Source organism: Sphaeramia orbicularis, chromosome 4 (genome assembly GCF_902148855.1).
Source record: "Sphaeramia orbicularis chromosome 4, fSphaOr1.1, whole genome shotgun sequence".
In the NCBI taxonomy this organism is placed as follows: Eukaryota; Metazoa; Chordata; class Actinopteri; order Kurtiformes; family Apogonidae; genus Sphaeramia; species Sphaeramia orbicularis.
In genome coordinates, this window is record NC_043960.1 from 40,789,372 (window position 1) to 40,861,460 (window position 72,089).

Sequence of the window (72,089 nt, forward strand, 5' to 3'; positions counted from 1 at the left end):
TTTACTGCCAGTGTCTTTATCTTCAGAAGGCTTTACTCTCTGTCCTCTCTTACCCCCTCTCTCATCCTGTCAGATAATACATTAAAACTTTGTCATTTTTCTAGTAGGACAATGTTTTTAATTGTTTTCTATTATTTCATCAACAAAATATGTCTTTATCTTCTCCATTCATTTTCCTTTTTCCCCATTGTTTTTTTTCTTTATGGCTGTTGAATACTTGTCATTATGTTTTGTTTAATCCAAACCAACTGAAAAAAGTCTGACCCATCCAAAAAAAACTGTTTTCACACAAAAATGAAACTGAACCACAGTTCAAAACCATGGTCTGAGGGAGACTGCAATTTTGTCAAGGATCAAAATGAAAAATCCACACCAAGCAAGTCAGCTGTGAAAGCAGCCCCGGTGAAATGTTCTTTTTTGATTTTTCATTTTTTTTTAAACAATGGTTAATATTCCAAGAGCAGATTGTGCCACTAGGGCTGAGAAAAAAAAATCAACAAAAAAACAAATATGGAGCTAATAAGCTAATCTTAAAACAGTTTCAGCAGTAAGTCATTACTTCACATACAGCTTTTACTATTATGAACAAATGCTCGATCTCAGCCCATTTCAGTCCAGTTGTTTGTGTTCTATCAGCTGTCGTTTCTTAACACAGTGATCAAATAATAGCATGGAGCCCCTGTCAGACAGCTCATCTGTCATGATTTATGACCTACACACACCTCTACACAAACATATAATCAGCTGACTCGCAGGCAGTAGGGCTGAAGTGGCAGCGACAGGAGAGGATGCACTTGATCAGTCCTGGTAGCTCTTGACTGACAGCATGACTGGCTTGATGTGGGCAAATTGAAGACAAAGGGGCCATTTTCATTGTAAAAGCCATTGCAGGCTCCTCAAAAAGAAAGACAGAGAGAGAAAGAGAGAGAATAAGGAATGATGTTTGCAATTGTGTCCCCTATTACAGTGAAAATGCCATTACCACCCACCCCGTGTCTGTGTGCCGCTCTGTGCCAGGCACATAAAGGCTCTCCGGCTGTGTTTAATAATTCCAGAACACCTCTAAAGTGAAGACAGATGGGTTAACAATGATGATCACATATATGCCACTGTGAACCAGCAGAAAGAAAATAAGACAATCTGTGCTCTATCTGCAAACCATTGGAAGTACCCCTCTTCCAGGGGAGGATGGAGGATGTGTCTTTTCACACCCTACTCCTCTCAACCCTTATGCAAACCGACAAAGACACGGGACGGGGTCGATAAAAGATCGCCTATTAACATTTAACTGTGTCTACCGCACTGACTTGCACTTTACTGTTTGTTTTTTCTAGCGGAAAAGTTTTATTGAGCACATTTGCTCTTTTTTTTTCAGCTCTTCCTTACTCTGTATTGGCATTCAGCCTCTGTATTTCTTCTCCTTTTTATCATCCACCAAGCAGGAGAGCCTTGTTTAAAAAAAAAAATACAGGGACAAAGAGCAATATGAAACACAGACAGATATCCAAACAAAAGGATGTCTCGTGGGGGTTACGCTTGTGATAACATTTCCATCTAAATGCAGATTTGATAGGGCATTGGCAGTGGGGCCCTCGCTAGTTTTCATTCATTACTACAGAAAAAGACAGCAGTGTGTTTTTTATTGTCAGCTGGTCTCCTTCAAGATGTAATTTAGCCTATTCAAGAAGGGATCTGCAATTGAATACATTTGATTTAGGTGTGTAAATTGCAGCACCACTCAGGAAACAAAGACAAACATTTATCCAAATAAAGTGGCATGAGCTTGAATGGGATTGTGATTGTAAAGCTTGGTTGGTTTCATTTGAGGAAGTGTTTTGCTATTGGCAACGTAAGTAACATAATGTTACCCAAATGGTGCTTATCCAGGTGGAACCTGGGAAGGAACTGGCACACAGATTAAACTTTACTGATGCCTCGTAGCTGAAGATAAATATGACTGTTTTGTTTCTAGCAAGCTCTGGGCACGGTGGTTTAGAAATTGCAGTTTGATTATCTTCTGGGTGTTTATGTGTGAGTTTGAGGGGAGGAGCACACATGTGAGTGTGTGGTAAACAAAGATGAGAGCTCCATCCTCCAGGGGGATAAAGCAAAGAGAGTGACAGCATGGAGAGGAATCTGATAGCCTCTTCTGAATGTTGTGTTTTTGTGCGTGTATGAGAAAGAGGGAATGAATGAACGTGTCACTGTCAGTCTTAACACACCTCCCGCTGCGTCACACAAGTGTGTCTGTGTTTTCTCAACATATCCTTTTGACTTCTGTCCACATCATATCAGTCCTATTTTCCTAGGACACACAACTCCATTTTCTTCCACTTCCATGTCTTTTCCCTCCTTGTCCTCCTGCTACAGCCTACCGTACTGAGCGGTGTTATGATTACGTCAGCTGTGCTTTGTGCTTTCCGTGTGTGTGTGTGTGTGTGTGTGTGTGTGTGTGTGTTTTCTCTGTCAGTGAGAGAGAAAACTACACTGCTTCTGCCATCAAGTAAGACAAATGCAACAGTGGCTCAATTTTCCTCTACACCTACTCTCATCACAGAGCACATTACTTTGCCGGCCTTGTGGACCACAAACTAATTCACAGAGCCAGTTTGTGATCAGAGTTGTACAACAGCAGAACTGACAGTCCAACCTGCAGCTACACACTATCTGGAGTTGTTTTGTTAATGTATTGATATTTAAGATGTATACCATTTAAAAAAACATCTCTATGGTAAATAAAATAACAACATATTTGATCAAATGCTGAACTTCTACTTTTTAACAAGTTATTCTAAGTAGTTATCAGGTAAATTCCAAACTGAGGATGTTTGTTTTGGATGTTTTTTTTTTTTTTTTTTTTTAACTTTGCAAAAGAAAAACAACCTTCAGGGCAAATTTTCAGCAACCCACGCTCTTTGCTTATTTATTCCTCACCTCCCTCCCCCCTCCTCTCCTCTTATCACTGTGCCTTGAAAGCTTGCATGCATTTTGTTTCACAGGTCACCTCACTCAGTGGGTTTGAACGGCTTTCAAGTGCGAAACGAGAGGCCATTTCAGAGCACAAATCCTGTTTGATGCTGCCATGCAGAGCAACATAGATCAGTTGGTGAGGGAGTTAGACAAGTAGTGCTTGTCTAAGACGATGTCATTGGGAGAAGCAGAGGAGTGGGTATTATGTGTGTTTATGAGTCTATGGGGAGGAGAAAATGTGATGGGAGGACTGATGTTAAGCTATCATGGAAGAGGCTCTCAGCCTCTTAGCTTGAGCAACTGCAACAGCATAACAGCTGCAGGAATGAGCAATGACAGCTATTCACACGTCTGCTATTTGTTTGTGCTCACAGGCACATTAACCATCCAGTAAGGAATGAAAAATGGTGGCATCAAGCTGTGTGAGTGTGTGTGGAGGTGTGTGTTCAGCGTTCCATGAATAAAAAATGAGAGATGAGATGTTTTTACTTGTGATGCATTCCAGGGTGTACACACACACACACACACACACACACACACACACACACACACACCCTTTACTTTCTCCATTGGGAACATTTAATGGCAATCAAAGATGGGGAAACTGATGCAAGGTTAAATCTGAATCATGAATGATGTAAAAGCTGAAGTGAAGTTTCTCAGCAGGACTGATGGAAGGAATCAAAACCTAAAAGTAAGACAAAAATGCAGCAAAGTATCTACTCTGAAGATAAAATAATAAAAAGTAAGTGAATGAGCAATAAAATAAAAGAATACAGTGCTGAAATGCACATTTAAAGGCTGGCTGGTACTTGTTCTGCAGGGGAAGAGGAGGAAAAAAAGTGAATAGCAGGAGATGGGAAGAAAAATGACAGCAATGAAATGGACAATGTGAGCAAATCACACAGCAGCATGTCTGTGACCAATGAAAGAACACCAATGTTCCGCCAACCAGCCATTTAATTACTGAGAGGAGGGGGAGTACAGGTGCCTTAACGTGGATCCAATCAAACAGAAGTTGAGGAAGACACAGAGAAAGTGTGCAGCAGAAACTGACGCTAATGACGAGAAATCAATAGAGTCATTTACTCCACCGTTCACTCACACTGTGTTCCACCCACCGAGGCAGTAACTTTTTTCTCTCTGTCTCATGCTTTGATTCGCTGTACTGATCTCTTCCTTTAGTCATCCTTTCAATCTTGACATTAGATTTCCTCCAGTTAGTTGATATAGCTCCAATTTAACACTGGTAACACTGCTTAGACTATATATACATCAGGTGCCAAAAAGAAAAGACGGCATGGAGGGTCTGTTTGCACATGAATGGTACTACATGAACCTCTGGTAATTTGTAGTAATTATGAAAATCATCTGTGGCGTTAACCTTAACCTAAAGAGCCAAACAGCCCAGTGGTGGCTGCTCGTCTTTCAGACAGGGGAAGCTCATTGTCGGCTTAAATAAAAAAAAAAAAAAAAAAAAAAAAAAAAAAGAATTAAGAAAATGCTCAGTGACCTTATCATACCAAGTAGGTGTCTTTCCCAGGGACTGGACCAGTGTCCTCTCAATATCATCAGAGCTGGGCTGCTTAGATTGCCTTGGCCCATTGTGTTGTGGGTGTAAGACTTCAGCCTTTTTAAACAAGAGATGCTCCTTTCACTCCGACCTAGCCCACAGTTTGATTGATTTAACTATCTACAAAACGATATTAAACTCGAACAACAAATGAATAAATTATGTAACTGAAACAAGAAAACGCTGACATTATGTTAAGTTGAAACAAGGAAGTACAATGAGTGGGCTTTATTTACAGTGCAAGAAATGAACGAGTAATTTCGTAGTAGTTTCTCTCTTGATTTCACAGCAGAATGCGCGACGGTATTAAACTGAAGTGTGTCAGTGAAGGAGCAGCTCTGAAACTAGCTGTCAATCAAACGGGATTCAGCCTTTCGACCGATCCTCCAATCAGCATGTGGGATTCTGGCGTCCAGCCCGGCCGAGCTCCGCCCACAGCTCCATTCACCCCGAGAGACGCCCGGCGTCCGGGGGCAGGACAACATCGTGGCATTTATCCAATTACCGTCCAGTTTTGACGCAATGAAAAAAACTGTTCCACTCAGTCCCATTGAAGCCCAGAGACGCTCGCAGTCTACGGACAAATGCACTGAGCAGAGATCGTATGAGAAAACAGCGCAACGGGAATGGATGAGAAGTGAACAACATCGAGTCCGTTGGTTTGTGATAAAGCTGACTCTGAACGAACTCATCTTTGAGATGAAAGTGTTCTAACGCATTTGTAGTCAATAAAATGTCAACACAACCGAACATATTTAACCATTTAATTTTCGTAATTTTAGGGGAAGCCGGGCTTCCCTTGCAGTCTATGAGAAATCACCACTGAAACAGCCATAGGTGACCAAAAGCATCTACCGATCAAAAATGTTTAATATCCGTTGATCCACTAATTCTATCAATACATGTAAATAATTGGTGTAAAATCCAGTTTGCCGTCTTTTCATGGTCATCAGATATGACCTATTTGGACTTACTGAGGCTCTGTAGTTACTGTGGAAACACCGTCATCTTCTACAACATTGATTCACCAGTAAAACCCATGGAGTTGAATCAATGACAGTGGATGAAGATGCTTGTTTTATGTTCAGTTAATGATATCTTTGTTGAAAAAGTCACTTTTTCTTTAGCTACCTCTCTTTCTGACGTAATAACCTGGAACTTTAATCTGAGCTTTTATGAACATCTACATGATCAGTACATTAAATATAGGAAAAAGCCTGATTTTTACTGTAGAAACACAAAATACAGAGGTTAATATTATAATAAGCGTTCTTCAATCACTTAAGAAATGTTAAATATAGAGAGGGGACAGGGTTCTGTAATAATGTTAGTCCTGTGCAAATCTCTGTCTCTCTCTTATTTGGAGTCATTTTTAAGTTTTTTTGTGTCCTCCATTTATTCATCCCATTTCCTGGTCATGAATTATAGAAGCTGTGCTGGTAATGATAAATGAAAGCTTTAAACTTGTTTTGGATTCAAATTCTGGAGGCTTATGTCATGATATAGCATGGATATTCACTGTAAATCCTTTCCAAATAAATCTCAAAAGATGATGAGATGGATGACAGCTACAGTAAGGAACATTTTTTCTGTCTTTCACTGGACGTCTGTATGTGGTGAGCCTTGTTAACAGAATTGGAGGATAATGTCAGTAAATTTGAGGAAAAACAGACTGTGTTTATCTGATGCAAATACGCTCCATGAAACACAGATGCGAGGGGATTAATTTCCAAATCATCCGAGTTTTCCAGGTTACACTAGTTTTGTGCAGGGTTTTAGTGAAGTTTTGGGCTATTAGAAGAAGCATCAGTGCTCCTTTACATTGATCTTTATAGTGTGTGAATTCTGCTAAAGGAATGGACACCATTCTTCCATGTGAAATTCCATGACATGTTAATTTTTACCCCACCCCCCCCCCCAAAGGGGAGGGAAGGGGTTTTGTTTTTTGGTTTGGTTTGTTTGTTTCTTTGTTTGTTAACACTCTAGCAGCAAAACTATTGGTTGAATTCATACCAAATGGGGTTCATAGACTGCCAGTGACCCAAAATAGATCTGATAACATTATGGGAACAGTAGGTCAAAGTTCAATTTTTTAATGAATTTTTAAAAAATCTTTTTTTTTTCACATTTATTTATAATGGGAAAAATTTCAAATGTCTGTAGCAGCAAAACAATTGGTTTAATTCATACCTAATTGGGTTTATAGATTGCCAGTGACCCAGAATACATGTCATTACATTTTGGGAAACATAGGTCAAAGTTTAAATTTTTTTATGAATTTCTTAAAAAAAAAAAAATCCCTGTTTATTTATAATGGGCAAAATTTCATATGTCTGTAAAAACATCAATTTTGTCTCAATTTACTTCAGACTTGGCACATATATAGAGGCAATTGATATGCTGATATCACCAAATGCATAGACATGATGACCTCAGCTGGATCGATGCCAAAATAAGTTACAATACCTGCGAGGGGCGGGGTTTGTTGTGCCTGGAACCACTTGTTAGTTTCTTTGTTTGTTAAAACTCTAGCAGCAAACTATTGGTTTCAATTTTTTAATGAATTTTAAAAATCTTTTTTTTTTTCCCATTTACTTATAATGGGTGAAATTTCAAATGTCTGTAGACAGCAAAACATTTGGTTGAATTCATACCTAATGGTTAATAGATTGCCAGTGACCCAGAATACATGTTCATTACATTTTGGGAAACATAGGTCAAAGTTTAAATTTTTTTATGAATTTCTTAAAAAAAAAAAAATCCCCGTTTATTTATAATGGGCAAAATTTCATATGTCTGTCGCAGCAAAACTATTGACTGAATTCATGTCAAATTTGGTTTATAGATTGCCAGTGACCAGTAGAAAAGATGTAGTTACATTTTGGGAAAAGCAGGTCACAGTTCCAATTTTTATGAATTTTTAAAATGTTTTTTTTCTTTTCCCATTTACTTATAATGGACAAAATTTCAAATGTCTGTAAAAACATCAATTTTGTCTCAATTTACTTCAGACTTGGCACATATATAGAGGCAATTGATATGCTGATATCACCAAATGCATAGACATGATGACCTCAGCAGGATCGATGCCAAAATAAGTTACAATACCTGTGAGGGGCGGGGTTTGTTGTGCCTGGAACTACTTGTTGCTTTAATTTTCCAGCTGTATGTAGTTATACTTATGCCAGACACTGTATGAAAGCTTTTGAAATGTCAATTTTAGAGTAATTCTAAGACTGGAAAGTGAGACAATTGGTTTATAAAGCATGTAAGAATCGTAAGCTATTAAATAAATCACATTAGATAAAGTCACTTCTGTTTGTCCGTGTTCTTAATAAAAAAGAGGAAGAGAAATGATACAGATATAGGAGCTATAAAAGAGTCTAATGCAGCCTCACTCCCACTTTGGACACAGCAGATTAACATAGAAGTAGATAGAGCACAGAGTTGATAACAGAAGCACTGCTTTGTGAGAGTGAAATTCACATTTTTTCTCTGCAGTGTAAACACCACCTCTGTCTCTGCAAGTACGGTGGCCCAGGATTAGAATGATATCAATAATATATCATAGCACCAATGGAAACTGACTTCTGTACTGGGAGAAAAGTCAGCAATACAAAATGTCTGAATTGTCTTAATACTGGAGCTCTTCTGAATGCAGGGTGATTGTTTTCTATAGAGACACTCTTTCTCTCTGTCATCAGTTGTTTCGATGGGTGTAATATTTGTATCTCTGCGGTGACCGTGGTGCTTAAAGCTGAGAAGAGGTGGAGATATTGATTCCATAATGCATATCCGGATTTGATGTATGGTTTATGAGAGTACTTTTGATATCTTTCCTCCACAGTATAACCCTGCCTCCCACTGCTCAGGTACCACAGTAATAGTCTGCTGGATCAATGAGCAATAATCAGAGAGGCACAATGAGCCTATGTTCTTTCCCCTTTACTCTATTACCAGGAGGATCTGATAGAACAAAAGAGCCGAAGACAAAAGTGTGTGTTTTCTTCTACATTGCAGTTTACTAAGAATCCGAATCAGAATATTTTATTGATCTTAGGGGGAAATTGTTACAGTTGTTCCATTCAGGTATAATAAAAGTAGCAGGAAAGAAATTAGTAATTAAAAAAAAACATATACATACAGGGTGGGGAAGCAAAATTTACAATATTTTGAGGCAGGGATTGAAAGACAGTGTATGACCAATTAGTTTATTGAAAGTCATGAGAATTTATTTGCCACAAGAAAACTGACATAATAGAAAATGTTTTTATTCTATGTGTCCTCCTTCTTTCTCAATAACTGCCTTCACACACTTCTTGAAACTTGCGTAAGTGTTCCTCAAATATTCGGGTGACAACTTCTCCCATTCTTCTTTAATAGTATCTTCCAGACTTTCTCGTAATAGTTTTGCTCATACCCATTCTCTTCTTTACATTATAAACAGTCTTTATGGACACTCCAACTATTTTTGAAATCTCCTTTGGTGTGACGAGTGCATTCAGCAAATCACACACTCTTTGACGTTTGCTTTCCTGATTACTCATATGGGCAAAAGTTTCTGAAAAGGTATGGATAATAGTGTTAGGTATGATTATGACATCAATATATGTTTGATTTCAAAACAATTGACGTAGTGCCTGCTGAGAAAAAACAACTAAATGTTCATTGTAAATTTTGCTTCCCCACCTTGTATATAGGTGGTTCTCTGAAACTGGGTTCATTTTGGTATCTGACACTTTTACCAGCTTTTTAGAACCAATAATAAAAGAGAAATTTACACATATTTCCACCCAGGATGTACCTAATGATGACCTCAGATAAATGCAAAAAATACATATACTCTTGCTCTGAGCCATCCCAAAATTAATGAATTTTGAATGAAATATCGAGGCCAAAATTGGGACAGGAAAACCCACCTAGATGTCAGTGCATTTGATCTGGAACACATGGCTTGTATGTCTTATATACCGCTATAAATAAAGACACTGTGTTAAATTTGACAATCCTAGTGGTTTTTCTAATCCAGACATGTAGGTTTTTTCATGAATCGTCAGTCTCATTCCAGGTTTCGTGTCCACTCGTGTTACATGTGGAACCTGCCCATTTAAACACAGATAAATCGTGAGTGATTTTGCAATAGCTGTCATTTTTGTGAAACACTCCGTCTTGCATATTTACTTCGATTCCCAAAATGTACCTGTGAGAAAATAAAAAGACATTCAAAAAAAAATAGTAGCGCATAATATTCGTGTTCTTTTTACATGCAGATTTTTGCCTAAAAAATACTATAAAGTAAAGGTTTTATCTGAAAATAGTTTTCTTCTTTTATCTCAGTAAATATTTATTTTTAAAACAGACCCAAAGTGCTTCTAAACCTTGCTTAATAACATTAGTCTACATCTTGTTTTGAATTTTTGCCCCTATCCTATTTTGAAGCACCCATATACAAAAACTTTAAATATATATACCAAGCATACATATACGTATAAAACACTATTAAAACACAAGTAGAACAGCAATTTGTACATATGTACTAGAAAATATTTATCATTTATTAATGATAATTCAATGACATATCATAAACTAGAAAGCACTCGGAGACGCAGCCCCCCCCAATCACCACCAAGAATTTAATCATTTGTTCTTGTGCCATATCAACATTTCTGAAAATTTCATTCAAATCCGTCCACATTTTGAGTTATCTTGCTAACAGACAAAACCCCGAAAAAAACGTAACCTGGTGTTGGTAATAAGTGCGTGAAAATATTGTTGTGTTATTAATGTTTCCTGTGATTTCATTACACATAGAAATGGATTCTCCTCTCGTCTTCTCACCACAGGCATCACCAACGCAGACACTGTGGTGAATATGCGGAAGGTGACCCATCAGACCATTACGGAAGAGCTCTCTAAAACGGTTTCTCCTGCCCTGCCTCTTCACTCTCCGCCCCAGTGCTGGTTCCTCCCACGAGCCCACCAGGATCAAGTGGACCAAGGTTTGGGGCCAGAGAGGCTCAGATGGTCTGCAGAAGGAACAGTCCCCTGGTGGCCAAAGACAATGTAGTTGAAGGTAGAATAAATACAGACACAACCCCTGAAAATGTTTAGCAAAACCACTGTGGGTCATGTCTTTACACTATTGATTCTTTTCCCTGATTTTTACATTACACCCTTTCTTCATTAGTTGTAATTTTCCATTTATCCTTCTCATTAGGTGAAGAAAGCTTTCAAGGTCGGTGTAACGTTGCCTGGTTACAATGAGACCGCTACAATGCCACTCTCGCTCTGAGGGGGCTACGTTCAGTGACTCTGGACTGTACCGCTGTGAGGTTGTAGTGGGAATCAATGACGAACAGGACACAGTGCCTTTGGAGGTCAAAGGGTAAGTACTCTGTAAACACAGTTGTAAAATTTCAGCTGTTGTGGTGGAAGAAAATTCATGCTACCAATAACCTAAAACACAGGTGTCAAACATGCGGCCCGGGGGCCAAATCCGGGCCCCGCCAAAGGGTCCAGTCCGGCCCTGGGGATGAAGTTGTGAAATGCAAAAATTACACTAAGATATTACCAATCTTTTAGTTCAGGTTCCCAATTCAGACCAATTCAATCTCAAGTGGGTCAGACCAGTAAAATACTACTATAATAATCTATAAATACTCACAACTCCAAAATTTTTTCTCTTAGTAAATGTAAATATTTTTATGTATTTACACTAAAACAAAGTATAATTTCACAAAAAATCTGAATAACCTGAACAAATATGAACAACCTGAAATGTTTTAAGAGAAGTAAGTACAATGTTAACAATATTCTGCCTGATATTAAATATTTTGTGTATTTGTAGACCTGCTGTGTTCTGTATGTTATAATGAACATGTGGAAATGATAAACTGAAGCAGAATTTTGTTAAAATTACACTTATTGTTTCAGTTTCTTCCTGTTATTCACATTGTTTGAAAGGATAGTTTGTAGATGTAAACATTTTCATTGTTTAATTTTACTTTTTTTCCACTCTAAAACATAGAGAAAATTTTGGAGTTGACATTATTTATATATTATTATATTATTATGTTATTATTTTACTGGCTCAGCCCACTTCAGATCAAATTTAGCTGATTGTGGCCCCTGAATTAAAATGACTTTGACACCCCTGACCTAAAAGTTTGATCATCTTGTGATTAATGATGCTTATTATACAACTTAATGATAAGATATGACTTTACTGATCCCACTGTGGGGAAAATGCAGTGTTTGTAGCAGCAAAATACAGAAAATGCAGACTCTAATCCAACTTTATTTATAAAGCACTTTAAAACAACCCCAGTGGACCAAAGTGCTGTACAGAAGACTAAAAGCACAATAAAAATTAATAAAAGCATTAACAACAACATTAAAATCAAATAAAAACAGATAAATAATACAAGTTAAAATATAAAAACAGAAACAAAATGTCAACATTGCACGAGTGCTAAAAGGCCAAGGAGAACAGGTGGGTTTTAAGAACAGATTTAACCCATTAAGACCCAAACAGCCACTGGTGACCAAAATCATCTACTGATCTAAAATGTTTAATACCTGTTGATCCACTAATCCTATCAATACATATAAATAATTGATGTAAAATACAGTTTGTCATCTTTTCATGGTCATAAGATATGACCCATTTGGACGTTCAGAGGCTCTGTAGTTACCGTGGAAACACCGTCATCTTCTATAATATTGATTCACCAGTAAAACCCATTGAGTTGGATCAATGACAGCGACTGGATGCACTGGGTTTATGTTCAATTAATGATATATTCTGCAGAAAAAAATATGCTTTTCTTTAGTTTGGTCTATTTTGGATATATTAACCCTCAACTTTAATCTGAGTTTTAATGAACATCTATATCATCAGTAAATTAAATACAAGAAAATACCAGATTTTCACTTAAAATGCAAAATACAGAGCATAATATTAGAATTAATGGTGATAAATTACTTAAGAAAGGTTAAAAAAAATAGAGAATAATTAATTTGGGAGCTGCCACTAAAGTAACACCGGGTCTTTATGGGTTAAAAACAGGCAAGGAAGACAGTGCAGCTCTCTTGCAGCAGCTCTAAAGGATTTGAATAAATATTTCTGTATGCTATAATGTAACGTGTTTTTCAAGAACATTTACATATTTATGTGAACTAAAAAATTCTGAGCCAATTTTTTTTTTTTTTTATGTGTGTTCAGCTCATCCCTAACATATTATATGAGATATGTGCTAGCTTGGTAGTTAGAGCTTCTGTGAGCTGGTACATTTCCTTGCATCCCACAGGGCATTTAGTCGTTCAGTGGCTTTAATGCCTACACCATAAATACACCATCAACAATCCAGCCCTTACACAGTTCCTTACAGCCTTTACAAGTGTAGAATTCAAACTATCTCTCTGGTTCTTTCCTATTTGCTACCTTGCAAAATTGTTGCAATAAAGAAATCAGGATTATTGTATTATCTAAAAATGCGTGTCCCGTCAATATTAACCCTTTCATGCATAGTGGTCACTACAGTGGACAGTTATTCTACTGCTGTTCTCTTGCATATTCATGGATTTTGTTGTTTTAGTTTCATATCAGCCAACACAATACACAATACACTGCAACTGATAACATTACTGTAACTTGGCTGTTCGTTGATAAACCAAATCTAACATATTTGAGTGTAAATCCATTCCTTGTTATTGTTATTAGACTGTAATTAACAACAAAAGTTTGGTTTTTTTTTTGGCATATTATCTCCATGAAGTGACTAGTATTGGAGTTCACTACAAACAAAAAGTTAAGGATATATCTTTTTTTTTTGTCTTTTTTTTTGTCATTTTTGCCATTTGTAAATAAAACTGTCTAGTCAATAAAAAAATGTTTCAATTCAATTCACACACACAAAAAGTAAAAAGCGTTGTGCAAAAATCCCAACTGAAAAAAACAGCCCCAAAATTTTTAAATATCCATAACTTTTTTGTTTTTAGTGTATGTTAAAATGTGTGGAAAACATCAAATTAGCAGCATTTCATGTTTTTATTTCTTAGCTTTCACACAGTATATCAGTAAATACACGTTTCGTTGCTTTAAAAATTAAACGCACATTTTTGCAACTCCATGAAAAATAACTTCATTAAAAAAAAAAAAAAATTCTCTTTGTTTTTTCAATGCCTAAAGAGGAATAAAGAAAAAAATCTTGATTAACATTCTCATAATTCATGCATGAAAAGGTTAATCATTACAAGTGGGATTTCAAACAGTTCTCAACACTGATCTACAGAACAAAAGCTACACCTACTTTGAGGAGAAAATGACCCAAGAGTTTAACCTGTGTCATTAACTTGAAGTACACCATTCAGCCAATCTACTTGAACACTATTGAAATACAGAGAAAAAGAAAGAAACCAAGACTCTGCAAGTACCTCTTGATATGGATTACTCCTGTGATTCAGTTATTATCTGCTCACAAACCCCATGATACAATCACCACAACGAATAACACGTTGGTGATGTCCAAAGTCATTAACCCTGTTTAGCCGTCATGTGTTTTACCTGTACACCAAATTGCTGTAGCATCTAAACTCTCCTCTCTTGCATGTGTGCAGCTCCCCCATCGCCCTCAAGGTCTGCCACTATGAATAATAATGACCCTATTCACCACGTCAGGCTAATACTGCCATTACAGCCAGGGTTGTTTACTGTCCGTGTAAAATGTATGATTACGGACAAAAGGTGAGAGCTCAAGAACACATTAAACATTATTGACCTCGGCCACTCAGGTGCCGTTCGTGTACTGAAGTCCTAATGAAAGCAATAAGGCAGGAACCCAGCGGTGTATGACACTGTCAAAAAGCCATTTACTGAAATATCTGTATCCAGGACACCCATATTTGCTACTTACCTGGAGCTAGTTCGCTGTAGTATAACCATAATTACTGTGTCAGAGTATTTTAGCTGCAGAGCATCACATTCTTTCCAGGTCACTCACTATTTTTAATAATACGCCATTATCATAATGACTACAGGGACTTACACAATGCTTCAGCCACTGTACACGATGTTGTCGCTTGCCACAAACCCGCGCTTGCATTGCTAATATCAGCAATGGTGAAATGCTAAAAGCCCATCAGCTTTCTTTCCAGATACTGCACACTACAATGGCTGCATTCTCTCATTCAAAGGAACATAGATAGCCTCTTCTTTAATGGCTCAGATGTGAATATGTGTATGTGTGAATATGTAGGGCCTCGCTACTGCTATGTATTTGTGCTCAGTCATGCATGTGTGTAAATGTCAGTATAGACTAGGACAGGGGTCTCAAACATACGGCCCGGGGGCCAAATGTAGCCCGCCGAAGGTTCCAATCCGGCCCGTGGGATGAATTTGCAAAGTGCAAAAATTCCACAGTCAAGGCTTGCGAACGCATTTTAGTTTCCAAATACAGACCAATAGGATCTCCAGTAAAATAACAGAATAATAACCTACAAAAAATAATGACTCCATATTTTCTTCTCGGTTTGATGTGAAAAAAAATATTACACTATGCCTATAAATAATGACAACTTCAATTTTTTGTCTTTATTTTAGAGCAAAAAATAACATTAAATTATGAAAATACATTTACAAACTATCCTGTAACAATAAAATGTGAATAACCTGAACAAATATGAAGAACCTGAAATGTCTAAAGGAAATTAGGCGCAATTTTAACAAGTTTCTGTGTTTAGTGTCTTTGTAGATCTGATCCATAATGCACATGTATAAATGATAAGTTGAGGCATAATATTGTCAAAATCACACTTATTTTTCTTAAGAAATTTAAGTTTTTTCAGGTTATTCACATCTTTTTTGTTTGGATAGTTTATAAAAGTAAGTATTTTCATAATTTAATGGGGGGTTTTTTGCAACTAAAACAAAGACAAAAATTTGGAGTTGTCATTATCTGTAGCAGGGGTGGGCGATTAAGTTTCCTATGGGGCCACATGGGAAACTTTGACAGTTGTTAAGGGCCGGATCAATATACTTACAGCTCTCCTTAATATATATCTATATCTATATATATACTTTACTATTATACAAAAACAGTAAATGCAACAATACAATAATAAAATGAAAATGTGGAGCACAGAATACAACTATTTAATGAATATTCGCAAAAAGACTTTTGAAAATGTGCAAAACCAGCTCCACATTAACTTTAGATGAAAAACTATAAAAGCATCCAGCTTTGTTTGTTTGCATATCACAGTTCCTTTTCTTTTTCTTTACCTCTGACTTCAGTAAAGAAATACTTTCAAGTCCATGTCTTGTTAAAAACTCTGCATTTGGAATCAATTGTTCTTTTTTTGCTGTTAGCTGACATCTTCATGGGCTGAAACTGACCAACAAACCAATCAGTGCATAAGCCTTATGTGAGTACAGAAAGTATGTGTGAAAAAGATGGTAAATTAGCAGATCCTTCAAAATAAAAGCAGTTGCGTTGTATTGGTTACGTCTCTTATGAAGATATATATTTGCATTGACATATAATTTGCCAATGACCTCATGTGGGCCAGTTAGAGTCAGCTGTCAGGCCGCATGTGACCCCCCAGGTCTGAGCTATAGGTTATTATGCTATTATTTTACTGGTTCGGCCCACTTGAGATCAAATCTGGCCGAATGTGGCCCCTGAAAGAAAATGAGTTTGAGACCCCTGGACTAGGATGTCTTTGTATTCTAAGTTTATCAAAGAAACCAATGCACACATTTTTTTCCTCTATAAGAACACTTTACATTTAGTAAGCTAGACCCCTGTCACTATGCTTGGGAGACCCTGTGTCCCCCATTTCTCGGCCAATCGATTAACATGGTATGAAAAGCACTTCTTCAGAGGGAAACCAATTATGTTGGCGGCGAGAAGTAGCCATCTCCAGGGCTTAGTCTTAATTGGCAGTCACGCTACATGGCAGACCGTAGCCATCCTCACACTAATTCTACTGAGTGCATAATGTATTAATTAACAGGTATTGATACTGCTAAGCTATATCAATATCATATTAATCCGCATGGCTCTCCTCATAAACTCGTTTGTGTGTGCCTGCGCCTCGATAAGTTGTCCTCCCTCTTTTGACATCACTTTTCGTAATTTCTCCCCTGCTGCCTCTGTCTTACTCAATCCCTGTTTTCTCTCCATATTCCTTCTTTTTCTTGGCATGTATTGACTGGTCAGTTGGCCGTGTCTCACCAATTAGAATACGGTGCCATTGATTGCGTGTGTCAGCTGTTGTCTGCGCTGAAATATGGCTGCATACTATTAACTGGTGAGTGGATGGTAGTTTGTATGTCAGCGCTGGACAGGGTGAAAAGGTATTGTAATTGCCGCTGTGACCTCTGTGATGTGGCAGACTTATATCAACGCTCCGTGCCGTTGTATTACTGTAGCTGGATCGCTGTGAGTCTCCCAGGTCAACTTTCTTCACACGTATTTTTCATTTGGGTTCAACACAGTGCAGCTCCAATGCCTTATTGCTCATGCTTTATATTGATGCACAAGATTCTATGTTGTATACTTTGAGTCCATCAACGTTGCTTACTTTTCATTGCATGTATAGCGTGACTCGTAATGCTGAATGTATATTAACACTTATTAGAGAAGGTACAGATAAAGCAATTGGCTTTTTCCATAGAAAGGACACATTTTTTCCACGCACTGCGCACATGTAGTTCTGTAGTCAGCTTAAAGTAAGACTAAGAAGGAAGTTCACTTGGGAGGAACATTAACCGACATGAATGCAAGACAAAAACGAAGAGAAAAAGACAAAAACAAAATTTATTTCAAGGTCTTTCCTTAGGCCAGACGTTAGAGTTCCTTGGACAAAGTAACATTTACATGCACAGCTTACCATCTGCAGAAACCCCTTTTGTGTCTTAAATCACAGTAAAATATGAAATTACGAATACCTTAGTAATTGCAGAGCAATAGTCCTTTTAGTAAAGCTGTTATGGTGACTTATGTTAACTGTAACCGTAACTAAAACCATATTTATACTCGGCTGGTACATGTTTCTCTTCCATCCCAGTGCCACAGATTACAGTATGTAGTCAATGTTTTTACTGTTTAATATTGTATTATTTTTTATAGTAGGTTCATAGTAGGTTTCATAGTTTAATCAGATGCTTCCACTATTCTCTTATTATGTTAATGGTAGTTCTTTTAATGTCTGGCAGTTATGGCCAATCATGTGTGTGTGAGGTCATTACAGTCTCGACCTTTAAGCTTTGGCCACCAAAAGCAAATCCTTGAGTCTAAGACTGACGCCAATTCACCCCTTTACCCTCCCCTTTACCCTTACCCCTCTGTTTGTGCATACACCTGAAGGGGTAGTGTTGTACCGATTCTCGATGAGTCTGAGGATAAGGGCTAAGGCGGAGGACTGTATAGCCCTTGAAACCGAGGTTTGTCAGAACCACACTACGAACGGAGAGATAAGAGAAATTTCCAGTAATTCTGTTTAAATCATTGGCAAGATAGAGGTAAACACAGTAAAAAGTGCAGCAGTGTGATGAAGAAAACACACAAATGTACACATTTTCTTCGGTAAACAACTTCATTCATTTGATCGACCATGTATAGATCGCATTTCGTGGTTTATATTTGATAGTCGCAAAAAGATGACCAAAGCCCGTGCAACAGAGATGGTTACAGCTGCTGATGGCATGGTGAATACTTTGGAAACAAAGTTGTCGCATCTGTTAATAGCAGCATCGATGGACTGCTGATGACATAACAGGTCGCGAAGAGTTGTCCCATTTCATAAGCGAATGTTTCAACCCCTAACCATTGCAGCTCCATTTCAAAGGGTAGTGCCAAGTGCAAGGCCAAGGGGGGAGGGGTAAGGGGGAGGGCTACGGGGGGAAATGGGATTGAGCCTAAGTGAATACAAATTAGAAAAAAAAAAATCCTTCAGGGGGTTGCTGAGATATTGTGATCATAAGAATGGATAAATAAGCCACAGTAACCTCGACCTTTGGCCACTGAAGTCTCTTCAGTTCATTCTTGTGTCGAGTAGAACATTGGTGCCAAATTTGCACCATTCCTGCCAAACTGTTCTTGAGATATGTGTTTTAAACCTGCTGGGGACAGACACAGATTCATCTGAAAAGACCTGCTGTTTTACTGTAACATAAGCAGCTCCACAAGGTGGTAGTGTACGACCTCCTGTTACTGACGAACGATCCAAAGGATACAGACTCTTCAACAACGGTACAATGAGGGCAACATGCAGTCATAAAATGGCGCCTTCCTCGTCCTCTCCCTAGAGAGTGTGGGGAGACCATGTGAAGATGCAGAGGGTAAAAATAAGCAATGAGGTATTGGGCACTCAACCCTCCTGTGGAATAGACTGGGTTCCCATGCTGAGAAAACCCATTTGTCTCACGGTGAATGGTATTGGCCAGGCTGCTAGTATCTGTGTTTGCACTAGATCCCACAGCCTCAGAAGGGAAAAGATGGAGACACAGAATTAGGTGAAAGAAGATTACAAAACAAAAGACAGAAAAAAACCTGCTCCACAATTCTATGGAAAATAAGATCAGAAATGCCAGAATGGCTGGACGGACGGCTGGGATTAAGGGAGCTGCGTCCCGTGTGTGACACATGGCCTTTCTGCTTTCGGTACCCGTAGCCCGCAGTGCTAATGCTTCAATTGCCACACAGGCTTCCATCTCACAGGAATCTCTGTCACTCTCCCAGACAAAGCCAGAGAAGATAAAGGAGGCATGTTAGTAGCCAGACACCCACTGGCTTTCATGTCGCTGGATGCTCCTCAGGGGAGCAGCATTCAGTGAATGGCAGGCAGAGGTGGGAGGTGAGGGATTGTTAGACGGACCCTTCTGAAGCTATTCCTTTCCCATTTAAGTGGAATATATGCTCCTTATACAGCTCAGGGAATTGTGCCACACTTGGTTCCATACTCCATTTTAGCTCATTGAGTTTTTGTGAAGGCGCCGTGTCTGGCATCATCTTGGTCATCATCGTCTTTGTTAGCAATTTTTTCAAACATCTTCTGGCGACAAAACTACTGGTCAGATTAATTTCAATTTTAGATGTAGCTTCCTTAGGACACTGTCTACAAAGTTTGGTCACAGTTTTGAGTAATTTTGATGTAGAATTTTTTGATGAATTGTTGAAATATTAAAAACTAGAAGCACTCGGAGAGCGCAGACCTCCACCAAGGCTGATCAGTGGCCCCCCCCGTGGGCCCCCCCACCCCTGATCACCACCAAAATTTAATCATTTCTTCCTTATCCCACTTCCAACAAACCCTGAAAATTTCATCCAAATCTGTCCATAACTTTTTGAGTTATGTGCACACTAACGATCAGTGGCCCCCCCACCCCCGTGGGCCCCCCCACCCCCGATCACCACCAAAATGTAATCATTTCTTCCTTATCCCATTTCCAACAACCCTGAAAATTTCATCCAAATCTGTCCATAACTTTTTGAGTTATGTTGCACACTAATGGACAGACAAACAAACAACAAACAAACAAACAGACAAACAAACCTGGCAAAAACATAACCTCCTTGGCGGAGGTAATTAGCCTTCACTTATAATGAGCCATATTTTGATGGTTTATAGCATGAAAATGGTTACAGATATCAATATGGTTACTATTGAGCGCTGATAGGAAGTCATATAAGGACTTTCATTTGGGTTCATGACCTTTGACCTTGAGTGACATTAAAGCAGTGGTTCCCAACCTTTTTTGGCTCGTGACCCCATTTTAACATCACAAATTTCTGGCAACCCCAGGCATTCAAAACAGAGATATTTTTTTGCTAAAATGAATTTGTTTTTGATCATGTAATGGTTTGCTTTACTATGTTGCAAATAACTGTTAATTTTAGATGACATTCAGTCTATATACAGGGTGGGGAAGCAAAATTTACAATGAACATTTAGTTGTTTTTTCTCAGCAGGCACTATGTCAATTGTTTTGAAACCAAACATATATTGATGTCATAATCATACCGAACACTATTATCCATACCTTTGCAGAAACTTTTGCCCATATGAGTAATCAGGAAAGCAAACGTCAAAGAGTGTGTGATTTGCTGAATGCACTCGTCACACCAAAGGAGATTTCAAAAATAGTTGGAGTGTCCATAAAGACTGTTTATAATGGAAAGAAGAGAATGACTATGAGCAAAACTATTACGAGAAAGTCTGGAAGATACTATTAAAGAAGAATGGGAGAAGTTGTCACCCGAATATTTGAGGAACACTTGCGCAAGTTTCAGGAAGCGTGTGAAGGCAGTTATTGAGAAAGAAGGAGGACACATAGAATAAAAACATTTTCTATTATGTAAATTTCTTGTGGCAAATAAATTCTCATGACTTTCAATAAACTAATTGGTCATACACTGTCTTTCAATCCCTGCCTCAAAATATTGTAAATTTTGCTTCCCCACCCTGTAATGTATATTATTATGGACGGAGGCAGAAAAGCCAGGTGGAGATTACTGCACAAAGTGAGAATTTTGTTTTCCTTGGTCAGGATATGTACAGTCGAGCTTGTATTTACAAGGCTGCAAATTAATACTGAACAAACAGTAACTCAAACTGTGAATTATGAAAGAGCTGCCGCATCTGAAACCGACCACAGTGAACATTTGACAGATAAACAGTACCACAGTGCTTCAGTTTCAGCTTCAGAGTTTGTCATGTCTTTTATGTATTGATATTGTCTCTCTTCAGCTCACCATATATTTGTTATTAGTAAGTTTTTTTTGTTTTTTTTTGTTTTTTTTAGCAATTACTAGAAATTTCAGGCGACCCCATTTGAATTCAGGCGACCTCATGGTGGGGTCCCGACCCCAAGGTTAAGAAACACTACATTAAAGGGTGAATTGGCTCTATGCACAGCCCCACTACTTCCTGAATTTAAGGTAGCTCCCTTTATTTCCTGTTTTTCATATTGGACACACTAATTAATCCAGGTGTGTCTGACCACAGCAGTCACACACAAAGTAGCAGACACACCTGGATTAATCAGTGTGTCCAATAATGAAAGACAGGAAATAAAAGAGCCACCTTAAGTTCAGAAAGTAGTGGGGCTGTCCAAAGAACCCATTTCCAGGTCATCAATGTCTACATTTCAACAGTCATCTCCTCCAAAACTGCTGGTCAGGTAATTTCAAAATTTTTTGTGTAACTTATTTGGGATGATGTCTACAAAGGGTGTTCACAGTTTTGACAAATTTGGATTTTTTTAAAATTGTCTGACACATTTTGACATTTAAAAAAATGCCTTTACTTATACTGGTCCATATTTAATGGCTTATAACATGGAAATGGTTACAGATATCAATGTGTTACTACTGAGCACCGATAGGAAGTCATATATGGACAGGAAGTCATAATTAGTTGAGTTCTCCTCCAGTGAAAGTACCACCCACTTCTATTGGGAGATTGATCCTCCTGCAGCAAAACCACAGGACTCGAACATAGCGCGCAGAACCTGACAACCTCGCAAATTGAAGTTGTTATTGATTATTGATAGAACATGCCGGTGAGATACAGGGCCATTGGTCCTACTTTTTATTCTGCTTCCAATTTTTAACCTCTGAAATTCCTTTATTTATGTATTCCTGCCTTGCTTCCAAACTCTCTGTCCTGGAATTTAATACCACAATATCTCCTTGAATGCCTGTTTGTCTTTCCATCATGCGTGCGAGGCTGCAGAGTGTAGCTGGGTAACACTGAGCGTGTACTGTTAAAGCAGTAAAATAAACATCACCACTGTTTGTCATACACTGTATCCAAGGGCAACATCTCTTTTCTCTGATGATAAGCGGCCAACTGTCTGATGCAAATGAACTCCGTACTGAGGTTGCTGAACCTGAATGGTGCCGTTGTCCCTCCCGCACAGATGGAACAATGTCAGCACATGATGATAATGTCTAGAGGGCGTTGTGTTATGTGTCTGTGTGCATGTACTGTACACGCTCCTGTTTTAATGGTTCAAGGTGACAGTTCATAAATAAGTATATCTGTGACCCAGAGGCTGCAGTTCATAAAATCATTTGTCGTCACATCCTTCTACCTCTTTATTCCAGGTGTGGTATTTCATTACCGGGCTCCTCACGACCGCTATGCTCTGTCCTTCGCCGACGCCAAAAGGGTATGTGTGGAGAATTCAGCAGTCATTGCATCCCCGGGCCAGCTGCAGGCTACCTTCGCTGACGGCTACGACAACTGCGATGCTGGATGGCTGTCCGACCAGACTGTGCGGTGAGGCTTTAAACTTTGCATAAATGAGCACTGGGAGGTTAAAAAGCCAAACTTTAGGTTTGTTGTTGTTGGAATGACTCATGGGATCGCTACATTTTTACTGCTACTTTGCTTATTTAAGTTTTACAACCCAGCATCTTTGATTGTGTTGAATTTGACTCAGCTGGTGTGTTGTTATAAAGGTCATATTCAAGGGTGAAATTTCAGCAAAGCAGCATAAAGATGAGATAAACAGCAACAATTAATAATTATTTTATCATCAACAGCCTCATAAATGTTGTCATGGCAACAAATACTATATTGTTGTTGTGAATAAAAGTGCCCAGTCCAATCAACATAGCATTAGCAAACTGTGAAATTCATCTTTCCGGTAACTACTTTTTAATTATTTAAATAGACGTTCATGCCTGTCCTTATTAACCCTTTCATGCATAGTGGTCACTACAGTGGACAGTTACTCTACAGCTGTTCTCTTGTATATTCATGGATTTTATTGTTTTAGTTCCATATCAGCCAACACAGTGGACACTAGTGCATCATCCCATACATTATAATTCATACCATTACTGTAACTTTGCTGTTCTTGATAAACCTGATCTGCAGTAACATGTTTGAGTGTAAATCAATTGCTTGTTATTGTTAATAGACTGTAATTAACCATTTTCTTAAACAAAAAGTTTTGGGTTTTTTTGCTTATTATCTCCATAAAGTGAGTAATAACTATATTAGAGTATGTTAAAATGTGACAAAACCTCAGATTAGCAGCATTAAAATTTTTTATTTATTATTAAATACATGTTTCTTGGCTGCAAAAATTAAATGCATGATGTCCAGCTGAGTGAATATTTTTGCAACTCCAACGAAAAAATAGGTTCATAAAAAATGTTTCGATCGCATTGTTTTTTTCATGCCTAAAGAGGAATAAAAACACTCAGGAAAAATAACTCGATTAGGGTCAAAAAACGGTATTCAAAATCTCTCTGAAGTGACATTTAGAGACAATTTGACCCACATTTTCCTTTTAAATTCGTTTTTGCTTTAGTTGAACCATAAGGGATTATCCAAAACAAGGAGCTACTTTATATTGAAATAAATGTTGGAAAGGAAATCAATTAAAGTTCGCTCTCTGATGGGACATGACTGCGTTTTGACCCATTAAGGTTCTCATAATTCATGCATGAAAGGGTTAAAGTACTGTCAAATTATTCTTCTGATTTTTGCTACATGGCTACACAGGACACCAAACACAGGGTTGAACCAGAAACTCATCTATCAATCCTAATGTCGTAAACTTGACAGTTCATTCCAAATGTCCTGGTCTGAGCAGTAACTAGCAGTGCCGAGCTGGGTTCGCTGACAGCTTGTGCATGTAAGGTCTGATTTAAAATGGCTGTCACATATTTGTTTCAAGCCAGATGATATGAAAAATAAATGCTCGCTGCCATTAGGAATATGTCTGAAAACTTGGTACAGTAACTTATTTTGATCTTGTGGAGGTTTCTATAAAGATAGAGACATAATTGGACCTAATTGCTTGTTTGCACACTGGAAATGCCGGTAACATCCATCTGCCCCTCTGAGCTGTCTGTCAGGTTGCCACTTGCACTTCAGCGTGCCACTTTCCATTAAGCCACACTTAACATTACCAGTCAGAGCTTGTCTCTCAAACACTGTTCTCCATATCAACATTTTAATTTCAAATTATTATTGCGTCGGTAGCCAAACAGATTGGCTGTTTTCTTCCTGACAATTTCTCTCAGCCTTCCCGCGGCACAGCTTCCCTTCCTATTTCTTCCTCTCCTTCTGCTCTGCGCTCCTGTTGTTTTCACATGGGAGATATCTAATTGGTCCAGATCCAGGAGGCTTTGACTGCACATCAGCCAGGAGGAAAGTGTCCAATTAATACTCTGGAAAAATACAGACATCAGTCATCGCCTCATCAGCCACCAGGCAGAAACAGGAAAAAAGAGAAAGGGCAGAGCGACTACAAGACTTGGTTATCTCTGATGGTTGCTTGAAGTACTTCAGCTTTTTCTTGTGTGTGCAGTTGTGTGTGTCTGCGTGTCCTCCACATGTATGTCTGATTGTGTGTGTGTCGTTTCCTAGTACTTCATAAGCTCCCGTATGCCCAGCGTAATCTTTTAATCAGCCTCTTTGCCTGTGCCCCGGTGCTGCTGAAATCAATGTTCTTGTGAAATAATTGCTCAGTCGGAGCCTGAATATAGATCGCTGTTTTCTCAGCCCCACCAGCACGCCAAGCCACTGAAGGAATTCCTGATTCCTCTAACCTCTCCTTGACTTCGCTCCCTTCTTTGCTGCTCTTTTTTTCTGTCTAAAGCCTTACAGTAAGTGGTCTTCATCTAATGCCACAGAATTAAACACTTTTAGCAACTGTTAAAAGTAAAACAGGTGGATAATTATCATGTGAAACCCATGCAGAGGGCAGGATAATTAAAAGAAACAACATACTGTAACTGTTAAAATGCTTTCCAATTACTGTCCTGAGGTTGTTGTGATATTTTAATACTGCTAATGCTGAAAAGCAGTTTCAGGGAAAGATTTTGTGTTCATTTGTTTTTATTCTGTGGTAAATGTAGTTATATATTCAAGGAAAGAGGATGCGCTTAAGTTCATTGTATTCTGGGGCAGAAGATGATAAAGGTGCACTTCAGTTTTCTCTTTTTTTGTATACACATGAACACAGACTCATCCCTTGCAAAAAAAAAAAAAAGATTGTCTTTTAAAAAAGATTGTCTTTTGCTGCCTTTTTCATGACCATGTTGAATTAATCTCTCACTGTCTCTGTTTCTGTCCCTTTCTCTCCAGGTACCCCATCCAAGCTCCTCGGCCTGGTTGCTATGGTGATCGCGAAGACTCACCTGGAGTCCGTAACTACGGCAATAGGTCCCCCGATGAGCTTTTTGATGTCTACTGCTTCACCAAGCAGCTTCAAGGTAGGAGTCAGGAGCTTCGGCCATAAATTTGGGTTTAGTCATGCATGGGTCCACTAAGCCCTGGGTGTGCTGCACAAGAACGCTGTGACTAGGACTTAATAATCTGTTAGCAGAGAAAGGAAGAGGGCACTGAGAGAGTGGAGAGCTTGCAGAGCTGAGAAGGAGACAGGCAAATAATTTTAAGTCTGGCCATCTTGTTACAACTTCCTGCAGGCCAAAGTGAAGTGGGTCAGTAGTGCTATCCTGAAACTTTTCCTCTACAGGCTGACAAAATGTCTGTGAGATTTACAGCACTATTTCAAGGGGTTGGTTTGGGTTTTACTTTAAGTGGAGTGGTATGAGGTACTTATCCATAATCAGTGTATTACCTGCAGGAGATGTCAGTCAGTCTCCACTTTGGAGAAGCAGTCTGAGTAAAAGCACAGAAGCTGAATTGTGTGTTCAAGATCAACAACTAAATGTTTTTTGGTCAACTTTTACCTTGGTGGACAATGAAGCTGTTTTCTTTAAAGCTATCACTCTTACATGGTAAAAACATTAAGAGAACACGGGAACTGCTGGTTTATCATTGACTTCAGTGCTTAGCTTATTATGGGGCTTTGAGCTTTTATGTTAGTTTACCCCATAAGGACCCAGTGTTACTTTTATGGCAGTTCCCAAATGATTGTTACTCTTTATTTAACCTTCCTTAAGTGATTTATCACCATTTATTGTAATATTATCTTCAGTATTTTGTGTTTTTCAGTGAAAATCTGGTATTGTCCTATATTTAACCCTATAACGCCTAACGTATCATATTTGATACATGAGTTTTGAAGCTCTCTACATGATCAGTGTGATATTTTTTTCTTGAAAAACCTGATGTATACAATTAGATACATGCAATACACAGATAATCCACCAGGGGGGAGGAATTCATTCACCAGAGGCCTTTCCAGTGACACTACAAGATTGACATTAATTAGGAAGGAGGCAAAACTTTGCCAATTTTGAAAAGGAATTACCAATTTGTTAGACATGTTTGTGTTATATGATGTTTTTGTTTGTTCAAAAATAATACTTGAGCATTGAGACCCAATGTATCAAATATGATGCAAATTTGAAACTCATACATGGAAACTGATATTTGAAAACTCTTTGTTTTGGTTGTTCAGAAGGACCAATAAAGGCTCCAGTTTGAAACTAAATTTTGCCTTTTGAGTATGTTTAAGATGGCATTTAGACCTTTCCAATTAGGTGTAATATTTGTCTCAAACATGTCTCGTTCAAAAGTTATGAATCAAAAAGTAGTGGGCTGTCCATCCGTGACGCCCTTGACCGCGCCCAGTTATTATAACATTATCCTCTGCATTTTGTGGTTTTTCAGTGTAAATCCAGTATTTTCCAACATTTAATTCAATGATCATATAGATGTTCATTGAAGCTCAGAGTAAAGTTGTGGGTTATATCAGAAACAGAGAAAACTGAAGAAAAGGGACTTTATCAGCAAAGATAATAACTGAGCATAAAAACCAAGTGTCTCCATCCACTGGCATTGATCCAACTCCATGGGTTTTACTGGTGAATCAATGTTGTAGAAAATGACGATGTTTCCACGTTCACTATAGAGCCTCTGACTGCATTTTGTACCAATTATTTACATGCATTGATAGGATTAGTGAATCAACAGGTATTAAACAGTTTATATCAGTAGATGGTTTGGGTAGATGGTAGATGTTTGGGTCTTTATGGGTTAAGTCCATACATCAAACAAACCAAGAAGTAAACCAACTAGCTTTAACTGGACCTGCTCCACTGAATATATATTAAGTATCTCATTTGACCCCACTTTAAACATTCCAACAAACCATTTATTCATGAGAAGTGGCTCATCTTTTTTGCATGAACAGCATAAGTGGATGAATTTTTGTCTATGTGCGGTATTTGCAGCCACACAAAGTGCAGAAGTGCTGGGTGAAGGGGAATATAACCAGTCACATCATTGGTTTGGTAGCACCTCAACAGTCACTGTGGGGTCTGACACCAGCTGCTCCACCAAAAGAAAGAAACCTCTCTGTTGTTTTATGGAAAGTGTGGAACATCATAATGTGAACGCACAACAGTGTAAACCTATCTATGACCCACAGGCAGATGGTGGTGTTTTTATAGCTGTCTTTCCCACACTCTGGCACTCCAAATGGGTAGTAGAACAGTCTTTATCGGATTGGAGTTAAATGCAAAACAAAGCTATATTGTATCAGATCATTTTTCTAATTAAAACAGAAGAGGAGTTTTTTTCTGCTACTCTCTGTTCAGATTTTGTGTGTTCAAGGATCTCTCTCTTTTCCATACTTGAGTCTGAAAACTATCAATTTGTAGCTGAGGTAACACTGATTGTAACTTCTGTGATTACAAACTCCTGATCACACACAGGAGGAAAGAAAATTACAATAAACTGTTAAACGCTAGCTTTACCCAAATTATTTGAAAAGGCAGAAGAAAAGCCTGAATGTGCTTTTGCTGGATAGGGCAATGTTTTGCCATGATGAAAAAGGAAACCCGCTGATTTTGTTGTTGACTAATGTGATGCAGGTCAGGTAACATTACTCAGTCTTAGCTGTGAGGGACATTCTGACATCCCTGCCCTGACTCATTTCTTAGGTTAATTAGGCAGCAATGGTGAAGTAAAAGTAAAAACCGCAGATGTGAATGCAGTTCATTTGGTATTTTTGTGCATTTGATTCCCACAGAGACAGCAAATGTCTCTTTTAAGGTCCCTTAAAAGTTTGGGAACCTCGGATTTATAGTATGACAATGATACAAGTTTTTTGTTTGCTTCTTGTAGACTTGATACCTACTCTACCCTATTAACCCATAAAGACCCACTACTACTTTTGTGGCAGTCCCCAAATGATTTTATATCTCTATTTAATCTTTTTAAATGATTTATTACCATTTATTCTAAAATTATCCTCTGTATTTTGAATTTTTTCAGTTTAAATCATGTATTTTCCTATGTTTAATTCACTGATCATGTAGATGTGCATTAAAGCTCAGATTAAAGTTGAGGGTTATCTTATCAAAAATCGAATTGAAATCTGAAGAAAAGGTGAGTTTTTTTTTATCAAAATATATCAATAACTGAACATAAACCAGTGTCTTCATCCACTGTCATTAATCAAACTCCATGGGTTTTACTGGTGAATCAATGTTGTAGAAGATGATGGTGTTTCCACGTTCACTATGGAGCCTCTGAATGTTCAAATGGGTCATATCTGCCATATACCATGAAAAAATACACTATTATATTATTATTTATTACCTCCACCAGGAGGTACTGTGATCACTTTGCTTTGTTTGTTTGTTTGCATGTTTGTTTGATTTTTTGTTTGTTAGCAACTTTACGGGAAAACTATCACAACCACCTTTACCAAATTTTACCCACAGATAGGCCTAGGCCCTGGGACAAACCCATTACATTTTGGGCCAAGTAGACTAAAGTTCAAGGTCACAGCAAGGTCACAAAATCTCAAAATTTCCTTTCTCTCATCATTGAGCAGTTTTCGAAAATTCATAAAAAAATTCAAAATGACTCCGATTAGCCTCCAATTTGATACACCTGTAGCTTATAACAATATCTTGTATCTGGCGCAAAATTGTCCACATCCACTGTGGAATGTGGACTCTGTGGACATTTCAATTTAACATTGAAAATCCCATTTATGACACATTTTTCATTATAACTCAAGAAATATTGATTGGAATTTAATATAATTTGACATACACATGACTGGGACCGAGCTTCAACTTTTCTTACAATTAAAATTCTAAAAATAAATAAATAAATAAAAGAAAGAAAGAAAGACAGAAAGAAGGAAAGAAAGAAAGAAAAACAAACTACAGACCCCCTGTACTGAAGACCTATAGTTCAAATCTTTTAATTCAATCAAACTATAACTATAAAAATTTAAAACCTGTAAAAATGTATTATCGTGTTTGACCGCAATTTTTCTGCTGTATGGAACAACCTTGAAACTGTTTCATTTAAAAAGAAATAGTCGATCCACACATCCACACTGTTCGGGGTGCCTGGCGGAAGTTTGCATTCTCTGAACACTTGTTTAATATTATATAACATTTCAGTGGTGTGATTCTTCTGGATAAATCTGAAAGTCCAGCTTTTCCGACCTGAAAATGAGGGTCTCGTGAATCATGCAAATCTGCTTTGTGTGTGTGTGTGTGTGTGTAGGGGGGGTGGGCACGGGTTAGATAATGACCGCTCACCGGTGCCTCTGATTCGTGTCTTCATGTCACTCTGCAAGTAGTCCCTTCATTTGTCAGCTCCACCGCAGAGTCTGCAATTGTTGCTGAAGGTTATCTGATGTGTTGGACGTAGGTGCGCCGTTTATTTTCCTGCTTTTTTGTCCTTTGCCAATCACACCTATGTTATTTACATGTATTGATAGGTTTAGTGGATCAACAGGTATTAATTGTTTTACAACAGTAGACAATTTTGGTGGATGGTGGATGTTTGGGTCTTTACGGGATAAGGAAAGTTTAGCCGCTATGTCATGCATTAATCAGAACCTCCTATCTCCACATACACACCTCTCACATATATAGAACCTTTTCAATGTACCGGTTCTTAACATGCTAGTGTATTGCACACTTTTAACTTGTCTTTTACTTTGAGTCTTGCCGACAGCCACACAATGACCACCACAGTCACTATACTGCTGCCGTCACCTGTGCACAGCCTGCTGCCATAGGTGCTAGAGCTATAACTGTCGCTCCACACTCCGTGCTGTGCTGAGCTTGATGTTTCCTTTTTTGGGAGTAACAAGGTCAGACTCTAGATAGTGACTATCAAGGCAACCCATAATTTACATTTATATTGTAATCAATTGCACATGAGTTGGCAGACTGACATTGTGTAGTACTTAGTTTACTATTTCATATTCAAGACAGTGCAGCAGCAAATCGCAGCAAATTCAGACAGTACCACAGGTGGAAGGAACACTCAGATCCACTATATATAGAGAGGTGGTGTGAAAATATTCTACAAGTACTGGTGTAGCATGCAGAGTCTTACTTATGTAAAAACACACAAGTATAGGAAAATGTGTTGGTAGTCACTGTGTAGTAAAGCTGTTCCTGTAGATCACTGTCAAACAGATTTTAAGTCATGTTTCACATTCAGCCCAATATGATCTCAAGTGGGCCGCACCAGTAAAATAATAAGATAATAACCTAGAAATAATGTCAACTCCAAAGTTGTCTCTATGACTTAGAGCACAGGTGTCAAACATACGACCCGTGGCTCACCAAAGGGTCCAATCTGGCCCATGGGATGAATTTGTAAAATGAAAAAAATGACCCTGATGATATTAACAGTCATCGTAGTTCAGGTTCCACTTTCACACTAATATGATCTCAAGAGGGTCAGACCAGTTAAATACTATCATAATAACCTATAAATAATGACAACTCCAAATTTTTTCTTTGTTTTAGTATAAAAAAAAAAGTTAAATTACATGAAAATGTTTATATTTATAACTGTCGTTTTACAAAAAATGTGAATAACCTGAATATATATGAACAACCTGAAGTATCTTAAAACTAGAAAAGCACTCAGAGAGCACAGACCTCCGCCAAGGCAGATCAGTGCCCCCTGATCACCACCAGAATGTAATCATTTGTTCCTTGTACCAGTATCAACATTTCCTGAAATTTTCATCCAAATCCGTCCTTAACTTTTTGAGTTATCTTGCACACGGACAGACAGACAGACAAACCAGCGCCGGCAAAAACATAACCTCCTTGGCGGAGGTAATAAATCAGTGCAATTTTACCAATATTCTGCCTTTTGCTAAATGTTTTTTGTCTTTGTAGACCCACTGTGATCTGTAAGTTCAGGTGTAATGCACATGTGTAAATGATAAACTAAGGCATAATACTGTCAATACTGTTAATTTTCTTTTTTTTTTTTTTTTTTTTTGCAATTCATGTTATTCACATATTTTTAAAGGATAGTTTGTAGATGTAGACATTTTTATCATGTAATTTTACTTATTTCACGCTAAAAGAGAAAAGCTTGATGTTGACATTATTTATTCATTCATTTTCTGAACCCGCTTTATCCTCACTAGGGTCATGGGGGTCGCTTGGAGCCTATCCCAGCTACATAGGGGCGAAGGCGGGGTACACCCTGGACAAGTCACCAGTTCATCGCAGGGCTGAACATATAGAGACAAACAATCACTCTCACATTCACACCTATGGGCAATTTAGACTTAACGTAACCAATTAACTTATCAGTGCATATGTTTGGATGGTGGGAGGAAGCCGGAGTACCCGGAGAGAACCCACGCAGACATGGGGAGAACATGCAAACTCCACACAGAAAGGTCCCACCCCCTGTCGACTGGTGTTGGAATCGAACCCAGAACCTTCTTGCTGTGAGGCACGAGTGCTATCCACTGCACCACCATGCCACCGACATTATTTATTTATATATTATGTTATTGTTTTACTGGTCCGGCCCACTTCAGATCATATTGGGAGGATGTGGCCCCAAACTAAAATGAGTTTGACACCCCTGGTTTAGAGTGGAAAAACTTAAAATTACATAATGAAAATGTTTACATCTACAAACTATCCTATAAAAAATGTTACTAACAGGAACATCATGAAATGTCTTTAGAAAAATAAGTGCAATTTTAACTATACTATGCCTCAGATTATCATTTACACATGTACATTACAACTTACAGATCGCAGTGGATCTACAAAGACACAAAACATTTAGTAACAGGCAGAATACTTGTAAAATTGTACTTGTGTCTCTTAAAACATTTCATGTTCATATTTGTTCAGGTTATTCAAATTTTTGTGAAAGGCTAGTTTGTAAATGTACAGATTTTCATGCATTTCTTTTTTTTTTTAAGGTAAAACAGAAAGAAAATTTGGTAGTTGTCATTATTTTTAGGTTATTATGATAGCATTTTACTTTGACCCACTTTCGATCACATTGGTCTGTATGTGGAACCTGAACTAACATAATTTTTACACCACTGACTGTTAATATCTTCAGTGTAATTTTTGCATTTCACAAATTTATCCCATGGGTCTGATTGGACCCTTTGGCGGGCTAGTTTTGGCCCACAGGCTGTATGTTTGACACCCCTGCTATATATGATGTTCCTGGACTCAAATTACTGCAGTACTTTACAGATGTACATGTTTAACCCACAAAGACCCAAACCTCCACTGGCGACCAAAACCATCTATTGATCTAAATGGTTTAATAATTTCTGATCCACTAATCCTATCAATACGTGTAAATAACTGGTATAAAATATGGTTTGTCATCTTTTCATGATCATCAGATATGACCCATTTGGACTTTCAGAGGCTCTGTAGTTACCGTGGAAACACCATCATCTTCTACAACATTGATTCACCAGTAAAACCCATGGAGTTGGATCAATGACAGTCAATGGAGACATTTGGTTTTATGTTCAGTTATTGATATATTTGCTGAAAAAGTCACTTTTTCTTAAGTTTTTTTCTGTTTCTAATATAATTACCCTCAACTTTAATCTGAGCTTCAACGAACATCTATATGATCATTGAATTAAATGCTGGAAAATATTGGATTTACACTGAAAAACCACTAAATGCAGAGGATAATGTTATAATAATTGGGCGAGGTCAAGGTCGTCATGGATGGACAGCCCACTACGTTTTGATTCATAACTTTTGAACCAGACAAGTCTAAGACAAATATTTCACATAATTGGAAAGGTCTAAATGTTATCTTAAACATACTCAAAGGGCAAAGTTTAGTTTCAAATATTTCAAATGAAAAATATGAAAATTACTGTGTCACAGATGGACAAAAAAATTAACACCTATTTTTTGCAAAAATTACAAAGTTCTCAAAATTGAAGTTCCTTTGACATTTTTATCCTAAAATGTATTCAGTGTATACCTTAAACCCTCTATTTTACAACTTAATAATTGGTTAGAGGAAAAAAATATTTTATCATACCTAAATCGCAAGAGTTTTGACAAATGGCAGCGTCACAGATGGACAACAAAAATAAATATCAAATTAAACATTTTCTATTTCAATTATCAATATCATATACATTTATTTACAATATTCACAACATACAAATAATATTAACATTATAATCAAATGTATTTTACATAGATTTATGCATTTATTAATTTTAAACACTGTGTTTAGAATATGACAATAATATAATAGTCAAATATCAATGTATTTAGAACAAATTTAATTTATTTATGGGAGTTTATAAAATGAACCCAGAATGACGGCACAAATCTTTGTCACTTTCCAAACATTCACACTTATAAAACTTATAAAACTAAAAATTTTTTTCTCATTTCAAAATACATTTTCCTGAAAATATAAGCAATTACCCTAGCCAAAAATATAAGTTTGGTTTAGATTAATACTTTTTTTTTTTTTTTTTTTGACTAGATGTTAACCTTCCTTTGACTTCGCCCAAATGTTGATAAATCACTTAAGACAGGTTAAATATAGAGGAAAAAATATTTTGGAAGTGTCACAACAGTAGCAGTGGGTCTTTATGGCTTATGGTGGAACTCATTCTATACACTCTTGGTAGTTTCATCTGCAGCAATGCATCATATTCGATTAGATCGTTATGTGTTTGCCGCCTCGCTGTCCTGTGAGCTGAGAAAAACAGCTCTGTTTCAGCTCTGTGAGAAAGCATTTTCCACTAATCCAGGAGGGTTTTTAAAGAGTTTATTTAGCTTAAGAAGTGGACGAATTTTCTCAACCCATAAAGGAACATTTAATCCTTCAGTTTATCACAAAAGTGTTAGTAGCATGACTAAAACTGTCAGACAAGTGCAGCCCAAGAAAAAGTAGCAGACGAGGATGTACAAGAAGAGGAGTAAGATGGATAAAGCAGAAATACTCAAGTAAACTGCAAGTACCTTAAATTAATACTGAAGTACATATACTTAGTTACAGTTTCTAAAATGTATAGGTTTGTGTGGCCGCAATTGTTTAAGGAACAGAAGTTAAGAAAAACTCAAACTATTCTTAAACAACATTAAACCTTTATCGGGCAAGTGATTATTTTTGGTCATTTCCATACATTATAAGACAGTGACAGCAACAGTTCCAGTGAGGACAGTGAGGCAACAATCTCAGGTTCAATGTGGTCTCCAAGGTCTGTAAGGTCCACCTCTGCATGAACAGTGAGTGTACCTGCTTTGTTAGGTACCATGAAGTAATGGTACTAATGTAAGGAATAATGTTCAAAGGGATAATGTGGATGTGGACAGGGGTCTGGATCAGCACTTATGATGTTGAAATGTTCTAAAAGTCATGTTCTAAAACACCATACCATTATTTTTTCTGTACACTACAAACAAAAAGTTGAGGATATTTCTTTTTTTTTTTCTGGTCTTTTTTTTTTTGTCATTTTTGCCATTTGTAAATTAAACTATGTCTGGTCATTAAAAAAATGTGTTTCAATTCACACACAAAAAAAGTAAAAAGCGCTGTGCAAGAATCCCAACTGAAAAAAGTCGCTCAAAAATTAAAAAATATCCTTAACTTTTTGTTTATAGTGTATATAGTTCTTGGATTTTTTTTTTTTTTTTTTTTGTCACATACAGGAAAGGAACCAAATACGGTAACTTCATTGACCTTGATTTTCTACATGACAATAAAAAAAATTTTGAAAATTTTCACAAAAATAAAGTTGAAAATGTGAATTTCAGAGTACTTCTATGAGTTCCCATATAAAGGGGTGACTCCCTGTATGTGCCTGAGGTGTGAGTAGAGTTAACAAACTCGTTAACACAATAAGCACATTATTATTTTTTCTTCTTTTATTTTACTAGCTAATAGCAAGCCACAGAAAGCTAAGAAAAGTGAGCATGAGCTAAAATAATACAATCTGTTGTTACCATGTACTGTACTGTTGAATGTGGCTGCTGAGTAGTACTATGTCAAATTCACTTTATTTGAATCGTGCATATAATACATTCTTTTCTGTCTGTCATACATTCTTCTTAAATCAGTAATAATTGGCAACTATTCAGCAGCTTTCCATGAATTTTTAGCAGCTGCTGTTCTTTCCACATAGAACTCCCCACATAATCCAATTGCGCTGCCTTCTCCTTACATTTTGTTGTGATCTAAATCATTTATGCTTCGCCTCTTGATATCAGTTCAATAAATCAACGACACCACCTCTTACTTTTGGCATAAATCTCCTGGATCCTCTTGTTGAACTTGTTACTCTTGTATTTTTTGCTCCTTGTTCTCATTGTCCACTTCTTCATTTCATATATTTTTCATCACACATCGAAGTGCCAGTGGATCATCTGATCGTGTAATTTTATTTATTCTCTGGTTTTCTTTTTGCTCACTCTGTCTTGCTTTCAAAAGTCTTACTTTTGCATCACTACTTTTCTTCAGCCTTTTCTTACTCCAGCTACTGTCTGTGTACTTCTCCTAGAGCCCTTTTTGAAGCTACATTGAATTCAGCTTTCTTTATATAGTCTGTTCTTTGGATTAGTGGTGTTTGTTTTGTTATTTTATTCAAAAAAAAACTAAGTACATTTATATGCATGGCATGTATTTTTTGCTTCATCTGTCTTGAGGTCTCCATCTCTTCTTGTTTTGACAAAGACAAAAATGGAAACCTAGTACGTACTGCTTTAAAAGTAAGAGAAAACAGACACAGACTTACAACAAAACCAGACTGAGCAACTTTGTACAAACTTAAAACAGTATCTCAAAAACATAGCAGGCTACTTGAATAAAGAAAATCAGAGTAACGAGAGTGGCTTTTGACCTTACACTTCGTCGCTTTGAGTATTTCCTCACCACCACATCACTGCTGTTGTTTGTCTCCAGGTGACGTGTTCCACTCCGTCGTCTCAGAGAAGCTGAGTTTGGCCACAGCCTCCACTCACTGCCATTCCCTTGGAGCCCAGCTGGCTACTGTGGGACAGCTCTACCTGGCCTGGCAGGCCGGTCTGGACCAGTGCGACCCCGGTTGGCTGGCAGACGGCAGTGTCCGCTACCCCATTAATGTCCCACGGAAAAACTGTGGCGGGGATGAGCCCGGTGTGCGGACCGTCTACAACAACCCCAACCGGACCGGCTTCCCCGACACCACGGCGCTGTTCGACGCCTACTGTTATCGAGGTACTCTATGACAACCAGACTGATGCGACATCATTGTGGCTATTGCCATGGCAACCTGAGAATGGTCTGGGGACCTGATTTCCATTTTGTTTTTTTAATTAGCAGGAGATGTGTTTGTCACACATGAAGTAGTTAGGAAGAGATTGGGTGTGTTTGTATCCCCCCTTGTGAATTCTGAGGGCTTGAGTGTTCTGTGAAGTGAACCTGAAAAAGAGAGAGAGAGGATAAATTAAGGTAGAAAAGAAGAAAAATAGAGCAAGAGCAATGAGCCTCCTCTCTTTGACTTTACACCACATTAGTCTGTTTACTGATACTGTGTCTTCGTTAAATTGGCACAACCGATTTTGATTCTACAGCTTGGCTTTATTTTTTAGGCTTGCACTGAAAACATCAGGCTTATATCGGAAAAATTCCAGCAGATGTAATTCTCATTGCAAAATAAGAATGACATTTTCATCTTTCATGATGTCATCTTATAAAATTTTCACTGAGGCGAAACATCTGCATAACCTAATCATTTTAAGTAAACAAGAACAGCATGAAAACAGAAGGGAAGTGCATTTGTCAGAATAAAAAGCTGAGGAATGAATGTTTTCGTGGAGACTGCAAGGCTGTACGCACATTTACATTAATATTTAAAACAAATCATGTCTCTCAGAAGTAGATAAAAGATGGGAATAACATTTGGCTAAAAAATATTATGTGAATGAAATTCTTTTTGCAATCACATTAATGTCACATGAATCCAATATATGTTTGTGTGTTAGAGTTACCGATTAGATTTACAGGAGTGGATTTAGAGAAATCAGAGCAACGGGTGAAAGGTTCAATGTGAAACATGCATGTATCACTGTCCTGGACTTAAACATGTTTCAGTGGCAATAACAGGTTTACTGCACAGGGAGATGTGGTTGGAGTGAGATATAGTGCTGTGTTGTGCTGCAGCAGATAAAGCAGGTCACGTGAGAGCAGTACACTTTCTGCAAATACAATGTGCTTATTGTGTGTTGCAGCCCACCAGCCAGCAGGGGTCCAGGCTGCAGAGGCACAGGCTTTGTACCAGGCCACCAATCCAGCGGCAGAAACCACTTCATCCGTCACTGAGTCCCAACAAAGTGCCTCTTCTTCCAAGACTTCAACCTGGACCGGCTTGGTCAACTTGGAAAAAGCAGAGGTTCATTCTATTGCAAGAATCAACAACTCCTCTGAGATCTCCGAAGAGCATGTAGTCATCCACCTGAGGCCAGAGCAAGGTTGGGATGAGAAACAGGATGTTCCCAGAAGTAGCCAAGAGGAATTTGACAAGCCAGAGAGCACCAACACACTGGGCCTTTCTGATCTCGAAAGCCTTGAGAGCCATGGAGGTTCTGCCCACGAGGTAGAAGATGGCAGCTACTTTGGATCTGACAGCCCTGCGTTCTCATCTGTAGCATCTTCAACTCCCCAGCCTCAGAGCAGCAACAGTGTGTTGGCTGAGTTTGTCAACACTCTGATGAAGCCTTTTAGGTACTGGACTGGAGGCAAGGAGGTAGAAGAGACAGAGAAAGAACCATCAGAGCCTGAGGAAAAAGCAGGGGAGAACCAGACGCAGGTAGAAGAATCTAGTAGAAATCTGAGTGTACCGAAAGCCAGCACAAACAAGGGGAGCATGGATAATGCCATTGTGGACCATAGAAGCAGCCCTTTTTCTTTCAAGCCTCTCATGAGTGGACTACAGAATCCAGAGGAAGGTCTGTCTGAGCAGGAGAAAGAGGTGATGCCGCTTATTAAATTAATGCCTGCAGTCCAAAACACAGGGCAAAGTGACAGCACCGCCCGGCCAGGAGAGCGAGCCTCCAGCGCTTCTGCCGACAGCCCATCATCTTCTACGAACGGTATGAGCTCTCCATTTATGTGCATTCACCGTTGTTTGTTTGTTATCATTTGTACTTATGGGTCACCTTTAACCTTAACAAGTAATAAATGGATGTGAAATTGAACTGAAATGCGGCGCATAAGCCTGCGAGTGAAGCGAAATTGAAATTGCTGTTTTCCAAATGGAAGTGTGGTGCATTTAAATGCCGCTGGTAAATATAGGATCTATTTGTGTCATGCTATTTAAACAGCTTCTGTCTCTCTATTCCGCCCTCTCTTCTTTCCCCTTGAGTGTGCTGTAATATATTCCTCCGCAGGGCAATTTGAAGTAGTGCTGTAAATTTAATTAAACTGTAATTGCAAACAAACAGAAGGGGCATATCACATACAGTATATGGAAAATGTTGGAGTGGAGCCTGTTTTGTGTTCATTCTCATATTTATTGACAGAGTGCTTTGTTTACAGTAGAAGCTGTCAGACGGACTAACAGCTAAGCTTGAATTTGAATCCATTTTGATTTCATAAAAGGTTTTCATGCTTATGTATTGTTTGTTTTGAACAAAGCAGACCTGCATCTCAAATGTCAGCTTATTTATGCATTAAGAATGGGTGGTATTAGCTGTGAAGAATAAATTAAACAAATGCAAAAAAAAATAATGCTACTTGACCAGATATGGTTGGAGGTTTAGACAGTCTGTGCCAAGCTTGACAAATATATGGGTCCATTGTTAGTCTGTGTGGAAGAGTGTGAGGCTCTGTCAGACAAAGGAGAGGAAATTACCCTCAGTAACTGTGAACTACAGTACACGTCAGGATGGAAAAGGTCAACCGGTCATTTCTTTGTAAAAATTCTTCAGCACCAATCCAAAAAACACAGCTTCCAGTCAGCAATAAGAGTAAGTAAGTAAGTAAGTACAGGGTGGGGAAGCAAAATTTACAATATTTTGAGGCAGGGATTGAAAGACAGTGTATGACCAATTAGTTTATTGAAAGTCATGAGAATTTATTTGCCACAAGAAAATTGACATAATAGAAAATGTTTTTATTCTATGTGTCCTCCTTCTTTCTCAATAACTGCCTTCACACACTTCCTGAAACTTGCGCAAGTGTTCCTCAATATTCGGGTGACAACTTCTCCCATTCTTCTTTAATAGTATCTTCCAGACTTTCTCATAATAGTTTTGCTCATAGTCATTCTCTTCTTTACATTATAAACAGTCTTTATGGACACTCCAACTATTTTTGAAATCTCCTTTGGTGTGACGAGTGCATTCAGCAAATCACACACTCTTTGACGTTTGCTTTCCTGATTACTCATATGGGCAAAAGTTTCTGAAAAGGTATGGATAATAGTGTTAGGTATGATTATGACATCAATATATGTTTGGTTTCAAAACAATTGACGTAGTGCCTGCTGAGAAAAAAACAACTAAATGTTCATTGTAAATTTTGCTTCCCCACCCTGTAAGTAAGTAAGTAAGTAAGTAAATTTTATTTATATAGCACAGACAGAAGAAATATTAAAGCTCCAGTTATTCATATAAATAGTTATATAACTAGCAGATGTGGATATTTTTTGTTTTCTGTCACATACAATTTTTACCCCGTATTATTTTTGTACTTCCAGTGTTTTTGCACATGTGCACTACGTGGATAAATTTGGTACTCCAAATAAAGTGAAATTTACTCTACAGGATGTATAAAAAAAATAAATAAAAAAAAAAAACTATACATTTTGAAAAATTACACCCAGTTCCACATTTGATAAATTATGGAATTTTCTTTTATGGATGTCAGTAAGTCGGGGATTGGTAGATATTTGTTCAAATTTACAGACCCAGGTTTTCATGCATGAGTGAGCAGGGGCAAATTGCGCAATCCAAGTTAAAACTGGTTTGCGCGAAGAAGCAGTGGGATTTAAACCCTAACCCTAACCCTAGCTTGGCCTGTCCTCAGTGACATTTTCAGGCCTAAACAAGTTGAATTAACTTTGAAAGGCAGGAACAGCTGCCATGGGTAAAGAAATGAAACTGACATGGTGGCCAAAGTGTTAATGCTGTAGCCTGGTAATTTTGTGGAAAACAAGATGGATGCCCATTGCCCCCTCTCATGACCTTTGTTTGGATTTAAATCCTATCCTATCTTATTTTATGTTATGTTATGTTATCTTATCTTATCTTATCAGTTTATGACTGGACAGTTATCACTCTAGTAGAAGAAAAAACAAAGCTAAGGCCAAAATATAACACAGAAGCGTAAAAAATTGCTCAAAAGCACGTTAAATGAACCAGAAAGATCCAAAATAAGTGAGGGTGTCAAACTGCAAAAAGCATAGCACAGCCTCAGTGTCGGCTTTTTTTTTAATGGCCACGACAGATAAAATATCCTGGGCTTTAGCGGTAAAGGAGGAAAACAAAGAAAGACTCAAACTCCCCCACATGCTGCCAGAATGATTCAGTAAAGGTGACAGGCTTCTCTCACCTAGCAATTGCCACTTTTATTAATATAAATACTGCCGCTGTGCTACCTGAACCCCCCTCAAAACGGTATTAATGAAAATCCAAGCTTTAGGCCGCATGCATTATTCACAGCTGTATCCAATTAACACGGAGGTTGGGCTCCACCGCCGTTCGCACTCACCTCCATCTATGTCTCTGCCAATTAGGCCCCAGCTCTCTGAAGGTAGGCCGTAATGATCACTACAGAGAGGACGAGCGGCACAAAAGGGGGATGCGTTGACTATGGAAGACGGAGAAATGGGAAAGATTTTTGTCACAATGGAAAGACACCCAAATTCTATTTTTTTTCTTAAACCAGCATCAGTGACTTGTTATTGTACAGCACATGCAGACTCTCCTTTGGATCTCAGCTCTTCTTACTTATTGATTGTGCCATGTTGCCTCTTTGATTGAGCCACGCATTCAAGAGACATTAAAATTAAAAGACTGATAAATAATTAATCAAATAAAATAGACGCAATCAATAAGAAAATTAAAAATGAATACAAACATTTTAATACTTGAAGATGGTGTCTGAATATAGAGGGAAAAAAAACACATTTTTCAGTGTAATCCAAAATACTTTATACCAGTGGTTCCCAACCTTTTTTTGACACGTGACCCCATTTTAACCCTTTCATGTAGTAGTCACTACAGTGGACAGCTGTTCAAAGGTGTTCTCTTGTATATTCATGGATTTTGTGGTTCTTTTTTTTTTTTTTTTTTTTAACACATATCTTTATTAAAGTTTTAAGACACTACATATCTTTTCTGACATGAATTGGTAACATTATGTAGATCTCTCCTGAGCATAAACCCCCAGAATCACAAGCCCTCCCTATAGTTTTCACACAATTTTTCAGTAAATACATGTTTCTGTGAGTCTAAAATTAAACGTGTGGTGTCCAGCTGAGTGGACATTTTTGCAACTTCATGAAAAATAGGTTCATAAGATTTTTTTTTTTTTTTTCATTATTGTTTTTTTTTTAATGTATTTTTAAAATTTTTAATTTTTTTAAAATTTCATTTATTTTTTAAATTTATTTTTCAGAAGAAAATTTTCAATTGCATTGTTTTTTTCATGCCTAAAGAGGAATAAAAACACTCAGGAAAAAAATTTTGATGAAGGTTCTCATAATTCGTGCATGAAAGGGTTAACATCACAAATTTCTGGTGACCGCAGACATTCAAAACAGACATTTTTTTGCTAAAATTAATTTGTTTTTGATCATGTAATAGTTTGCTATACTATGTTGCAAATAAACGTTAATTTTAGATTATACTTAGTCTATATAATGTATATTATTGAGGACGGAGGCAGAAAAGCCAGGTGTAGATTACTGCACAAAGTGAGAATTTTATTTTCCTTGGTTAGGATATGTACAGTCAGTCCAGCTTGGATTTACAAGGCTGACAATTAATACTGAACAAACAATAACTCAAACTATGAATTATGAAAGAGCTGCAGCATCTGAAACTGACCACAATGAACATTTGAAAGATAAACAGTACCACAGTGCTTCAGTTTCAGCTTCACAGTTTGTCATGTCTTTTATGGATTGGGATTGTCTCTGTCAACTCACCATATATTTGTTATTAGTAAGTTTTAATTCTTATTTTTATTAATTACTAGAATTTCAGGTGACCCCATTTGAATTCCAGGCGACCCCACATGGAGTCCCGACCCCACAGTTGAAAAACACTACTTTATACATTATTGTCTTCAGATCCTGCTGATTTGCTTCTCGTAAAAGCCTGTACAGTCTGAATGAGCTCTGGATTTGTATACATATGAGCGTCAACACAATCTCTTCAACCCCCAAGGCTAAATTTATGTGACTGAGGACAAGGACGTCTGCGCATTGACACTGAATGTAGATGCTCCTGACAAGATTCACATGGCCAGGCAATAACTTGTCCTCTGTCTTCTTTATTAGATGCCATATCTTGCAGATGGGCAGAGGTGGCATTGCTACCATCTCTCTGGCTGTCGTTTTCTGTCTGTCGTTGTCAGCCTCTGCGCTCACAATTTAATATCATGTCTGCTGCACCGAGCACAGTGGCGTCAATGCGGCAGAACTGGTCAATGGAAGAACACAATTACCATCTGAAAAGGTTTTATCATGAAGTTTGTTTAGCACAATTCCCATCTTGATTTGTGTCTCTCCTAGCAAAGGCCTCTCTAACAGATTTACAGCAGCAGAGTTGAACTTTAAACTTCATTCTAAAGCAGCACCACAAAATCACCCAAACCTGTACCTAATTCTCTCATTTTATTTATCACATGGGTCATTACATAGATGATGAAACCCAGATTAATGCATTTAATTATTCTCCCTTTCATCAGTGTGTGTGTGCGTGTAGTAAAAGTATGTAATTAGCTATTTGGATTATTAATAGGACAATTACACCCCTCTGCATAGCTTTTATGGAAATGAACCTCAGGCTCATAAACCTCACTTACGCAAAAGGCAACAGCAGACCTTCTGAATAATTTACTTGCATTTTAATATTTTACGCATGGACATATTTGTGTATGTTCTCCCTCTCGCTGTAGTTTGTTGTGCTGGGTTGAGTTGCATGCCCCCCCTTCTGTACCGCTAGACTTTCCAGACATGTTAACTCATCTGAGGAAGGCTAAACCGAGCTGAGAGACGATGCTGGTAACCTAGGCCTCTGAGCAACACGGCTGTTTTACTGCCCTAAAAAAAAAAAGCACACTAGGCATGAGTCACGCATGCAGGCAGAATGAATTATAGATGGCGTAGACAGTGTCTGGTTTAAAGCCATAAGCAGATAAGGTACAGTGGACCACTTCATCTAAATAAACAAGTCTAGATGGAGCTTGGCGGAGAGCGAGTCATTTGCTTATCGTCTTGCAAGCCGTCCTGCGTTTTTCCACATGGTTTCTCTCACCACAGGCAACAGTATTCCAGCAGGAGGTTGTTTTGGGTAAAAAAAAAACAAAAAAAAACACAGGCTGTAAGAACAGAGAGACAGAGAATAGAAGTGTGAAATTACCTTGAATGCATCCCTCTGTGCGCGTATGTTTGGGGCTGTGTGTACATGCATGTGTGTTTATGGGTTTCCACAAACAGGGGATTCCCAAACCTTTAGCAACCTCAGTAACCACACTCATCAACTTCACTGGAGAGGAAAAAAGACCTGAAACCTCTAACTTAGAGAAAATTACAATTTGTTTTTACTGTATATACCTTGTCCACGGACATTTTCACATCAAATTTTTACATCAAATTTACAGATATTGCGGACTATCAAACAGCTCAAATTACCAACAAATATACCGAAACTAATCGGTATTCATGTGGGCGGTTAGAATTTAAGAGGGAAAATTAACTTTAATATTCACTTAATACGTACAACCAGGAAGGATTTTTGTGTTTCAGTCAGCAGGTGAGACTGTGAAACAGATTCAACATAGAGTTAAAGCAATGTCCAAGCATGAAACAATTTAAAAGGAGGTACAAAGACACAATTTTTAAGAGGTACAGGGATGAGAGAGGTGTTGGGTATCAGTGGGTGTTAAAAAGATGTACAAGTATGTGATATATACAGGGTGGGGAAGCAAAATTTACAATGAACATTTAGTTGTTTTTTCTCAGCAGGCACTACGTCAATTGTTTTGAAACCAAACATATATTGATGTCATAATCATACCTAACACTATTATCCATACCTTTTCAGAAACTTTTGCCCATATGAGTAATCAGGAAAGCAAACGTCAAAGAGTGTGTGATTTGCTGAATGCACTCGTCACACCAAAGGAGATTTCAAAAATAGTTGGAGTGTCCATAAAGACTGTTTATAATGTAAAGAAGAGAATGACTGAGCAAAACTATTACGAGAAAGTCTGGAAGATACTATTAAAGAAGAATGGGAGAAGTTGTCACCCGAATATTTGAGGAACACCTGCGCAAGTTTCAGGAAGCGTGTGAAGGCAGTTATTGAGAAAGAAGGAGGACACATAGAATAAAAACATTTTCTATTATGTCAATTTTCTTGTGGCAAATAAATTCTCATGACTTTCAATAAACTAATTGGTCATACACTGTCTTTCAATCCCTGCCTCAAAATATTGTAAATTTTGCTTCCCCACCCTGTAAATCTGTGCATGTATATGTATGTATATAAATATGTGTTATTGTATTATGTCTTTATATAAATTATATTTGTTTGTAATAATATAAAGCCAGAAACAACATTATCTAACAGTAAGTATCAGCCATTAGAGTATAGATTTGTTTAGACTAGGAAGCTTATTATTATTAATCATTTAAGGAGAAGGGGTGGGAGTTTATAAGTTATACTTCTTCGCAGTCATTTTCGAATATGTATTGTATGTCTTATGTTTAACTGTTTGTTTATTTATTTTGCTTCTTTTTTGACATTCATATTCAAAATAAATACATCAGTCAATCACATTAAATAGAACCTTTACTCTCATTGATATTTTTATATCATCATACTAATTATCCATATAGGCACACACTTGGTTAAAAAAAATAGTTTGTTTAGAGCATCTTTCACAGAGTAAGTTTACAAAGTGCTTCACATGAGAAAAAATATTACAAATAAAACTATAAAAACAGTAAAAAGAAGCAAACTTTAAATAAATTAATTAATTAATAACAGACCTTAAAAAATAACAAAATAATTACAGACAGAGGTACAAGGTTGCTGAAGAGCTTCCCAAGAGTAAAAACTTGCTTCACAAAATAAAATCTGTTAAAAATAAGACCGTACAAAGAGTGAAAAGAAATAGATCAATAAAACAGACAAAAACTAAACTCAAAATAGACCAGATTGTGATTCTAAACAGAACTATGTGAGACAAAGGCCAAATGAATAATTGAAAATGGACTACACTGAGCATTTTTCTATACTTTATTAAAGTTGCTATGCTTGTTATTTTCATGTAATCATTGAGGAAAATTCCACAATAGTCGCTTTTCCATTGGACAAACTTTACTGATATTTACTAAATGTAAAAAAAAACAGAAGTGCGTAATGTCGGTTTTTCCATTAAATCACAAATGCAATGATTTGTTTATTTATTATTGCGAGGTGACACAAGAAGTCATTCCATAAACATGGTGATAAACATAAATATGGTGTTGATTTACAGATATATTCATTATTATTCTATATTACCCTTCTGTCCCGTACTAAATTAAAAAATGATTCAGTTTCCTGGTGTGTCCACACATACCATGGCATGTCTCGTTTAAAGCTCTTCTTCTTTGCTTGTTGTAACATCCGTCAACATCCGTTTTTTGGGGTTTTTTTTTTATTCATGTGACTCTAGTTGAAAGGTCTTTCCATTGTAGTTTTGCATGATATACCAATTGCACTACCCCCAAAAACCCACCTCTTGCCAGCGCAAAAACTTTTTATCGAAAAATGAAAGTTTTGGCAAAATTGTCATTTTTCCATTAGGTGAATTTTTATGTACAAGTTATATTCACGCAATTTTAGGGTCAATGGAAAAACGACTAATTACCTTTCATTATATTTTAATTCAAGTTGTCTGGAAATAAGAATTCTCCTTTCCTACTCTGTGTTCAACAAAGAAGCTTAGACAAGTGACTTTACTTTTCCACGGTGTCAGGCTCATCTGTGTTTAGATTCAGTCTTTCAAACTGGACCAATAGGGGCGAGCTCCAGAGGGAAAGTTAAAAGATAGGACTGTTTAGTATTAACATAGTGTTGGAGCCTATAAAGCAGGCATTTCCAGTGTTACATACAACAGTCCATGAGATTTTATTATTTTCTGCATACTCAAAAAAGAAAAGAATTTCTACTCAAAAAGGAAATTATGCAATAAAAAAAGTGAATGACCTCGAAACCTGTGCAATTATAGTTAATAAAATGTGGAACTAGCAGTGGAAAAAACTATTTCAGAACTAACAACAGCAAGAAGTGTAAGTTACACCAGATGCGTCAGATACCTTGTATCATAATGTCATTGCCCAAATTACAGTGAATTACAGTTATTTTCACTTCATCATTGAGTCCAAGTGAATGCTTGCAGCAATTTTGAGGCTTTTTTGTCAAGCCATTACTGACATCCACCGACCACGCAATAGATGAAAAAATAAGAAAACTACAACAAACAATGCAACATCAACTCAACAAAATATAATCACAGTTAAAAACAGCTTTGTTTTTGTTTCCCCCACTGTTAATAATTCATGATGTACAAGAAGAGAATGGATTTACACAATACAGGACATTTAATTATACAGTGGATTTGTAAAACATATTTGATGTTGTGCATTTTTCATCAAAGTTTTCCTCACTGTACCAAAATATATCAAATTAACCAAAACTAAGGTCATTCTGCAAAATTACGAAAAAACCCAAAAACATTGTACTGTGATTAAATCATAAGAATACATAAAAAATATATAGGTTTAAAAAGTATAAATAAAAAAAAAAGCATTGTACTGAGATTAAATCATACGAATAAATTTATATATATATATATAAAGTATAAATAAAAAAAACCTCTGGTCTAAATACAACATACATGACCTGTTATAATACAGCTCATACAGATCCTGTTTCTGTAATGACACTAAAGCTGTGCGCCCTGAGTTTCATCAGGCTTGTCTAAACCAGGCTCTAGTTTTACATTACTAATTCCACATCCATAAAATTAAAACCACCCCCACACTCCCTTCCCCCACAGTGAAATTGTATTAATTACTCTGCCTTGTCTCTTTGTTCCCTGTAGAATTCATTGGTCCCAGCGAGCGATCACGGCCCGCTGAACATGTCAACATATCCAGCCCACAGGGTCCCAGGGGAGGCCCAGCTTTTGCTCTGGGCCCCAGCAGCCCATTTCGGTGGGCCATCAAGTCAATGCGTAACTCCAAACGGGGTCCCCCTGGAAATGCGGCTGATGTTGGGAAGCGTCCCACTTGGAAGCCCATGGAAGCCAAAGCAGGACCCCTTGAAATGATGACACTGCCAACCTCCCGTCGCCAGGACAACCCAGAAAACTACTCAGGTGAAGGAAAGGACCAGGAGGAGGAAGGGGCTAACGCTCCACCCCCTGCCTCAGGGGAGGAAAGAGACATAGAGGGGAGTGGCGAAGGGAGAAACTTTCCAGGTGGGTTTGGATTTAAGGTCAGCACTGACAATTTGGCCCGCAGTGGTGTCAAACTTAGTCCAGAAACAGAGACATCAGCCAGTGAAGGCCAGAGTGAGCAGATGGCTGTGGCAGAACACACTACTCTGTCCCAGTGGCAGCTAGTGGAACAACCCAACACCCCGCCTCAGGGCTCCCAGGGGCCGCAGACAGCAGAGGAGGCAAGGGGAGAGATCCTGTATGTCCGCCGGCCCACTGAACTCCTCTCTGCCTCTTCACACAAAGGAGAAGGTGGTTCAAATTCAGGCTTCGCTCCTGTTTTTAGGAAAAACCGTAAAGGTACAAGCCCAAACCCCCAGGCTGAATCCAAGATTGTGACTTCTACACCTGAATCCTTGATGAAAGTTCTCACAACTTCTGATGCAACCAAAGCAGCACCTCTGACCACCACAGACACACAGAGCACAGACCCCACCACCACAGAAAACCCATCTGAACACGTATCCACCGAGGAGTCGTCGATCTCCGTTTCTTGGGTTCGATCAGAGGAGGAAAAAACCACAGCAGCGCCCAACCTGCAGGGCCGCCTCTCAGCCACTACAGGTGCCGTTCAGTTGACCACTGTGGCGTCAGATTCCAGGTTTAGCGCCACAGAGATGGAATCCAGGTCTGCGGTGTCTGAGTCCTTCGTGGTTGGAAGTCGATGGACACCTTTTAAAGGTGTGAGCCCAAAGGCGGAGGAGCAGAAAACCACAACAGACAGCAAAGAAATCAACAACCCTTTTGGTTTTCTAGTCCCCAACTGGGCCTTTGGGCTGGTTCCATCAGGTATGTAAACTCCTCAGCAGTGGGGGTGCTAGCTTGAATGGCACCCTGTATGAGACACCCCTTTACACCCCCCACCCCCACCACCACCACCACATACAAGTCCGTTGTGTTACTTGTACAATAACGTACCCCCCCACACACACACACACACACACACACATACTCACACCATTTTTTCAGGGATGAGGGGGTGGCAGCAGGCTGATGCTGCCATTAGTGGGGCTTTGTTGAAAAAAGGTTGAAAAACACTGCATTACATATTAGAAAACCATTTTACATAGTAATTTTTATTTTTTATTTCGGGATGCGTTGCCACCCCACCCCCACCCCCCGAGCTGTGCCACCCTGTATGGCTGCTCATAATGCACATGCCAGAAACACCCCCCCGCTCAGTGTTGACGATACAAACTTTACTGTCAGCATAATCTTAATGATTAAGAGTGATGATCTAATCAACAGTAATTTATGCAATTATGTATTCAGCTCAGCTCAGCTAGAGCTATCATTCATATCATCACCATCCTGAGGCAACATATGCGTAGTACAGTAAGATTATTTGTTCACACTGCTGCTATAACTGCCATAATTCTGAATATTTAGCTGTCAGTTACTCTACGTGTCATAGAAATATTGGTATCAATGATATAATAATCATTTTTGTCATCGAGCAAGCCCAATAAGTATTTATAGTAATAATCAGAAGAGTGATACAGTGGAACTTTTAACTAAGATTTCTGTTTGCCTTGTAGGATTCTAGGAAACACAGGGCAGATGCAGTATGTATGACATAATTAATAATTTAAATACTGTTAACCTCGTAGCATAATTGCCTAAGTCATACACGATATGGACAAAAGTATTGGGACAGGTTGAATTCAGGTGTTTCTTTTCAAACAGGGGTCTGGGATACAAAACAATAATGATACATCCCATAATGGAGTTTTATATTGGGATAAATATCATTGCATTGCTGAATTTGGTTCATATTGTTATCTTTGCTTCCAAAATGCTTCAGAGATGTTTTTTTTACTTAATTTCTCTCAGCATTGATTTTTTTTCTATCCATGACTATGATTTTAAATGTTCTACCTCTAAATTTGTAAAACATTTTTCATGCTCTGACTGTAAATAATTGTTTTCTACCACAACTAACCATCTACTTTCTTCACATCTCACTTCAGAAGAAAAGTCTCCCATTAAACTTTAAGGAAATATTGATGTTTATAAACTATAAGGACAAAAATATTGGGACCTGTTCATGCTGATCTGAGATAAAAACATCAATATGAATAATCAATGTGATATTTAACACAATATAAAATTATATTATGACATTGTCATTATTGTTTTACAGCGCAGAACCATTAGAAAAGAAACACCTGAATTCAACGTGTTCCAGTTTTTTTGTCCATGTAGTGTATGACTTGTATGGCAATTATGCTATGCGGCAAGTGACATGCAAAACTTGCACAAAAAAGGTGATGATAAAAGTTCTAGTCAAACCTGAAGTGCTGTAGAACTATGTAGAAGTAGTGATGGAAATGTGACATTTCATGCAGCTCCTTTCATACAGGCAAATGGAAATTATTTAAATTCTTATGCAAAATGATTGCACTTAGTTCCAGTATTTTTGACAGGCCTGTGCCCTCAGACTGAGCTCACAGCCTCCTTAGACCGCCTCAAATATCCACCCATATGTCCTTACTGCGTCTGTCTCGTGTTGTTTCATTCTACATCTCCGCCCTCTCTCCATCTCTAACTTCAGTCATGTATTCTTAATTCAGGCCTCCTCTTGCTTTCTGCCCTCACATCCTCTTTCATTTCTTTGGCCTTTCTTCTTTTGTTACACAGACAGCTCCATACGGCCAGCCAGTGCAGTGAGGTGAGACCAACCAGGTCTTAGAGAAGTAATTAGTGGGTCAGAGCGAGTGCGTTTAGGTGGACTAGAATGAGGCGGGGAGTCTAGTCAGCAACAAATCAGTGTAGACACAAACTACAAGATGAGACTTGTAATTGACTGCGGTCCCTTCTCCTTTCTCATTCACCAGTTTATTCATGTTTACTCGCTGTTTCTCCTGTGCTCAGTTCAACTTTCTCCTCTCACACTCCATCCCTGAACTTGTTGTTCATGTTCACATTAACAGAAGCACCAGCGCTGTTTGTCTCAGCATGTTCACATTGATTTGTTTTGATAGTTAATGGACTTGCAGCGGTGGCAACAAACCACACAATAGATGAACATTATACACAGTGGATTCTTAGGGCCAATCATCTCCTCCTTGTCCAAATACAGCTTAACCACTAAAATGTGTTTGCTTAATGTTTAATGTATCTGTCTAGAACGGCTGCAGTATTTATTGTGTGTTTCCGACAAATGAGGGATTTTTATTCATTCTCAGCTTAGTGTGCGTACTTTTATTCCTGGGTTTCGATCATGCATTTTATATAATTATGACTTGGACGATCGCTCACCCGACTCAGTTAAGTACATTTCTAAAACTTTTCGGCATCAGTCATCACATGGTGCGGGTAGAGCTGGTAGGGATTGAACAGAACAAGAATATACATCGTTGGAATAAAACATTTTTACCTCCGGAAATAATTGTGACAATGTGATTTATTCTTAAAGTGTAACTGGGACTCAGTATAATCTTTGTACTCAGTCAAAGGTGATTACCGATGTACACTCAAGGGATTTAAAAACACACCACCAGACTTTTGCAAATTTTCCAGGATCAATTTAACCCTGTAAAGCCTGAACTATTTAATCACTGACAGAAAATTCAATTTGTTTGAAATCAGAGCCTTTATTGGTCCATCTGAACATCCAAGGAAAATGTGTTTTCAAATAACAATTTCCATTCCATTGTATGAGTTTCAGTTTTGTATCATATTTGATACACTGGGTCTCAATGCTCAAATATCATTATTTTTGAACAAACAAAAACATAATATAACACAAACATGTCTAACAAATTGCTAATTCCTTTTAAAAATTGCAAAGTTCTGCCTCCTGACAATATTGTAGTGTCACTGGAAAGGCCTCTGGTGAATGAATTCCTCCACCCTGGTGGATTATCCATGTATTGCATGTATCTAATTGTACACATCAGGTTTTTCAAGAAAAAAAATATTATACTGATCAAGTAGAGGGCTTCAAAACTCATGTATCAAATATGATACATTTGGCATTATAGGGTTAAAATATAATCAAATAACAAGAAACAATTTGTCCCTTATTGATTTTTTTGTTGGACATGTTATCGTCATATTAACAAAAACATTACAGAAACAATACATTTAACATATGCACCATCAGTACCACGAATGACAAAACTTCAGATGGCACCAGTGTAGGGTCTTCAGGTCCTGACTCCCTCCTGGTGCAGATGATTTTTAATGGTTTTGGGTTGTACAGGCCTGTTGTGGGGGCTGATGGTCTCCGCTGTTGTGACCGTCCCTGTCCAGAACCGGTCCCGGAGATGCTGCAGGTGGATATGCCGGTCTTGGTTGTGTGTGGTCGACCATGGCTTGGACGGTCTCTTATTGTTCCATTGGCTACATAGCGCTGCTGAAGTCAGACCACCGTGATATGATGAACATTCAGAATCCTGGTGACTTGTCTGGTGGTTCGTCCTGCCTCCAGAAGACCAACAGCCCCATCTCGGTCCCAGTCGTGTTATTTTTGTAGAAGTCATTTTAAACCAAGATTTCATGCCTTTTTCTAGAGGTGGGTCCAGCAGTGGTCACTTGAATTCACTCAGATTACAATATTTGCATGTCCAGTTACTGTTTTTAGACTCAATACTTACACCCAAAAACCAGTGAAACATGGCACAATTTCTGGTGTTGAAAATCTGCACATTGTCTTTACTCACTGCAAGTGTATTGGAAAATTAATCACAAAAAAATTCTTGTCTTGCTTTAACCCATAAAGACCCAAACAACCACTGGCAACAAAACCCATTTACTTAACTAAACTGCTTAGTATCTTCTGAACCACTAAACCTATCAATAATTGGTGTAAAATGTAGTTTGTCATCTTTTCATGGTCATCACATATGACTCATTTGGACGTTCAGAGGCTCTGTAGTGAATGTGGAAGCACCGTCATCTTCTACAACATTGATTCACCAGTAAAACCCATGGAGTTGGATCAATGACAGTCAAAGGAGACATTTGTTTTTACATTCAGTTATTAATATATTTGCTGAAAAAGTCACTTTTCCTTCAGTTTTCTCTGTTTCTTTCTTTTTTTTAACCTTTATTGAAGTGACACCAAGTGACAAAGAGATTTATGTACAGTATTATACAATATTTACATTTACATTACATCATCATAATGTGGGGGAAGGGGTTGGGGGGTTAAGATATATGGCATGTAAGATACAAAACAAACAAAATGTCAGTCAGTAATAAAAATCAGTGTCCTGTCTTGGTTGTGTTAATGTTCTGTGTGTGGTGGAGTGTGTAAGATGTGTATGTGGTGTGACTGCTGTGATGTGGGCTTCTCAAAAAACAAAAAAAACTAAAATAAAGTTTTCAGTTTTCTCTGTTTCTGATATAATAACCCAAACTTTTATCTGAGCTTTTATGAACATCTACATGATTAGTGAATTAAATACAGGAAATTACCTGATTTTCACTGGAAAAACACAAAATACAGAGGATGATATTATAATAAATGGTGGTAAATCACATAAGAACGGTTAAAATAGAGAGGAAAATTCACTTGGGAACTGCCACAAAAGTAACACTGGGTCTTTATGGGTTAAGATCAAAATTGTGTGGTGCGTTTTTAAATCCCTTGAGTGTATATAAATAAGAATAAATAATGAAAGTATTCCAGCTTTATGGGCAACGGTTAACACGTTGCATGCTAACACTGCAGTCACTGAAACAGAATCTGTGCGAAATCTCGTGCACTGTAAAATTCCACCTCAGATGTTTCCGAATAGCTGTGTTTGTCTTGTATGTTCACCCTCTTGATCTTCCTTCAGGAGGACTTGCCACTTAAGTAGTTCTCATTTTTGTTCATTACAAGTATCCTCTACAGCCATTTTTATGAGTAGCATGCCTTTCCCCAGGGACCTTTGGTCAGTGATGTTTTGTTGGTTACAATAGACCGTGAGGTAGGAGACCTGGTTTTCTGGCAAAACTTTCAGCAGCAAACCAATAACAATATAAAGGCTGTGTGTGGGTCATGGCTGCTGAGAGTGGAGCGTGGATCCAGGATGTTGTGGTTTTTCTGAATGTTTGTAGTTGAGCAAACACCATCCAGATTTTTATTTAGTGAACATACAGTATAAACACTTGAGTGGGATTTCAAATTAATTTCCCTGAAAACCTAAGTCACTTGTAAATCTCAAGGGTTCTTCACAGTTGCAGAAGTGTTCTCTCTTCAGACTGAATCAGAATCTTTATTTGGTTATGACTAAGACTCTTTGCTTTTTATGAGATGAGAAAATAGAAAAAAAGTGTAGTGCAGTGAAGTATTGAACTGAAAATATGATAACATGTAAAAGTCTATTTCCATGCATTCATTTAATTTAATTACATTTTTCATTTAACTTTTATTTAACCAGGTAGGTCCATTTAGAACCACTTCTCCTTTACAATAATGACCTGGACCAGAGGCAGCAGAACATTCATATGAAACAGTAAGAACAAAACAAAGAAATAAGTTATAAGTTACAAATGACAAGACATAACAGTGCTAAAAGAGAGTATTATTTAGAATATTTACAATATTATCGATGCACTGAATTAACAGAAACTGTTCCAAATTGTGATATGTATTATTTTCTGGAAAGGAAATGACTTATATCGAGATGTGAGACATCAGTCCCTATTTTTGTTTTTATCAGTATTTCCGACACACTGACATTTGAATGGGTTGAGTGGCCTGCTCTTGTTGTGAGCGATTAGAGGCGTGACAACCTCCCACTCCCCCCACACCCCCCTCCTCTGTGTGACCTTTTGTAGTTGTCAGTTATAGTTCAGAGAAAATTACAGCAACGGTTGTCGGCCTGTTAGAGCAGAGAGATAGAGACAGAGAGCAGAGAAAGGGCAGGAGGATGGACAGCTCCAGGACGCAAGGACTGGAGGAAGTAGAGGGGGAGAGGTGAGTGTGTCCTCCACCACGCTGTAGGTGGGAGTACATAAACCTCTTTAATCAATGATCACAGACTACACTAACAAAGTCCCACGAGCCTCCACTGAACACATTGTTCCTCCTAATCTTTTTTCCTTCCTTCTTCTGACTTTCTTTCTCTTTCTTTCTTTCTCTCCCTCCCTCATCTTTACTTTCTTCTTTTTCTTTCCTATCTTCATTCAGTGTTCGTTATCAGAGGAGTCTCAGCCCCTCTCATTCCTATTTGGCCATATATCAACGTGATAACACACTGGTATATAATTCTACACCCAGCTTTCCAATTCCCCATTGCTCTAGCCTCCAGCTAAACACAAACAGATGGGTGGACACACACACACACACACACACGTTTAGTAAAATATACGTTAGAGGCTGCATACACACAGCATGCCAAACCCAACCAGAAGTAAACCTTGCCAATGCGTCCCACACATCACAGAAGAATATGTTTCTGTCTTAATCCTTCGCTGTGAACGCTCCTCCTGACTACAGTAGGAAAATAAGGACGTTACATTAAAATGTATCTCTTAATTACTCATGTCTCATTTCCATATTTTATAAACGCTAAGACAGTGTTTACAGAAAGCTGCAGAAGCAAAAAAAAAAAAAAAAAAAAAAGTTAAAGTTAAGTAAAAATTTGTATTCAGCCCAGTGTATTCCAAAATCTGGCATGCTTCATAACCTGCATCACCGAGGGAATCCAAATAAGGAAACTTTCCAAATGGTAGAATAACAAAGAGATCTGCAAATTATGCAGTATCCCCCAAGAAGCAGTGGATTAGTGAATTTTCTACACTAGAATTTTCTCTCATTTTACTTTTGTAACATTGCAGGGATCAATTCGATTTCAAATTTGATTCAGTACAGTTAGCGATATTGCACTTTCACTTTCAGTTCCATGTGTCTCCATCCTTTTATATTAAGGTCAAGATATGTTTTACTGTTCAACAGGGAAGTCTATCTTGGTCAGTAGTGCTTTGTGCACCAGCTCCGTGATGTACTTCTGATCTCAAAAATGATCGGCAAGTTAGTTCAAGTCAGTTTCCGGGTAACTTCCTGTTCTAGTCACAACAGCGGGAAATGGACAGACAGAAAACCTTGAACGCGTCAACTGTCAGAAAAAGGAGTAATCTAATATGAGGGATACTTTTAAGTTCCAGAGAACAGTGGGTGGCTCAAATGAACATTGCTGTGTGCAACTTTGCACCGGATCAAGTCACTATAATAGTGAAACCTGCTGTTCCAGCGTCTTAGTTTCTTCTTGCGTGTTCTCATACTGTTCCTGGTCAACACACACCATGTGACTGGCTTCGTAGTCATGGTCCACAAGCACTGGGACCATAGCTTCGGCAATCTCCTCCTCAGTCTCCTCTGGGGCAGGTTCCGGACTTGATGGGTGAGTCCAGTGCCAGCCCATGTCTTATAATAATAATAATAATAATAATAATAATAATAATAATAATAATAATAATAATAATAATAATAATAATAATAATTGATTAGATTTATATAGTGCTTTTCTATGAATGCATACTCAAAGCGTGTACAGTGGATCCATTATTTATTCACTCACACATTCACACTCTGGTGGTGGTAAACTACATATGTATCCACAGCTGTCCTGGGGCAGACTGATGGAAGCGTGGCTGCCCGTTCGTGCCTACAGCCCCTCCGACCACCACCGAACATTCATACACATTCATACACCAGTGTGAGTAGCAGCACTGGAGGCAAGGAGGGTGAAGTGTCTTGCCCAAGGACACAACAGCACATGACGAGGACAGAGTGGGATTTGAACTGCCAGCTCTTCAGTTATTGGAAAACCTGCTCTACCTCCTACCCCATGGCAGTGCCAGTCTTCCTGCTGGTGTAGTTGTTCCATTCAAACAACGATGGTATGGTGTTTGTTGTTAAAACCCGTCTACCCTTAGCAGTGCTATGGACTTGATCCTTGCCCAAATGTCTGCTACATACCTTTGTTTGCTGAGTAATAACAGACCCCGTCCTTTGTATTTTGTGTATCCACTGTGCTCGAAGGATGGGGTCTTTAGGAATGCGATAGAAGCTTATTTCAAGGACTCTCTAAAACGAATGACAGTAGTCGTTCTGGAACAGTACAATAACCGCTCCCTTGACCTTCAGTTTATACTTCTGTCATTCAGTTTACAAACGTGTACCCAACCCCTCCCCTCCGCTCTGAGCCCTAAACTGAATGACACTCATTTGGGGTGAAATTATGTTGGAATAAAGCAGAATGACAATGAAGTTGGGGTGAAGAACACAGCCCAACCCCCTTCCGTCCCTGGCTTGCAGAAATCCCCTTAGTTTGATCCAAATTGGGTGCACATTTGTACACCGAATGACAGAAGTGTAAACCAAAGGGAGTGGTTATTGTACTGTACAAGAACGACTACTGTCATTCAGTTTAGGGAGTCCCTTATTTTGCTATTACACCGACTCAATCCGGTGCGAAGTGGTACACAGCAATGTTCATTCAAGCCACCCACCGTTCTCTGGAACTTAAAAGTATCCCTCATATTATATTTCCTCCTTTTTCTGACAATTGAAGCACTCCAGTTTTTCTGTCCATCCATTGCCCCGCTGTTGTGACTGGAGCAGGAAGTTAACCAGAAACTGACTTGTCGATCACTGTTGAGATCGGAAGTACATCACGGAGCTGGTGGAAACACAAATTATACAGTTGTGACACAATACTGTAATCGGATTCCATATTCAGCTGGTAGTGAACACAGATGAGAACACATATAAATACAAATATATACCAAGAGAATAAGAGACTTAAAACACACAACACAAAGCTAGAAATGTATCAATACCAAAGACATAACTTTTTTGCTGAGTGGAGTTATGGAAGTGGGGAAGAAGTAAAACTTAAACCGATTGTTTCTGCATTGACTAGTTCTGAAGGGTAATAATTAAAGGTAGGGTGGGAGATGTTTTCCTGGAGCATTTTTTACAGTGTTGCTTAAAATCCCCTTCACACCCCGATTACAACCAATTAATTAAATGCTCTAACACAAAAATTAAAAAAAATGTTATCACCTGTGGAATGGACAGAACTGAAAAAACACCAACATCATTTTGAGCACCCAATCAAAATGATTGAACAGTGATATGTCTATCAAACTCAACTGCCATTTGTCCCTCCCCCCTCTGCTCGTACCCCTCTTTGTGCATGAATCGCGTGTTCTCGGAGGCTTGGAGCACTGGTACAAGAAACGAAGCCAGAGTTTGGCTACATTAGCTATATTAGGATTCACCGGCAAACTGTTTTATCACTAACATAAATCACTAGGAAATGCAACGTTAGACAGATAGGTATGAACTGGGGCTGTTCTGTATGTGCGGAGGTGTTGGAGGAGACTGAATGAGGTATGCATGGATCGGGGCCGGAGCCGGGGTTGGAGCCCGAGCTGGAGCTGGCGAATTGTTGCTGTGCAGCGCTCATGAACCCTCGGGAACAAGAACTGCATGTGCCAGCACTCTGGAGGCGTGGCTTTGGGGAGATGTCTGAAGAAAGGAGTTTAGACTTGTATTTTCAAAATGTTGCTTGCTGGAACCATTTTTCTAAGATCTCCTACCCCACCTTTAAGATTAATTTTGTAAGATGTGTGAGCAGATCCTCATGCTGTATCCTTTTCTCTTTCCACTCATCTGCATTTAACTCATTCACTAAATCAAAATTCATCACAAAATCTGACACATAATTGTGCAGTTGTTTAAAGGTCACAGGTTAATTTTAGGTATTAGTAAATACCAGAGGTGGAGGACTTAAAGGGGTCATATTTTGCTGAACCCGCTTTTATTAGTCTTTGGTACATTTATTTGTGTATTTGGACCCTAATAGTTCAAAAAGTTTGATTTTGAACCCTCCAGGTGCTGCAATGCTACCTTTATGTTAAGTTTTTCAAAAATCGTTTTAATCCCTGCTTAATTTGTTACATCTATAGCTAGTTACATCGTGACATTTGCACATATAAGGTCAAAACTTCAGACGACCATTTTTCCGAGTACGCCATAATTGTTTGTCAGCAGCAGCGGTTGAAGTCCATACCGAAAATATGTCCAAACTTTGAGCCGATTACCTAAAATGTTCAGTTGTTGGTTGAACGGGACAGAGCAGCACAGCCAACAACCTGGAGGGGGTGGGGCCTGAAGTGGCTCATTTGCATTTAAAGGGCCAAAACAACCTTTCTGGTGTCATTACTCAGAAATAGGGTTAAAGATTGACCAGTGGAGTTGAATTAATGAAGAACCTCCAGATTCATTGACAGTTTCTTCCCCCTGGCCATCAGACTGTTGAACAGCCAAAGGAAATAGGACTTTTTCTAAATCTGCTGCTGCCCCATTAGTGCAATAAATCTGAAGCATTTTATTGCACTATGCACTTTAGTTTTTAGTCTGTTAGTCTTTTAAATTTTTTTATCTAAATTTTTATACATATACATGTGTTTACAGTATTTTAGATTATTCTTATATTTTGTGAAGTGTGTTTTTATGTATTTTTATAAACTGACACTGTGGTGAGCTAACCACCTGAAATTTCGTTTAATAAGGTACTGATGGTGCATTATTGAATGACAATAAAGTAAGTTTGAGTCAGAGTCTGAGTCTGAATTCAGACCCAAGCATATCAAATCAAGTTTTATTTATATAGCACCGAATCATAACAAAAGTTATCTCATGACGCTTTACATATCAAGTTGGTCGAAACCAGACTCTAAGCCAATTTACAGAAACCCAACAGAATCCTCCATAGCATTTACAGTTTATGTAGACCACAGGGAAATGTTTTAAAATGCATAATTCCATTTAAAAAAGCAAAATATCACTCCTTTAAGTTACATGACTTGACATGAGATAGACTTAAGTCTGTGTTTTTAAGCCTTGAGACTTACCTGACTAGGACTAACGAAAGACTTGAGTTCACTTTGTCTTGTGGCAGATGAAGAGGTTATTGTTTGATGCAATATTTGTCAGTTATTTTAAAGCAGCTTCCAATTAAAATACAGGACACAGAGAAATGAATGATGCAGTAGTATATTAAACCACTACTCATCATTGTTCATCTGGGAGACTCCTAATCGATGGCTCTATTTTTCCTGTACATAGATCATCAAAGGCTCGTATGACTTTACTGGCTTGATTCTCAACACTGAAATTTAGGACTTTCTTGACACTTAAAGGTTAACCCATAAAACTTCCCTGTTATGTGCACATATGTATCTTACCCTCACAATTTCTAAACATGTTGCAAACTATTTCTTATAACATCTTTGCATCTTTGGCTTTTTTGTGTTAAACCAAGCCCAAGTATTGTCTCCTAAATCAAACCACAGAAAGAACAAATCAGGTGTGAACTTAATTCTACTGAAACACTATAATGTGGTTATACGGTGTGTCCACAAAGTCTCTTTATAATTTAAAAAAATATATTACAGAAGCAATTGATGGGATATGTCAATCAGATTTGTTCTGTGTACTCAGTGTTAATCACATTGTGGGATCATGTGCAATTGAATCATTGGTCCATTTTTCTTCAACAACAGATCAATTACTACAAATGTTTACCTTGACTTTCTGACTGAATATGTGTCAGCACAACTGGATGACCTTCAACAAGCCACCATTTTCCAGGTAGATGGTGCACCTTCCTAAATCAAATATTTCCAGACTAGTGGATTGGAAGGGATGGCACAGTTCCATGGACACCTCGTTCACCAGATTTCTACAGGGTTATGTTAAAGATATCATGTATCTAGCAAAGATACGGGACATCAACGACCTGAAGTTAAAGATCACTGATGCCATTGACACCATTGATGAGTCTATGCTACAGTGAACATGGCAAGAAATCCAGTACCGTATTGATTTGCTTTGTGCAACTAGCGGTGTCCATACAGAGGTGGATTAAATTAGGGAAAAAACTTCAATATCTGCTTTACATTTTGTAATAATTTCCACAGATTCGTCAGCTCATTTGCATTTGTATACATTTTTTTTAAATTGTAAAGAGACTTTATCCCTTTCATGCATAGTGGTCACTACAGTGGACAGTTATTCTACAGCTGTTCTCTTGTATATTCAGGGGTTTTGTTGTTTTAGTTCCATATCACACAACACAATGGACACTTGTACATCACCTAATACTCTGCAATTCATACAATTACTGTAACTTTGCTGTTCTTGATAAACTTGATCTGCAGTAACATGTTTGTGAGTAAATCAATTTCTATTTGTTATTAGACTGTAAGTAACAGTTTTCTTAAACAAAAAGTTTTTTCATGTTATCTCCATGAAGTGAGTAATAACTAGTATTAGAGTATGATAAAAATGTGAGAAAACATCAGATTAGCTGCATTACAAAAAATTATTTCATAGTTTTCACACAGTATTTCACTTTATGAAAAATTAAATGCATGGTGTTTAGCTGAATGGACATTTTTGTAACTCCATAAAAAAAAAAAAAACAGGTTCATAAAAAAATTCAATCGCATTGTTTTTTTTCATGCCTAAAGAGGAATAAAAACACTCAGGAAAAAAATCTTGACTAAGGTCCTCATAATTCATGCATCAAAGGGTTACGGACAGTGCATATATCAAGAAATGTTGATATGAACCATATTTTTCTGTTTGAAAATCTTTGCATGTGGTCTGCAGAAACATACAATTGCCAAAATCGTACACTGGCAACAGGCTTGCGAATCGTGGCATCCAACTATTTCGCAAAACAGAGCGAAGAAGTTGATACAGTAACGTCATCCGTCTATCCAGCCTTTAAATTACCTCTGCCGGTCTCATACTCTGTCAGACAGCTGGCAAACAGGGAGTAGGATGCCTCTGAGTTATAACCGTCTTGACTCAAGCCTTGTCCTGGGCTGGAGATTGATCAGACCTCTGGCACATCAATAACACAGCAGCCAGCTCTCAACCAAATGAGAGTGTTAAATTTGGAGGAGACGGGCCAGTAGGTTGAAGTGTGTGTGTGTGTGTCTAGGTTTGGAGGGGCATCGAAGGAGATGAATGGAGACAGAGGCAGGCTGGGGTGGCATATTATCATCGTGGCTCTGTGGAAAGATGTTGAGTTTGTCTGCTGGCTGTTGGAGCCCTTGGGTTGACTGTCTGGAGCAGAGAGGGCACTCTCAACGCTGCATATAGAAGTTTATTGATTTTCCTGCCTCTCCCTCCCTGCATCTCCAATTCTTTTTCCTCTATATTCATCTTTCTTTCTTCCTCTTGTTGTGGCTTTTTTTGTGTTTCCCTCACACCCCATCTCTCCCACTTCATGTCTTTTATTACTCCTCTGCTCATTGTTATGATTGTCCCTGGCATAATGTTTTGATAGCCTCTTGAACTCCGATGGGGTACAGCACACAAGGCAGTCAATTGCCATCCAACCGGATCTGTTCCTCGTACGATCTGCAGCCTCAGCGGTGTCCTCATCACTCTGAGACTCATCACTGTCTTTAAAAAAAACGAGTCACCTCCTTTAAATCCATCCAGCACCCAATCTTTTATCCTTCCCCCTTCTTCTATTTGCCTCCCTCCTTCAAGTTTCCCTTCTTCTTCTTTCTTTTCATGGTGTAATTCACCCATTTTTCCATATCAAACACTCCTACTGAATCTAATCCCGTGCTATTGGCTGGTACTTATTAAGTGAATAGGATTTGTTAAAGAACAGCCTCAGGGACACTGGGCTCCATCGTAGTGTGGGATGAAGTCGCGTTACACACCAGTCTGTGCTGACGGAGCATAAACTCTTTGTATGCTGTTAACCACGGAAATAAAGAAGTGTTGAAAATGAGCTTACGTGCACTTTGGTGAGTATCCACTCATAACGTTTGTGTACATCACCTAGTGTCAATTATGATGAAACAAAAAGGGAGAAATCCTCTGAGTCTGGCTTTTTGTTATGGGTGGTATGACTGTGGTAATGTTTACTGATCTGTAGCCATGTTGACCTTGTCCTCAATAAGTGTTGTCTTCATGTGTTAAAGCAGAGCAGCTCATGAGTCTCATTGTCTCTACAGATTTACTCAAGTGCTGTTCACCTAAAGGTCATTACACTGAAGAGTAATATGAGAGACAAACATCTGCCTTTTCGGAAAGTGCTGTGGGTTTTAAACCATTAAAGCAGAAGGTCCAGTGGCTTCAGGGAGGGATTTTTCTGTAGAGCGGGCAAAAAAACCTTCAGCAAAATATCTGTTATCAAAGTATTTGGTGGCATTTAGGGAATGGAAAATGTTGATTTATACATGGAAAAGTCAATGAAACAAACAGCCATGTTTGTAAAGCTAATACACCATCAGAATTCAGGGTTTAATACTCTGCAGAAAGCCTGAAAAACACAGAAAAACTGTCTTAAACAGGCTTTTTTATAGCATCATAAAAATTGTTTATTGTCTTTGCTGCCACAACAAAACCAGTTGATTATTCAGCCTCTAGGAGCCCCATCACAGGCTGCTGTATTTTATTCTCTAGATTGTATGACCCAGAGCTCCCATTATGGCAGATGAATGACTGAATCTCTTCAGTGTTACTGGTGGAGGATCTGTAGTAGTGCTGAAAAACAAGTTTTGTAGTTGTTTGTTTGAATATTTTGTCATCTCACAGTCTTCTAAAGATCAGTTGGAAGGCAGACCAAAGTGCTATGTTAACTTCAGTAACACTCCAACAATAGATACTAAGCTCTAGTTTTCTGTTTCCCTCGGCACAACATATGCTTTTTAATCATGTATTTGTTTTCTTTTGTACATTGCCTGAAGCTTACATATGCATAAAAGATGGTTAAAAGGGAATTTGTTGCCTTTTTCTGACATTCAACTTTCCGTAACTTGCCATTTTGGGTTGAAAGTTTAGAACAGTCATGCTTATTGGATTATTTCTCCACTAGTCAGATATGGTGAACATTTGTCCCTTCTGGCTTTGCAGAAGGCACACTAAAATCATTTGGCTCAATGGAAAATACAAAGTTAAAAAGATGAAACCATCAGCTGCTTGTTGGGGGCCCTCATGTGCCATCATTTCCTCTGATTTTATTACTGTCATTTTCACTTAGCTGCCTCTGTAAAGCAGATAAGAAAAGGCTTCTGCTAAACCATATGTCAGCCCATTAAAAACACAGACAGTGATTCACTGAGAAGGTTTGTTTTTTTTATGTCTTCCCCAATGAATCCCTATCTGTGAGTTTTTATTGTCGGGTACAGCCTCAGGGCCCCTGTGGGTGCGTAGAGTTCTATAAAGCAACGAACAACATCACCTCTGTGTGCTACCAATTGGGAAATGAAGGGAGGGGTGCATAGAGACAGAGAGTTTGGCAGAGTGCTGTCAAAAGAAATATGATCTTATGCTTGGAGTCATTGTGTGGCTGTTCAGAGAGGGACAAACTAACCAGGTAGGGCTATGGGGGTAACCTGGACAATAGAGCATTCAGACCCGATCAGATCAGACATCAGGAAGCTGCTTCCACTCAATGAAAGATTATTTCGCTTCTGCCTCTGTATCCAACACGACTGTCCTCTTAGAGGGCAGAGAAAGGAGACGAACCACAGGTTGACAGCCATGTTGTTTTTCAGATCAGTTTTTCTCCAACACACCGCCTCTATTACCTCTAAACAATAAAGATCTGGAAAGAGATTTATTACATCGTGAAACCCCGCTCGCCAGACATAATGGAAGAAGGAGGTGGGGTCTATTATGCATATAAAAAGACTTGAATAACAGCATCCATGAGATGTTTAGCATTTTCATTCTCCATTTACAGTCAGACACACACATATGAGTCTGTGATTGAGCCGGTCACACATGCAGGCACACGCTGTCGAAAATGGAGCTGCCTGCCATCAAGGTTAACAGTGAAATGTATGATTTTGAATTGGGGTATTTTCGAGCTCCAGAGGAGTGGCAGCAGAGAGGATGAGTGCACCCAGCTGGGGGTGCAGAGCTGCCAGATTTCCTGACTGCCTTCACTCACTCTCACCGACTCTGAACGGGGGGTGTTTTGCTCCCAGCGTCAGTCACAACGCATCATGCAGCATGTAGCCCACGGCGGGTGGAGGGGTGATGGGGTCCCTACACACTAGGGCATGTCAGAAAGACCCCCAGATCATGTCCACTGGGGAGGATTCACAGACGGGAAAAATACAGTCCTAAAAAAAAAAAGATTGTATGGCTACAAGGGTGTAAGCCACACAATACTGGTGAGCTATAAAAACAAATAAAATGTCTCCAAATTGTGATGTGGCTTAGAGGAAATTTGGGAAGTAAGCAAGCGCTTCTTTTCAGAGTATCTCCTGGCAGAGGCACTGAGAGGTCATGTAAAGTAGTTCTTCTTTGTTGAGTTTTTAACATGTCTCCAGGCAGACCATCTTGCCCATACTGTAGCTCACTTCCTCTAATAGCGCTGCTTTGCTGTCAGAAAAACTTCTTGATAGTTAACCACAATGGAATACAAACAGGCAGGTAGGAAAGAGAGCATGAGATCCTAAATCTGTCTCTGTGTGAGAAAAAATGCTTCTTCATGTCTGCTTTTTTCTCTGCGATGCAGTGTTCATCTGTATCACAGTATTCCCAACAAAGTGACTAAAAGGATAGGTTATGTGGGATGATATGTGTGGATGCATTTAGAGCAGCACAATATATTGATTGAGCATCGACATCGTGATATACATGTGTGCAATAGTCACATCTCAGGTCCTGCAATGTAGACGGCAAATAAACTCAGTGTGTTCACATCTAATTTCAAGGGTATGTGACACACATTGCACACAGCGATCCACCAATCACAATGTTTCTTAATCAGTTTAGAGTGAGTTGCTGGTAACAAAACTGAAAAATGAGCAATGAAAAAGAAAAAATCACCATAAACGAAAACTTGGTGCCAAAAAGAAAAGCAACTTCAGTTATCTGGAATTATTTCAGCTACAAGAAGGATGATATTGAGACACGTGTTGTGTGGCGACAGTGTCTACCACCTGTTGCCACAACGAGAGGGAACACAACTAATTAGTTTGACCATTTACGTCGGCACCACACAGCGATTATATCCTCCTGAGTATTTTTTTTATATCGCAATATGTATCGCAGGGTTCCGAAAAATCACAGTGTACGTTTTTTCCAATATCATGCAGCCCTTAAATGCATTAGTTGTTTTTATTTATGCCTCGACATAGGTAGAATATCAATAGGTGACATAGTAATTAAGCTTTGTCTTCTCAGCCAATCGCATCATTATACTCATGACTTTAAGCAGCTGTGCCAGTCACAGTAGGACAGGATGGAAATGGCTCACCAAAGGGAGAGCCGGGTGTAAATCAGCTTCTCCATGTAGCAGAATAATGGTGTTCAGTGAGCTGCAGTCTGGCAAGACACGAAAAAAGACTGTGCCTAAAATCATACTGAAAGCAGATGATGTGCCGCTGAGACAATGGAAGTTAGATCCCTTTGTTTTTCCATCTCTAATAACGCATCGATTTATTTTCAAATATAAATGATAGGTTCTGTCTAAATGTATATTGCACATTTTAACTGAATACTCAGCAATTTGGAGAAAGGAAAATCCAGATTTGTGCTTCTTTCCGTCACTACTGTAGTGTGAATATTAAGAGGTGGTTCTGCATCATCGTCATCAGCATCAGCATCATGGATGGTATTCCCATTAAAGTAGTGTTCCCTACTATAACATACAACCTGAACTCATGATAGGCATAAGGTCTGTGCACTTACAGGGAGGTGATGGCTGTTGTCCTTGTCCAGAACCAAACCAAACCTACAGTAGCCGACAAGGGCAAACACACCGCACACGGCCCAATGTGTACACAAAATGATGCAAATTCACAAATTCAAACACAAGTCTAAACGAGATACAAAAAGAGGAACGTGGTGCAAATGAAAACAGTGCTGCAAGAAACAAAAACAAATGCATAGTCATCCATGCATGGCAATAGAGAAACGATGCAGAGCACAAAACAATGCAAACCGAGAAAACATCTGCAAATGAAAAATGCTGCATAACCAGCCACTACAATGGAAGTGCTCCAAACCTGCCGCCAGCCAGCGTAGAACAGTGATATATTTATAGACAACAGATTGGCGTACAATATAATCAATAAAAGTCACATGACCACTACACCGTAACTTCAATTTGTTCCCACTGTAGTTTGAAACACTGTCAGTCAGCTGTTCTCCGTCTCTCTCTCCATCCTGTCTGTCTCTCCATTGAGCTGTTCTGCTGACAGCGCCCCCTACAGGTTTGGGGCACTTCTGTTGTAGTGACTGGTTATGCAGGGTTTTTCATTTGCAGATGTTTCCTGGTTTTGTATCATTTTGTGCTTTGTATCGTTTCTCTATTGCAGAGCATTGGATGATTATGTATTTGTTTTTGTTTTTTGCAGTGGTGTTTTTTCACTTGCATCACATCCCTCTTTTGTACCTCATTTAGACTTGTGAATGAGTTTATGAATTTGCATCATTTCTGTACTTGCAGCTGTTTTCTCTAACTGAGGACGCATTGGATCGTTGCAGTGTGTTTGTCCCTTGTCAGCCACCGTACAAACTCTGGTCTGGATCATATACAACATTACTGACTCTTGAACCGTGTGTCAAAGCCTCTGTTTATTATTCTTTCTGCAGCTCCTTCTGTGTTGTTACCATCTTATGTGGTCACTTTTTTTTTTTGCAAACATCTGCTGTAGATGCCTCACTGCTCCACACATGCAGACAGACATAATTATTTACTAAATCTATGTCCTTCACCAGAAGTATATAGAGGGTTTTTAATTTTCAGTGTTTCCACTTGTTTTGTCTGTGCAAATTGAAGACGAGTTTATTTACACTATATTGCCAAAAGTATTGGTTCACCCATCCAAATAATCAGAATCAGGTGTTCCAATCACTTCCATGGCCACAGGTGTATAAAATCAAGCACCTAGGCATGCAGACTGCTTTTACAAACATTTGTGAAAGAATGGGTCGCTCTCGGGAGCTCAGTGAATTCCAGCGTGGAACTGTGATAGGATGCCACATGTGCAACAATCCAGTCGTGAAATTTCCTCGCTCCTAAATATTCCACAGTCAACTGTCAGCTGTATTATAAGAAAGTGGAAGTGTTTGGGAACGACAGCAACTCAGCCACGAAGTGGTAGGCCACGTAAACTGACGGAGCGGGGTCAGCGGATGCTGAGGCGCATAGTGCGAAGAGGTCGCCAACTTTCTGCAGAGTCAATCGCTACAGACCTCCATACTTCATGTGGCCTTCCGATTAGCTCCAGAACAGTGCGCAGAGAGCTTCATGGAATGGGTTTCCATGGCCGAGCAGCTGCATCCAAGCCATACATCACCAACTGCAATGCAAAGCGCCAGATGCAGTGGTGTAAAGCACGCCGCCACTGGACTCTAGAGCAGTGGAGGCACGTTCTCTGGAGTGACCAATTGCGCTTCTCCATCTGGCAATCTGATGGACAGGTCTGGGTTGGCGGTTGCCAGGAGAACGATACTTGTCGGACCGCATTGTGCCAAGTGTAAAGTTTGGTGGAGGGGGGATTATGGTGTGGGGTTGTTTTCAGGAGCTGGGCTTGGCCCCTTAGTTCCAGTGAAAGGAATGCTTCAGCATACCAAGACATTTTGGACAATTCCATGCTCCCAACTTTGTGGGAACAGTTTGGAGCTGGCCCCTTCCTCTTCCAACATGACTGTGCACCAGTGCACAAAGCAACGGTCCTTAAAGACATGGATGACAGAGTCTGTGGATGAACTGGACTGGCCTGCACAGAGTCCTGACCTCAACCCCATAGAACACCTTGGGATGAATTAGAGCGGAGACTGAGAGCCAGGCCTTCTGTCCAACATCAGTGTGTGACCTCACAAATGCGCTTCTGGAAGAATGGTCCAAAATTCCCAAGAACACACTCCTAAACCTTGTGGACAGCCTTCCCAGAAGAGTTGAAGCTGTTATAGCTGCAAAGGGTGGACCCACGTCATATTGAACCCCATAGACTAGGAATGGGATGTTACTTAAATTCATATGTGAGTCAAGGCAGGTGAGCAAATACTTTTGGCAATATAGTGTATATTGCACTGTTCGCAGAAAGATTTCACAAAGTGCTTAACATAAAATCGAAGTAAGACACATAAGCAGTAAAAACACACAGTTACATACACAGACACAGGCATAAAATATAAAACCAAAGGGTCATAAAACCACCCTTAGCTAAAAGCCTATCTCAAGTAGGGATGAGAATTGAGAACCGGTTCTTTTGAGAACTGGTTCCTGGAAGCTCAATTCCTTGGAATCGTTTTGCCTGCTTGCTTAACAATTCAGCTCATCGATTCCACCTTCGTTGCACATGCGTGATGACGTCACATGTACACTGCATTGTTTTGGTTTAGAATGTAGCCAACATTGGCGTCAAGGCAGAAACGCTCCAAAGTATGGCTATATTTAACGCGGAAAAGATGACAGCAGGGCCACTTGTAACACTTGCAAAGCTTCCATTTCTTCAAAGGGGAGAAATCCCTCCAATATGTTAAAACATTTGTCCACACAGCATGCAGTTTATTAGCAGAAATGTCACATGTTTGATATGCTACTCAGCAACACTTGTGAATCAAGCAAACACAAGGCTGGTTCTAACGTCCTGCCCCCCAAATAAAAGTTTCTGAAGGCAGGGAAAAGGAAAATGAGGTACATGACAGCGGGAGACATAGAGGAATTAGTAAAGCATCTTAAGTTTCACTTCCATTTTGTACGGTCGTATGGTGTGACCCCCCGAACCGGGCCCGGCGTCATCTGTTATTATTATTTGTGCATACTGTATATTTTCTGTGCAGAGATGGAAATATAAAAGACAGTTAATGCAAACAAACCCGTTTGTACTCTTATTCCCTCACCCAAGGGAGTCGATAAGAAAGTCAGATCGATAAGCAAAATCAATAATGGAATCGAAATTTGTTAATTCTTGTCTTAAATTGCTTTTTAAAAGACTCCATCGAGTTTAAGGTGCGAAGTGTCAGTGGCACGGATTATATCTTGCATGATGAAAATTAAAAGCTTTATCTTCCAAGTTTAACACATTAACCTTTGTGGTGAATTTGCAGTGAGTTACAGATGGTTGTAGATGATATGAACTCAGTCTCTATTGATGATTTTGTGCTCACACTTTGTGAAGCTCATGTCCTGCTACATTTAGATGGATGTAGAGGATTTAATTACAGTCTAAGAATAGGTGGTGGATGAAGGATAATGCTGAGGCTCTTGCAGTTTGGACTGAATTTACTGGCTCTGATCACATGTTGCATTTTTAGGTGGAAGAATAGTTGGAGGACATCCATCAAATCTCTGTTATTCAGTGTAATTAGTAGAGGCAGGATATAACAAAGTACTTTCATTCAAGGTACTGGGCTAGTAATGGTTCCCTGAAAGTACTACTCAGATGAATATTTCTGTTCCTTCTTTCATTTCACTGTTGTGTCCATCATTGCTTTGAAGGACCCCCTCGCTACATGAAAGTGGCCAAATTTTGACAAAAACATACATCTTTTTACTTGCTGTTTTGTTTTGTAGACATTTAGTCATTGTTTATACTCAGCTCCATAAGCATATGTTCCTCCCAAAGAGCTTTTTTTGCGAAGTTGCTGTCATCCTGCACTCAAAAACTAACCAAATAAACCATATAACTTTTAGAACTTCTAATTCAGAATGCTGGATGCTGAGATAGGTCTGACTATGGGAAACTACTGTTCTAATTTTTAGGTACTTGTCACTTTTCACATCACGGTTTGTTGTATCACATATCTATAAATCAACAGATATGGAATGGTTTATGATGAACTGAATTGTCCTTTTATGTGTGAGAAAGTTCTCCCTCTTACTCTAGTGAAGCTCTTTAAAAAGCCTCTCAGATTAGCTGGATTATTATCATTGTCACTGTTGATTATTGTGATTAGTTGCATTGTCACAACTGTAAATAGGGCCATTTTTCTGAGCTTATGAACTGTTTACTCACTCATGAATGCAGCTGAAATAGAAATATTAATCAACTATCAGGGTCCGATCAAGCGATAAGTGAACATCAACATGGAAAAGTACATTTGCACACATCATTTATCAAATCAGCTAATTTTTTAGCAAAAGCTCTCTATTTAATGGAACTGTTATCCTTTTTAAAATACCACTTGTAGAAAAAAGTTACAACCGATTTTATAGCTCAAATTTGATGCTAAAAATTATATTTAAAAAATTTGAAAATGTATTCAATCTGTTGATTATATAGATAATTAAGTTTTCAAGTATTAGCAGTAGATTTTCATTATTTTATGAATATTATTGATATTTATGAGTTTGAACATTTTGTGAGTTGCTTAAAAAGCCCCTGTCCATGTGTTACCACAAAAATACCAATTTTTAATTTTTCAAGTTACTCTATAATTCAGGTATTTGAGTGAAACTGTCAGAAAGTAATGATCTTTGATACATTTTGGGTGATGCATACAATGGTAAAGAGTCGTCCACGTGTTACCATGGCAACCTGTCGACATGTTACCACATTCTCATGTCAATAAAACAGACTTTTCAATATTTACTCCACAATTATTTTTCAGCCATAGTTGAACATAATGTCTGAAAGGTTTTGT

The 72,089-nt window shown here is 38.5% G+C and overlaps 1 protein-coding gene across 1 annotated transcript; it reads left to right on the forward strand.

Annotated features, from left to right (window-relative positions):
• The first annotated feature begins 10,803 nt into the window (after window positions 1-10,803).
• Window positions 10,804-52,976, forward strand: LOC115417579 (mucin-17-like). Its single transcript, XM_030131599.1, has 11 exons — window positions 10,804-10,928; window positions 14,162-14,180; window positions 18,855-18,981; window positions 19,220-19,315; window positions 22,657-22,831; window positions 25,658-25,785; window positions 36,698-36,991; window positions 38,005-38,895; window positions 48,101-49,285; window positions 51,137-51,167; window positions 52,754-52,976. Exons 1-11 carry the CDS (start codon window positions 10,804-10,806, stop codon window positions 52,974-52,976), a joined length of 3,294 nt encoding a protein of 1,097 aa, XP_029987459.1.
• The last annotated feature ends 19,113 nt before the right edge of the window (window positions 52,977-72,089 follow it).

Bases quoted from the DNA above. Each gene is read 5' to 3' on its own strand.
- LOC115417579 (XM_030131599.1), top strand. From the start codon at position 10,804: ATGAGACCGCTACAATGCCACTCTCGCTCTGAGGGGGCTACGTTCAGT. The intron at 22,832-25,657 runs GTGAGGCTTTAA...CTTTCTCTCCAG, and splicing joins CTGTCCGACCAGACTGTGCG to GTACCCCATCCAAGCTCCTC. The intron at 38,896-48,100 runs GTTGTTTGTTTG...TGTTCCCTGTAG, and splicing joins TCCATTTATGTGCATTCACC to AATTCATTGGTCCCAGCGAG.